Below are 72,089 nucleotides of genomic sequence, written 5' to 3'. Positions count from 1 at the left end.
TCTGAAGCAACCCACCTGGTCGCTGATGCTCATACTTCACTTACTGGCAATTTAGATATCTAGCCACATATTCTACTACGTCCTTCTTCATCCTCCACCACCAATAATGCTGCCTCAGGTCCTGATACATCTTCGCGGCACCCGGATGAATGGAGTACCGCGAGCTGTGACCCTCCTAGAGAATCAACTCACGCAAACCGTCCACACTGGGCACATATAACCTTCCCTGCATCCTAAATAAGCCATCATCCTCGATAGTGAACTCCTTAGAATCATCGTGTTAGACCGTGTCCTTAAGGACAAGCAAATGGGGGTCATCATACTAACGCTCCTTGATACGATCATAAAGAGAAGACCGAGAGGCCACACAAGCCAATACTCGACTCGGCTCAGAAATATCCAACCTCACAAACTGGCTGGCTAAGGCCTGAACATCCAATGCCATGGGCCTCTCTGTTGCTGGTAGGTATGCTAAACTCCCCAAACTCTCTGCCCGACGACTCAAAGCATCAGCCAACACATTGGCCTTCTCTGTATGGTACAAAATGGTAATGTCATAATCCTTAAGCAGCTCTAACCACCTCCTCTGACGCAAATTAAGATCCTTCTGCTTGAACAGATGTTGCAAACTCCGGTGATCAGTGTAGATCTCACAAGGAACTCCGTACAAATAGTGCCTCCAAATCTTCAAGGCATGAACAATAGCTGCTAGCTCAAGGTCGTGGACATGATAGTTCTTTTCATGCACCTTCAGCTTTCTGGATGCATAGGCAATCACCCTATGGTCCTGCATCAACACCGCGTCGAGGACAACTCGCGACGCATTACAATAAACTTTATAAGACCCTGAACCTGAAGGCAATACCAATACTGGGGCTGTAGTCAAAGCTGTCTTGAGCTTCTGAAAGCTCTCCTCACACTCCTCTGTCCACCTGAATGGAGCACCCTTCTGGGTCAGCCTGGTCATAAGTGCTGCAATAGAAGAAAATCCCTCAACAAACCGACGGTAATACCCCGCCAACCCAAGAAAACTTCGGATCTTTGTAGCTGAGGACGGTTTGGGCCAACTCTGCACTGCTTCCACCTTCTTTGAATCCATATTGATCCCCTCACTCGACACAATATTACCCAAGAATGTCACGAAATCTAACTAGAACTCATATTTTGAGAACTTTGCACATAACTTCTTTTCTCTCAAAGTCTGAAGCATTGTCCTCAGGTGCTGCTCATGATCTTCCCGAGTCCGGGAATACACTAGAATGTCATCAATGAATACGATGACGAAAGAATAAATATAGGGCCGGAACACATTGTGCATCAAGTGCATAAAGGCTGCTGGGGCATTGGTCAACCCAAAAGACATAACAAGAAACTCATAGTGACCATATCTGGTCCTGAAAGTAGTCTTCGGGATATCTGGCTCCCAAATCTTCAACTGGTGATATCTTGAACGTAAGTCAATCTTGTAAAATACTTTGGCACCCTGTAACTGATCAAATAAGTCATCAATACGAGGCAATGGATACCTGTTCTTCACCGTGACTTTATTCAACTGGCGGTAATCAATTCACATCCGCGTAGAACCATCCTTCTCCTTCACAAATAAGATAGGTGCACCCCAAGGTGACACACTAGACCGAATGAAGCCCTTATAAAGCAACTCCTACAACTACTCCTTCAACTCAGGAGGAGCCATACGGTATGGAGAAATAGAGATGAGCTGAGTGCCCGACAACAAATCAATGCCGAAATCAATATTTCTATCGGGAGACATGCCCGGAAGATTAGCTGGGAACACATCTGAATAGTCCCTTACTACTAGAACTGATTAAACTATAGGGGTATCAATACTGGCATCTCTCACATAAGCTAGATACGTGTTAGACCCCTTCTCAACCATTCGTTGAGCTTTAAGAAATAAGATAACTCGGCTGGGAGTATACTCTAAGGCACCTCCCCACTTTAATCGCAGTAAGCCTGGCATAGCCAGCATCACGGTCTTAGAGTGACAATTAAGAATAGCATAATGGGGCGACAACCAATCCATGGCCAAGATAACATCAAAGTCTACCATGCTGAGTAATAATAAATCGGCTCGGGTCTCAAAACCACTAAGAGAAATCAAACACGACCGATACACGTGGTCCAAAATAAGAGAATCTCCCACAAAAGTAGACACATAAATAGGGGAACTCAAAGAATCCCGAGACACGCCCAAATGTGGGGCAAAATAAGGGGACATATTTGAATACGTAGAGTCTGGGTCAAATCATATTGATACATCTCTATGATAGACTGGAACAATATCTGTAATAATAGAGTCGGAAGCAACTGCCTCTATACGAGCCAGAAGAGCATAATACCTGGCCTGGCCTCCCCCTCTAGGGCGACCTTAACCTCCCCGACCTCCACTTCGAGCTGGCTGAGTAGGTGGGGCGGTAGTTAGTGCTGTAATCATAGTTTGAGGACCCGATGGAGCACGTTGTGGCTGAGAAGTCTGTGGAGGTGCACCCCTCTTAAGTCTGGGGAAAATCCTCACCACATAGCGAGTGTCGCCACACTCAAAACAACCTCACTGCTGATGTGGCTGTGGGAACTGCGCGGTACGGATACCCTGAGACCCATGAACACCTGAAACACTATGCGAAGCCTGAAACGCAAACTGAACTGGTTGACCCACAAAACCTCTACCTTGTCGTACCCTGCCTCCAAAATAAGGACCAGTGGATCTCTCCAGTCTATGAGGTCTCCTCGTCTCCCTGTACTCTCTCTCCTGACCTCTTTTGTCCTCTCTCACCTGGACCCACCCGTCCTCTACCAGGCAAGTGATCCCTACCACCTGCTGAAATGGGACTATAGGCTGTGTCGCCATGACACCTGGAACCTGACCAACGTGAACTCGCTGCTCTAGAGTGTGGGCGACGGGAGTCTGGGTCCCTCCCCCGGTCTATAAAGTAGTTGGTACAACTGGAATTAACCCCGCCTAAACCAATGTACCAATCATGCTCAGGAACTGTGCTAAGGTCTCCTGATGTCTTGGAGCAGTAATAGTAGGCGTATCAGGTGCCTGTGCTTCTTCTGGAGCTGCTGGTGGCTCCTCCGTAGCAGCTCGCTCGGGTGCTCTGGCTACACCACGTGGTCGTCTTCGGCCTCTACTCCGACCCCGGCCTCTGGCGGCTTTAGCAGGGGGCACAGGTCATCTCCAGTAGTACGTGTCCTCACCATATGTGAGAGAATAGAAGACAAAAGTTTAGAATTTCGAAGTCAATAATCTCGCACGATAAGGAATCAAATGAAGTGGAATTTTCCTAACAGTTCCAAAGCCTTCCGAAGATAAGTACAGACGTCTCTGTACCGATCCGCGAGACTCTAATAAACTGGCTTGTGACTCACGACTATTATGAACCTAGAGCTCTGATACCAACTTGTCACGACCCAATTTATCCCTCCGTGAACCGTCGTGACAACACCTAGTCTCTACGACTAGGTAAGCTTAATACTTTGCGGAAATGAAACAAAAACATGAACATTAATTTCTAACAGTAACAAATATCTAATAGGCAACTGAATGCCACTCGGCATATACAATTATCACCTCTGAAAAGTACGAAAAACATTTTCCCAAAACCCGGAAACCCGCAAGTCACAAGCTACTGAGAATTCTTAACTGTTCTATACATCATTTCTACAGAAGGTAGGAAAAATAAACATAGGTGAATAGAGGGGGACTCCGAGGATCTGCGGGCGCGGGCAGATGTACCTTGAAGTCTCCAATAAGCAGCAACGACTGCAACTAGTGATGAGGCTCGTAAGATGAACCTGGATCTGCACATGAAAAACATGTGCAGGAAAGGGCGTGAGTACACCACAACGGTACCCAGTAAGTGCCGAGTCTAACCTCGGTCGAGTAGTGATGAGATCAGGTCAGAGCCCTACTGGTATAGATATAATGAAATAAGACAGAATAAAATATCTCAATAAAAATAAATACGAATATCTAATAGGAATAGAATCAATAAAAGACAACAACTCAGAACACAGTGATAACAACATGGGATCTCCCAGGATACCGTCCCGTAGTCCCAAACATAAATGTGCAGGGGAGATCTACCGAAATACCGTTCCGTAGTCCCAAAGTAAATATGTAAGACATGGGGGATCTACTGAAATACCGTTCTGTAGTCCCAAGTAAATATGAAAGACAGGAGGATCTACCGGAATATCGTTCTGTAGTCCCAAAGTAAATATGCAAGACAGGGAAGATCTACCGAAATACCGTTCCGTAGTCCCAAGTAAATATGCAAGATAAAGGGATCTATCAGAATATCGTTCCGTAGTCCCAAAGTAAATATGCAACGCAAACAATAGAAATACAACTACATCACGAATTCTTACGATTTAGACTAAGTACAAGTCAAGGAAGAAGCAGGAAATTCACTAAGCATGCTGCACAGAGTTCACATAAACAATTAAGACACGTAGACATGTTATTCTAAACTAAACATGATAATTACATATGATAGTGTAGCTCAGTTAAGGAAGACATGTATTTTACTAAATGAAAATGGAGTTTTGCAACAATAGCCCGTGTACGCACTCATCACTTCACGTACACGACACTCATATATCAAAAAGAGTGCCAAATCCTAAGGGGAGTTCCCCCACACAAGGTTAGGCAAGCCACTTACCTCGAACCAAGCTCAAATCAAATCCAAAATGATGCTTTTGCCATGAGTATCCAACTCTGAGTGGCCCAAATCTAATCAAAACCAATTACATAACATAAATATAGCTACAAGAAACTAATCTAGCTAACAAAATCAAAGCTAAGGCAAGAAATGCCCAAAAAGTCTCTCCGAGCCCACGTCGCAAAATCGGGTAAAAGTTACCAAATATGAACACCCATTCACTCACGAGATCACTCATACCAAAATTATCCAAATCCGATATCTAAATCCCACTCAAAACTCAGAAATTCGGTTGGGGAACTTTTCCCCCATTTTCCCAACTTTCTCACTCAAAATCCGTAATTAAATTAAGAAAACAACAATAGATTAATGAAATACAACCAAAAACAAGTTAAGAATCGTTACCCCAAATCTTTCTCTGAAAATCCCTCAAGAAATCGCCTTCTCCCGAGCTCAAAAATCAAATTTGTGAATATGAACCTCAACCCTCGATTCTGCCCCTCCAAAACACAATCCGGACACGCTCCTAAGTCCAAAATCACCTAACGGAGCTAACAGAACTGACGTAATTCCATTCCAGAGTTATATTCATACAGTCTTGACTACGGTCCAAATCTGCACATATCTACACACTCGAAACAACCCTTCCCTACGAATGGCGGTGGGGACTAGAGGGAGCCCTGAGCACAAGAACACCTGCTAGAAGAACCCGGTGCTGATGAGCCCTGAACTGAAGGTGCATGGGATGAGCTATGAGCTGGTAGGGCACTGAGAGATGACTGGACATTATGATAACTATATGAACCATGGCTGGATGATGCACCACGGATAACCCGTCTGAGCGTGTCTGTAAGGACGACCCCTGTCGTGAAAAAACTGACCCCCCTGAAGGAACACTGTTGAAACCACCTGGTCTACGAGGTCTCTTGGCCTCCCTCTCTCCATGCTACTGGCTATGAACCATCTCTATCTGCCAAGCAATGTCGACAACCTCATCAAAAGAAGCACCATATACCCTCTCCCTAGTCATAAGCAACCACAACTGATATGTGAGGCCATAAATGAACCTCCAAATTCTCTCCCTATCAGTGGTAACTAGCTAAACTGCGTGATGAGCCAACTCAGAAAACCTCATATCGTACTGCGTCACAGACATGCCATCCTGACAAAGCTGCTCAAACTATCTACGCAGCTCCTCTCTGCGAGACTGCGGCACGAACTTCTCCAAGAAGAGAATGGAGAACTGTGGCCATGTAAGTGGTGCTGCACCGACCGGCCTGCGCCTCTCATAAGCCTCCCACCACCTGAAGGTAGCCCCAGAAAACTGAAAAGTAGTGAACAAGACCCTACTGGTCTCTAGAATACCCATTGTCCGAAGTATCTGCTCGCACCTATCCAGAAAGCCCAGAGCATCCTCTGACTCAGCACCACTAAATGATGGAGGTCGAAGCCTCCCAAACCTTTCAAGCCTCCTATGCTCATCGTTTGCCATAACGGGGATTACCGGGGCCTGAGCAACTGCAGCCGGCTAGGCTGGTAATCCCCCGGTATCTGAAGTCCCTGCACTACCTGATCTGGAGTACGGGCAATAGGGGTATGAGTACCTCCCCCGGCTTGAGATGTGGCAGGTGCGGTGAGCCGAAACCACCTGAGCAAGGCCAGTGCAAAATGTCAATATCTGGGTTAAATCCTCCTGAAGGCCTGGAATCACAACAGGCACAACTGGTGCCTGAGCTGGCCCCTCTGGCTCAACTGTATAGGGTACTTGCTCATGAGCTGGAGTGACTGGTGGGTCTGCAGGTGCTGGCCTAGCTGCTGTACGAGTTGTACCTCTGCCCCTACCGTGACCTCTTCCACGACCTCGGCCTCTCGCGGCCCTAGCTGGTGGTACTAGTGGTTGTCCATCCTGCCCAGTAGTACGTGTCCTCACTATCTATGAGATAATACAATAACAAAGGTTTAGTTACCGGAACCAACAATCCGCATGACAAGAATACAAGAATGTGACATTTCCTAAGGGTTCGGCAGCCTCTCGAAGATAAGTACAAACGTCTCCGATCTGCAAGACTCTACTAAACCTTCTCATGACTCGTGAGATCTATGTAACCTAGGCTCTGATACCAACTTATCACGACCCCAAAACCAACCGCCTTTGAAAACTTTGAAAATAAAAGGAAGCTGTTAATATTCAGGAAACCATTTAAAAACCGAAATAAAACCACAACGCAATACAAATCCCTCCCAAAAATCGAGGTGTCACCAAGTACATGAGCATCTATGTCAGAATACAGTTTACTACAATGTCTAAGGAGTAAAAACTAAAGTACAGGTAAAGATAATGAAGGAGAGTCAAGGCCTGCGAACGCCACACAACTACCTCGATAGTCTTCGAGATCCTGTCTTCTAAATCAACAGTCGACGTAACCAGAAGTACCTGGATCTGCACACGAGGTGGAGGTGTAGCGTGAGTACAACCAACTCAGTAAATAACGATCCCAAACTGTGGGCTGAAAGTAGTGACGAACTCAACCGGCACAACTTAATACAGAAAATAACAGTGTAGAAATGTAGACATTCTTTCAAGCTCGATAGATATCTTAAAGCAGTAAAATGGATCAATCTAAATGACATGAAAAATATAACTCCTCTACTTCTACCATGCCAATGCACATGCTGTATATGATGCACCATGCTGACAGCCTCATGTGCTCATACTCTAAAATGCACAATCACTCGGTACTGTATATGGCCCAAACGGCCCAGGGAAGATCCACCCCGGAATATATACATCACTAACCATCAGTCACCCAATACCGAGTAGGGCAAATCCACCCCATGGAGAAGATCCATCTCCAGGTATAAAATGCTTCGGACAAGATCCATATCCAGGGAAGATCCATCCCTCAATAATATCAACTGCGCTCACTAGGGGTGTAAAGACTCCGGAGGGCTCCTTCAGCTCAAGCGCTATCATAAATCAATATAACCACTGCGGCATGCAGCCCGATCCCATAAATGTCACTCATAGTCAGGCACTCGACCTCACTCAATCATCAATCTCTCCAGTCTCTCTCTTTCGGGCTCACAGTGTCATGATACTAGCTCGAAAACAATAATATGATGCATCGATAAATAATAATAGAGACTGAGATAAGATATGAAATGAATGAATATGATTGAGTACGAAATATCAATGAAATCAATAAGACAACAACAAGAAAACGACCACTATGGGTCCCAATTGTACCAGCATAAAGCCCAAACATGATATCTATCATGAGTGACAGCTCAATTACTTTATCACATGATGAAAACACGGATACCAATAAGATAGAACCACTATACAGTGCCATGGAGTCAACCGGTCCACAATTCTCACGGTGCACATCTGCACGCCCGTCACTTGGCGTGTGCATCACCTCAATACCAATCACATAACACACAATTCGGGTTTTGAACCCTCAAAACCAAGTTTGAAAGTGTTACTTACTTTAATCTGGGCTAAACTATACTCCAAAATGCCCTTGCCCCTCAAATCGGTCTCCAAACATCCCGAATCTAGTCATAAGTAGTACAACACAATCAATATAGGCTAAATGAATCAATTCAATAAGAAAAATACGAAATTATAACCAAAATTTGAAATTAGCCCAAACCCGGTCCCCGGGCCCACATCTCGAAATCCGACAAAAGTCACACAATTCGAGCGCCCATTCACTCACGAGTCTAACCATACCAAATTCATCAAAATCCGACAACAATTGGTCATCCAAATGCTTAAAACCAACTCTCCAAATACCTAGCCTCAAACCCCCAATTTACACCTCAAAAATACACCATCTAGGTGAGAAATCAGCGGGAAAATATAATTATTGAAGAAAAATGAACACAAGCAACTTACCTCAATAATCCCCTTGAAAATCCTCTCAAAAACCTCCAAAATCCGAGCTCAAAAGGTTAGAAATGGTGAAAAATCTCGAAGTGCTGCATTTAAAGACTTTGCCTAGGCCTTCCGCACCTGCGGCAACTTGGCCGCTTCTGCGAACTCGCAGGTGCGCCCCATAGCCCGCTTCTGCATAAACTGCATATGCGGAATAGCCCTCGCAGGTGCGTCATTCTTCGCATCTGCGCCCAACGTCTGCTCCTGCGCAAACCGCTTCTGCGCGCGAATGCTTCGCACCTGCGGCCTATGACTAAAGCATCCCTGGCCGCTTCTACAACCCCTTTTCTCGCTTCTGCAGACACGCACCTGCAGTGAGACTTCCGCAGGTGTGATTACACCAACTGAGTTCAAACTTCAGTAGCCTTACAACTTCAAATCTTGACCCGTTAATCACCCGAAATCAACCCGAGGCCCCCGGGACCTCAACCAAACATACCAACACGTCTTAAAATATCATACGAACTTAGTCGAATCTTCAAATCACCTCCAACAACATCAAAAACACGAATTACATACGGATTCAAGCCTAATGTACTTCCACATTTCTAAATTCTACAAACGACGTCGGAACCTATCAAATCACGTCCGATTGACCTCAAATTTTGCACATAAGTCACAAATGACCTCACAAATCTACTGCAACTTCCGGAATTGGAATCCGACCCCGATATCAAAAAGTCTACTACCGGTCAAACCTTCCAAAATTCCAACTTCCGCCATTTCAGGCCTGATTCTACTCCCGAACTCCAAATCACAATCCGGACGCGCTCCTAAGTCCAGAATCATCCAACGGAACTAACAGGACTATCAAAATTCAAATACGAGGTCGTTTACACATAAGTCGACATCCGATCGACTTTTCCAACTTAAGATTTCAATTAAGAGACTATGTGTCTCAACTCACTCTGAATTCACCCCGGACCCGAACCAACTAACCCGATAAGTCATGTAATAGTTATAAAGCAAAAATAGAGCAGTAAATAGGGGAACAGGGCCACAACTCTCGAAACGACCGGCCGTGTCGTTATAGATTTATACTTAAAGTATTTATATTTGAATGATGTATATTTGAGAGACTTGATTGATTTATTGTATTTGTGATCCTTATTAGTTGAGAAATATTAATGATGTTCTTGTTGCCTTGTTGTTTATATCACTGCTATTTGTTTCTATTATTATTATTATTATTATAATTATTATATACTACTATTTGGTATATTAACTCAGGCGAGATTGATCTTTGTTGCACAAAATATTTCACAGATTAGGGGAGTAGCTCAGACTCCTACCGCCCATACTCCAGAATAGCAAGTTCACATTAGTCAGGTTCTGAGTATAGTACCGATACATCATGTTATTCCGGTTCAGCCCGAGGTCAGGAAATAGGCATCAAAAGAAGAACAAAAGAGACTTGAGAGATTTAAGATGTTTAGTCCACCTACCTTCAGTGACACAACTATCGAGGATGCCCAGGGATTTCTAGAAAAGTGTCAACGTATTCTCCGCACCATGGGGTATTGTGGAAGTGAGCGGAGTTAACTTTATTACATTTCAGTTGTCAGGAGCAGCGTATCGATGGTGGCAAGCTTATGAAGAGGGCAGACCAGCCGATGCAACACCGCCAGCTTGGGCTCAATTTTCGAAAATATTTTTGAAAGAGTTTGTTCCCCAGACTCTCCGGGATATGTGGCGCACAAAGTTTGAATGGTTGCGTCAGGGCACCATGACGGTGTCAGAATATGCCATCAGGTTCAATGAGTTAGCCCGTCATGCACCTATGTTGGTTCCTACAGTTAGAGAGCGAGTCCGCAGATTCATCGAATGGCTCGATTATGATTTTAAAATATGTATGGCTCGAGAGTTGCAGATTGACATTCCATTCCAGCAAGTAGTAGAGATTGCCAGGATGTTAGAACATGTTCGAAGTGAGGAAAAGGAGTCTAAAGAGGCCAAAAGGTCTTAGAACTCTGAAGGATTCAGTGGATTCTACTCTGCAGCTATGACTCATCATGGCGGAGGCTTGGGCACTCTGTAAGACCAGTCCGCAATTCAGAGTACTTGTAGTGCTCCAATTAATACTTTTAGTGCACCACCGACACGAGGTTCATACAGTGGTTAACCCAGTTATCCGACACAGGCTCAGTACGAGAAACCGCGACCTCAGAGAGGCTGTTATGAGTGTGGTAATACTAGGCACATCATGAGAGATTGTCCCAGACTTGAGAGAGGTAGATTTTATCAGAACACTCAGGCTGTGGGATCCAATGTAGTTACTACCCCACGTGCACAACCAGTTAGGGGTGGAGGACGTATGGGTAGAAGGCGCCCTAGAGGGGGAGGCCCAACCCACTTATATATTAGCTATGGTGTGGCTGAGGCCACTACACCAGATGGTGTTGTTATAGGTACGATCCCGGTTTGTTATAAAAAGGATATTTTTCCTTAATTTGATTCGGTTCTGAATATTGAGGCGAGTCCTCCTATTATGCTCCGCTTATGGGTGAGCTTCGTAATTTTGTGACCCACTTATATATTTATCCATGTTGGGAGATTTGATGATGTTATCCCGTGTCAATCATTTTTATTTTTGTACACTATTGAGGGCTATAAGTCCAAAAGTGACTTTCTATTACTCACTACAGTGGGTTTTGATGTTATTTCGGAATAATTGATCTCAATTTTATGAATTATATGCCCTATTGGTATGTGAGTTCATTATGTGTTGTGAAAATTATTTACGGAAGTTATTAAAAAGAAGACAGGGAATAGAAAAAAAATTATTTGGCACAATGTGCAAAATACTTGTGATTCAGAGTCGAGGACGAGATCCTCGCATTTTTATATGATTTGACATATTTAAATCGGGCTACAAGCCGCGGTGGAAGTTATATAAGGACGAGGTCCTTGTGGTGAAAAAAGTATGAGTTTAATGTCTCGTGTGTTGCTGTCAGTGGTGCGAAAATTTAAAACGAGATTTTTGTTAATATGAGATTAAATTAGGATGTTGGAATTAATTATGAATAACTATTATGATCAGAAATAATCTCAACTGAGATGGTGTTGTCGGACCATGTTATAATTTCGATGACGTAGAATCGCCGTGAGTATGTGTGTAAGAATACACTCAGTAATTTACTGTCCTCAGAATAATTCTTGGCACGTTCGAGAACGGACGTATGTTTAAGAGGGGAAAAATATAACAATCCGACTTATCATTTTAAGAATTAATGTCCCGTTCAGCGACTTAAGGTCCCGAGAAACTTCGTAATATATATTATGACTTGCGTGTGCCGTCGAGTTTGGTTTTCGGAAGATTCAGAATTAAATTGAAAGAACAATTCTTATTTTAGAAACTAAAATGAAAAGAGTTGACCGGAGAGTTGACTTTTGAGCAAACGACTCCGGAATTGAATTTTGATGATGTCAATAGCTTCGTAGGGTGATTTCAGACTTAGGCCTACGTCCGAATTTGGATTTGGAAGTCCGCATGACAATTCGACACATTTTGGCGAAAGTTGGAAATAGAAGATTTTTGGAAAGTTCGATCGAAGGTTGAATTTTTGATAATGAGGTCAGATTTTGATTTCGAAAATTGGAACAGCTCCATTACGTCATTTATGACTTGTGTGAAAAATTTGAAGTTATCCCGAATTGATTTGATACGTTTTGGCGCAAAATATAGAAGTTGGAAGATTTGAAAACTCATAATTCGATTCGATGCGTGATTCGTAATTTCGGCATTGTTTGACGTGGTTTGAAGCCTCGACTAAGTTTGTATTGTGTTTTGGGACATGTTGGTATAATTGGTTAAGGTCCCGAAAGCCTCGGGTGGATTCCGATGGCTAACGGTTTGATTTTTGGACTTGTTAAAGGTGCTGGAATTTATGGGCAGCAACTGGTGCAATCGCACTTGCAAATTTTGGTGCGCAGGTGCTTGTTCGCTCTAGCAGGATTTCTGGTCGCTTCTGCGATGTATGGGCAGTCCTGTTGCGTCGCTTCTGCGGAAAGGGGAGCGCAGGTGCGTGACCGCACCTGCGTAGTATTGATCTTAGATGCGATGTAATGCCCAGCTTTGTCTTCCGCTTCTGCGGTGTTGTTGCCTCTTCTGCGAAAGCGCAGATGCGAAAGATTCCTCGCAGGTGCACAATCTGGGCAGGCAAGTTAAGGTCGCAAATGCGACGTTTGGCTCACAAAAGCGAGGCCGCAGATACGACTTTTTTGCTCGCAAATGCAAAACTGGGCATAATGTTTAAAGACCAAAAATGGTCATTTCTTCATTTTTCGATTGGGATTTTGGAGCTCGGTTTTGGGCGATTCTGGAGGAATTTTTCACAATCTTAGTTGGGATAAGTGTTCTATATCCGAAAGTGATTATATTTCATGAATCTATGGTTATATTTATCGTTTAATTCGAGTTTAATGGAGGAAATTGGGATTTTTGTAAAATATTTTCAAAAACGGAAATTCAAGATTTAGAGGACTATTAGTTATTAGAATTCGATAAAATTGGTATGGTTGAACTCGTATTGGAATGGATGTTCGGATTTCGTGAAGATTATGTTGGGTTCCGAGAGGCGGGCCTCGCGTTGACTTTGGTTGACTTTTAGAATAAAATTTTAAGTCGACGTTTTGTTATCCGGAATTATTTTCGATGAATTTTAATGAAGTTATACAATTAATTTGGATAGATTTAAGCTGTCCGAAGGTCAATTCAAGCAAGAAGGTAATTTTGGAATATCGGCATAACTTCAAAAAGGTAAGTATCTTGCCTAACCTTGTGTGGGGGAATTACTCTTTAGGCATTGAGTCTTACGTGGAAATTGTGTGATTGAAAATCATGTACGCGAGGTGACGAGTACGTACTTTATTTATATGTGCAAATTATATTATTTAAAATTCATAGACACCCTTATGTATTAAATTGAAAAATTATTGGAACTTATTAAATCCCTTAATTGTCATGCCTCATTCCTTGTTTGCCGAGGTTGTTTTTATATGATAATTTGGTGTGATTGCCACTTGACTTTTATGTGAACTCTGTATTTTTTTGAGTTGCCATTTTTATGAAAAATAATTTTATTATTGATTTTATCTACAGATAATTTAAATGAGAAATTTAGTTAATAAGATGAATAAATCTATTTATTTTCTGAAGTTGTTATTTAAAAGAGGTGTTGTTTCTTGATGAATTACTTTTCAGTTCATGCTGTTGAAAATATGGTATTGAATTATAAAGGCCGTGAATCATATTGAGGCAAAGTGCCAAATTGTAAAATATTATTCATGTTGAGTTGTTCACTCCCGAATATTTTGTTAAGGTGTTGTGCACATTATGGTCGAGCCGTGAGCTCCTTATTGTGGAAAATAATATTATTGTTGATTTCTGTGACAAGTTGTAATATTTGAGCACTTGAGGTGCAAATTGTGATATGTTGTGATATTTGAGCACTTATAGTGCCCCTGTTGATATATATTTACTTTTGGGACTACGAGGCCGTACCTCGGGAGTTTCCCCTGTTTATACATATTTACTTTTGGGACTACGAGGTCGTACCTCGGGAGATCCGCTGTTGAGCATTTATTTTGGGACGGCGAGGCGGTGCCTCGGGAGATCCCCTGTTGAGCATTTACTTTTGGGACTGCGAGACGGTACCTCGGGAGATCCCCTGTTAAGCATTTACTTTTGGGACTATGAGACGGTATCTCGGGAGTGCACTTTGTTGACATTTCTCTATGGTTGCACTTGTCTTTGATTATTTTCTATTTCCGTGATAGGTAAATCCTTGTGTTCTTCTGTGATGTGTTATTTGATTTTGTTATGTGTTTGTATTCCTTGTTGTATTATGTTTGCTTTGGCATTTTAGTACGAGACTCTGAAGATTTATATTTTTGGTTTTTACTGATTTTCGATGACTGAGTTATTTTAAATAAAAGAATTTACTATTATGTTTTAAATTAATAAGTTTTATATATAAATCAGTAGATTATCTGATGCTTTAATTTAAGTGCAATGTCATTTTCTTCGCTCGAACTATTTCTAAATTATATTGATCGTGCATATTTTTATATATTGATACTTTTGGCACGTGAGTTGTCCATGCAGTTGTGATAGAAATATGAGCACGAGGTACCGTGAAAATATGAAAGTGGGTTGAGACCCTATTTTTATGATGATGAAATGAGGTGTCACAAAGTGACTTTTATTTGAAAAAAATTATATTCGAGAGATATTTATTTGAAGGGAGTATATTCGAAATATATATTTATTTGAAAAGATTATATTCTAAGGATTTTTATTGAAAAACTTATATTTGAAAGATTTATATTTGAAGTACTTACATTTGTATTATTATTATTATTATTATTATTATTATTATTATTATTATTATTATTATTATTATTATTATTATTATTATTATTATTATTATTATTATTATTATTATTATTATTATTATTATTATTATTATTATTATTATTATTATTATTATTATTATTATTATTATTATTATTATTATTATTATTATTATTATTATTATTATTATTATTATTATTATTATTATTATTATTATTATTATTATTATTATTATTATTATTATTATTATTATTATTATTATTATTATTATTATTATTATTATTATTATTATTATTATTATTATTATTATTATTATTATTATTATTATTATTATTATTATTATTATTATTATTATTATTATTATTATTATTATTATTATTATTATTATTATTATTATTATTATTATTATTATTATTATTATTATTATTATTATTATTATTATTATTATTATTATTATTATTATTATTATTATTATTATTATTATTATTATTATTATTATTATTATTATTATTATTATTATTATTATTATTATTATTATTATTATTATTATTATTATTATTATTATTATTATTATTATTATTATTATTATTATTATTATTATTATTATTATTATTATTATTATTATTATTATTATTATTATTATTATTATTATTATTATTATTATTATTATTATTATTATTATTATTATTATTATTATTATTATTATTATTATTATTATTATTATTATTATTATTATTATTATTATTATTATTATTATTATTATTATTATTATTATTATTATTATTATTATTATTATTATTATTATTATTATTATTATTATATACTGCTACACTACACACATGGTAATTGATTAGTGAGTGTCTTGACTGTACCTCGTCACTACTCCACCGAGGTTAGTCTTGATACTTACTTGGTACCGACTGTAGTGTACTCATACTACACTTCTGCACATTTTTGTGCAAAGCCAGGTATTGGAGATATCAGACTCGGAAAAAGTTAGAGTGTTATCGCAAGTATTCAAGGTAGAGCTGCTTGGTCGTCACAGTCCCTTGGAGTCTTTTCATTTTATCATACTGTCAATTATTATTTGAACAATATTGCATATTCAATTTCTTTAAAGATCATTTCATGTATTCAGTTAGAGTTTATGACTCAGTATTACCAGTCTTGGGAGGTTGTATCATTATTTCCGCTGTTGGTTTCGATTATCTATAAAAAAAATAGCTTAAATTGTTATTATGATCGACTTACTTAGTCTCAAAACTAAGTGCATCATGACGCATGTGATGGGATTTTGGGTCATGACACAAACACATTATTTGATAATATTAATGTGGTTTTTAAAAATTATATACTAATTAATATGGGTACACGCGCAAAACACGTACCCTAAAACTAGTTAGCCTTAAGTCCATGAAACCATTGGTTGCACTTCAGATCTATTTGGCCTTAAGTGTATCTGAAGTGTAATTTTTTCACTTTAAATTAATTTTTTTTAACTCCAGACCCGATAAGTATGAAGTTGATCGTAAAGTGGGTAGGCTTGCAAATATTTTTGCAAAGTGGGTATAAGTTTAATTGTGACCCCAAAACCGAGTATAGATATAAAACCTCGATAATAAATAGTTATTGGCCCATGAATTATCATATTGACAATTTACGATTCTGATAATGAAGACACCATATTGGTGAATATGGTAATGAAGGATTAACAAAATTATAATTTACGATCTGAGTCCGTTTGGTGAAGTTTTGGTCTAGTTTGGATTAAAAATATTGTAGCAAAGATGAAGAACTCGTTGAGGAAGATGCAATCCTTTTTTTGGGGGTCAGGGGAGAATTGATTTTTTTTTTATTTAGAAAATAAGTGCAATAAATAAGATATTTAAAAATATGATGACATGGACCCTTACGTGACATTTTATTTGAGGGAACGGATGCCATAATGGACAATATGCTAGGGATATGGGCATTTTTGTTCACTTTGTTAACGATGGGGGCGTATTTGGACGGAAAATATAAAGGAGGATAAATATAGACTATTTAGCAAAGTACAAGAATAAATTCAATTTCCCTCCCCCCCCCCCCATATTTTTTTATCAATTCAGCCATCAATTGATAAATAGCTTCCTCAACCTATGCAATTGGGCTCTGATATCATATGTAAGTTAATTTATGACAATCCAAGAATTATTGCATTGATCAAGAACACCATAAATGCGAGATTAGATTTGTACCTGTTAAGGTATCATGTCCATGTCCATCAATGTCGAAGTGTTTTAATTAAAGTTGGTGATGCTTCTGTATATCCCTTATGTCGTATGGTAATTTCAATGGGGTAGTTGCCAAAATTGAGAAGGGGGAGGGGACCTAGCCACATCATACTATATTAAAAGTGGAAAGCTACTAAGTTAAAAATTAAATTACTGAAATATTCATAAAAAATTGAAAGACCATTTTACCAATCACTTAAACACTAACCCTATGGTATTCTTGTACCAAAATATAAATCCGCCTTCCCAATGAATAATAAATTTGTACCACTTGCTATAGCCTATTCAAATCCTTAGTGTTACTTTCATCTCCCGTTTATTGCAATGTAACTATCTCAATATTTAGATTTTAGAATATCCATTCAATATTTGTTCCTTTTAACTTCCAATAATTATTACAGATTCATGCATTCTGCCTTTTCTTTTCCTTTCTTTCACTTTATAAAAGTGGACTATGAAATTGATTAAGCAATTCTTCTCTCCGTCAAATCATTGTGAATTGGAAAATTCCTCTGTTCCATAAAAAAAATATTCTTTTTGTTTGGCATATATCAGGTATAGCTTTTTTCTTGAGTGTTATCTTTTATGAGTGCCGGCTAATTCTATAGTTGTTGTTCTTCTTTCTTCTATATTTTTGGTGAAGCTGAATATCTTTGATTATAAAACTTTTGATGATGAAACAATCCTTACGGATTTTCAGTAGAAATAAGTAGTTGAACCTTTTATATTTTCTTTTGTTGTAACTAGAAATTATTGACTCCAATATTAGGTTAATTACCACGTCCATTAGTGGACTTAACTTTTTACTTCCTCTTTTGTTTATTTTTACCAGTAAGAAGCTACGAGTCACGTGAAAATTTTATTGATCTCAGTTTTAATGATGTATGAGTAAAAGAATATATGACATGCGAAGAACATAACTCAAGTCATTATAAACCAAAACCATTATTTGATAGGGTTTATAGCTTTATAATTCTTACAAATTGAAATTTGTTTCATAGAAGAAAAAAACTAAGTACCTGAATACATTTGGCTTTCAAGAGTTTGTTTACCCTAAAATACGGATAACAATTAAATTTGTTAGTGGTTTTCAGGATACGTGGATTAATTCGATACAAGTGATAAATTGCGTTAGATTAAACAAATAAGATATAGTAAATTCAAACCACGCGAGGAGGATAATTCCAGCCTTGATGAAGTTTTCACCCTCGATCAGGATTCAAAATGGCTAGCACTAGTGAACGAGAATAAGAGCTATGAATAACAGTGAAAATAATAAAGTACTACTTTGGGATGCGTGTTATAATATATTTAATGAATAATCAGACTCCTTTATATAATAGGGGAACCATGCTCTAGGTACAATTCCATAAAAGGTAAAAATCTCATGTTTAACTAATTATTATTGGATTCCCGTCGTACGTGCCGAGATCTGAGTTGTGATAACCGATTGGTCACGGATATTACTGCCTTCCGTTAATCGTGTTCGATTGCCTTATAAGGCTCACTGAAGTCTTTAAGGATTTGGACCGATCCTGGGGTCATGGCCTCGATATACTCGAGGGTGAGCGTCGTGCCCCCGGTGCCTGACTCGACGAATCCTTTATCACGGTTTCAGTTCTTAGTCATCGCGTTCCTTGCTTGATTTAGTTTATCTGGAACCGGGCCGGCTTATGGGTCCAGTTTCACCTGTATACAGATACTCCCTTCGTTTCTCGTAGAGCAAGTTTTACGAAAACGACGAGGAACAACATGTGTTCTTCGATCTCTTCTTCAATACGTTTTGATACAAAATGACAAAGAAATCGAAATGTCCCGTCAGTCGCGTCATAATGACTCCTAACGCGTGTTAGCCATTGGGAAGTCGTGCCTGAAAGTGAAACGGCGCCAAGCCTCTATAAATACCCTTTCTTTCGTTCATTTTTTACTTTTGACCAAGCTTCTACCTTCGATCTTTCAAGATATTACAGTCTTCTTTTATCCCTCAATATTCTTACATTCGTTCTCCAAGTTACAACCTTTCTTTTACCCCTTGCTTGTGCTTGTTTTTATTAGCAAGTTCTCATCCCTCATCTTCTCATTCTCCTTCATAGTTTAAAACCCTTTTAACCAGATAAAAGAAATGGCAAAGACTTCAAAAAAAGTTCCCCAAAAAGATGATCCTTCTTCTTCAGTTCTTCGTGGTCGGCCACTGAGATCGAGGAGACCGCCGTTGATGTGGTCGTCCTAGAGAAGTCCATTCCGGTCGTGGCCACTGATGAATCGGCAGCAGAGCCCCCCTTGAAACTGTTCGTCCCCGGGGGGGGGGGGTGTTCGGTCAATGACGACTTCAAGGTTGAAAAGCCCTCTTCGGTTTAAGGTCGATGCGAGGCGGTGTCACGGTACATCTGCTCTATTACCGAGGCTTTTCTTCCTGCAGTTCGAAAGGACTGCGGCTGGGTGGATAAGGATGTAGTGATTCCCGAGCCCGATGACGATATCATGACGCATGTTGTGGAATATCTAAGTATTTACACTTATCCTTTTACATTGGGCCCGGTGGACCCGGTCATCTTGGAATTCTATAGGAGGTACGATGTATGCCTCGGCCAAATTCACCCATCACTGTGGAGGATCATGATCCTCCTCCAATTCTTTGTGAACAAAATCGATTGGTGCACGTTGACCATGGACCATCTGCTCCGTCTATATAGTCCCTGAATCTTCCGAAGGGGACTCATAAAGCTTGTATGCCGGGCCAACAAAGCCCTATTTTCGAGTATCGACGAGGATCAGGATCAAGGTTTGCAAGGATGCTTTGTCCGAGTGAGGACCGCCGACCTGATACCTGCCGAGTGGAGGTTGTTTCCCGATAAGTGGAACGTATTACGTAAGTATAACTCCTTTTAAACATTGATTTCATGTTTTATCTTCCCTTTTCTCATCGATGTTTGCTATAGTGCAGCCTTCGCTCGAGTTCTAAACGCCATTCCTCGGCTCAAGGAGTGGATCAGAGGTATTTGTTCGTTGATGCCTTATGTCGAGTGCTCATGACGTGAGCTTTCGAAGGGCCACTGGGAGGCCCGTTCTCACGGTAAGATTCCTTTTTTCAAGTAAGTAACACTAAACTTTATTTTTCAACGTTATGCCCTCATTACTTCTCTTATTGTTTTTGCAGGCTTGCCTAAGACCATAGAACTTAGGCCCTTGGCAGGAGGCGAGGAGCTGCCCGCTGATCCTTCTGCTTCGGGACAGCCCGAAATCACAACAAGAGAAAAGAAAAGGAAGAGTGTCCCGAGTTCCCCGAGCTCGAACTAGAATAAGCCAAGGAGAAGATTGGCTTGTAAGCCAAAGGAAAGTTCTAGCTCCTAAGTGCTTGACTCGGATTCACTCTTCCGGTTGAGGGGCGAGCCCGAGGAGGACAACCTTTTTGTGGCCCGCCAGCCGCCCGTTCCCGAGGAACAAATGTCACCCGAGGGGGAAACGACGGGGGCTAATACCCCTCAAGTTCACGAGGCTCATACAGATGTGAGGGTCGAGACCTCTCGAGTCGCCGGCTCCGCCCCGCCCAGTGTTATAGAAATTTTGGGATCACCCTCATTCATAGAGTCCATGTTCGATGAAGCCCCAACGACGAAGGAACAATCAAATGAAGGGGCTCATGGAACGGACGATCCCCTCCGATGCTTCTTTGATGGTGTAGACTCAACAGCCCTAGAAAACTTCTCCGGGTTGGGTGACTTAGAGGCATCGAGGAAAAGTCCATCCTTAGAGGTCGGTGGGCCGAACTCGAGCCCGAGGTTGATCAACCAGTTCCCCGCTCCGATCACGGATCATGGACGGAGATGATCAGTAGTTATCACCTTCTTGGAGGATGCCCGGGTTCTTTCTGTCCCCGTCGGGATAGCTATCTACCTTCGGTGCCTGGTAATTGAAGAAGACCAGGCAAAAATGTACGAGGTGGATGCCCTATGCTTGTTCAATGAAGCGCAACATGCAATGAATCGGGCAAAGTTTTATCACACTCTTTTACCTTCGAACTCAATTTTTGATGACCCTAATGCCGTTTTGTTTTTACATCCTGCAGGCCTCGGTGCTCTATCATGAAATCTTTCTCTGGTATCGGGATGAGCTTAGCCAATTTGAGGCCGAAGTAAAAGAGATTGCTGAGAAGAGGGACATGTATAAGCTTCTCAGCGAGCAACGTGAAGGAGAAGTCAGAATCTCTAGACTGAGTTGGACGCGGCTTAGAAAGAACACGTCACCTTGGTGGAACAGGTAAAGATGTTTGAAGTTAGTGACGACGAGTGATGTATGGAGACTAACGGTCAAAACCCGCAGGTACAGTAGAAGCTTGATCAGATCGACCATCTTCGAGACGAGATGGACGAGGTCACGACCATGTCCGAAGAGTGGAAGGGAAAAATGGACCGATTGGCTTCGGAAAAGGAGACTGCCCAGGAGCATCTAGCCTTAGCGGAGGCCCAACTTCGAGCAGCAAGGGAGAAAGCTGAGGCCCGGTCCCAAAAAATCGCAGACCTCCAGTCTCAACTGGACTCGACCGCTGCCAAACGGGATACCCTCGCCAAGAAGCTTGAAGCAGCCAAGTCAGTGGCGAAAATAACCAGGGCCGATACTGAAGAGATGGTGGTCGACTTAATGGTCGAGATCAAAAACATTAAGAGGTTCGAGGCCTAGGCCAAAAAGTTAGCATATCCCGAGGATGATGAAGGCTCCGAGGGCTCCAGCGGATCAGAGGGTGGAGAAGACTCCGATTGTCTCGGTGATGAGGCGGGCTTCGACGATGATCAAGCTTAGGTGCCTTGTAGGTTTTTCTTTGTTTTTGTATTTTTGTATGTTTTGTTGAGGCCGTTTGGCATTTGTAAATATCTTTATATATATACAAGGCTTCTCTTTTTACCCTTTGGCAATTTTCAAGTTTTGTTTCTTTTGGCTTTTTCTTTACGATTGCAAAAATTTCAAATGCCTTAGCACATAGTAATAAGGTTTTGTTCGGGTATTTCCCAATAGGCTTATTACCCCGGGCTTCGATGCCCAAGCCATCCGGGTTTGCCTAGGACGATAGTCCCCGAACGGGGATGGCCGTAGCCTATAAAGTTCGGGCACTACCTAATAGGGTTTTGTGCCCCCGGGATTCGATAGCCCGATCCATCCGAGTTTGTCTTGGACGACAGTCCCCGAATGGGGTGATCTCTTAGATCCAGATAGAGGTGTTCCTTAGGCCCGATGTCCTAAAGGAACAAAATGTAGTAGTTTTTATGAGACAAAATATGTATCCATTTCTTTCATTTCTGTGCGCAACATACAAGATGGCAAATATGTACAAGCTTCGTGTTATGGCTTAAGTGGTCTACGTGGGCACAATTCATTTGACCGTGACCCTTACAATAAATCCTATACACCAAGCCTAGACTGTTTGAGCACAAAGTTTCCTTCCTTGCTAAAATCATTATCAAGGGTGATGGCCCCCAATATTCGAGGACGATCGTAGAGAGGGCTCGGATACTATTGATGTGACCCTCAACTTTGGTTCATAGCCGGTCTCCAATTCTAAATTAGCACAATCTACTGTTGTCTCGTTAAAAACCTTACCGGAAAACCTATTTGGGACAAAACCGGTTCAAGGGAAAAAGAGTGCAAAACGTGCTTTCTGGCCTAATAACTGCATCATTCTTTGGCCGTTGCCTGCAAATGTTAGTTCAATTCATAATATAGGTAAAGTAAAGAATGAATGGGGTCGTACCTTAGCAGTAGTACCGTTTTAAGTGGGTTACGTTCTAGTTGTTCGGTAGTCGCTCACCGTTCCCTGCTTCGAGTTTGTATGATCATACCGACCGAACCAAAAAAACTGGCCGAACCAAAAATTTTGGTTTATTCGGTCGGTTTGTGATTTATAGTTTTAAAAAGTTCTGTGTTCGGTTCGGTGATTGATTTTAATGGTTCGATTTTTGGTTAAACCGAAAAACCGAATTTGTTTAGACTAAGCCCAAAATTGAATTATTTATAAATCGAATTATTTATAACCAAATTAAGAACAATATAAAATACAACAGGAATTTTGACCCCAACGGATATTGTGGAATTGATGTAATCCTTCTTCATATTTGAATTTTAGTAACAGGTGAATGTGATCTACAGAAAAATAAACAAACCCTCATTCGCACAATTCATTCTTCCGTATCATCTGAATTCGCATGCTAATCATTCACTTATTTCACTGATTGGATATATATAGAATTTTATTATATTATACGATCATTAATGAAGTCTAACAAAAATAAATGGAGAAGATTTATAAGCACTCAATATGTTTTTGGTTACCCTTTTTGGCTATTCTCTCAACAAGTAATCTATTTTCGTTGTTTCGTACTATTTTTTTCATGGCTTGAAATCAAAAAACTGAATCGATTAAACCAAACCGAACATGAATAAATCGAGCCGAACTGAAGTTATTATGATTAGATTTTGGTTATTAAAATCACAAACTGAAAACTGAATAAACCGAATTGAACTTCTACAAAACCGAACCGACCGATGCCCACCCCTACTTCGAGTTTGTATGATCCTTTGCCGGTGATCTCGACAATTCAATATGGACCTTCCCAATTCAGTCCCAGCTTGCCTTTGTTCGGGTTCCAGGTGTTTAGTATCACTTTTCTTAACACGAAGTCCCCGATATTGAAGTGTCAGAGGTTGGCTCTCCAGCTGTAATACCTTTCGACCCGTTGTTTTTAGACAGCCAGCCGGACGAGAGCGGCCTCACGCCTCTTGTCTAGTAGTTCCAGGCTCATACTCATGGACTCATCATTTAACTCTTCGGTCGCGTATCAGAATCTGAGACTCGGTTCCCCTACTTTGACCGGTATCAGCGCTTTAGCACCGTATACCAACGAGAACGGGGTGGCCCCAGTACTAGACTTTAAGGTCGTTTGATATGCCCACATGACTTCGAGCAAATTTCTTTCCATTTTCCTTTGGCATCGGTCAACCTCTTCTTATAATTTTGGAGTATGGTTTTGTTCGTAGACTCCACCTGCCTATTCCCACTCGGGGTGATAGGGTGTTGATAGGATCCTTTTGATCTTATGGTCGTTGAAAAATTTACTTACCTTACTGCCGATGAATTGCTTCTCATTATCGCACACGATCTCGGCCGGTATTCCAAACCGGCATATTATATGGTCCCAAATGAAGTCAATAATTTCTTTCTCCCTGACTTTCTCAAATGCCCGGGCTTCAATCCATTTAGAAAAATAGACAATCATAAATAATATAAATTGAGCCTTACTGGGTGCCCATGGCAGGGGGCCAATGATGTCCATTCCCCATTTCATGAATGGCCAGGGTGACAAGACTGAATGTAGAAGCTCCCCGGGCTGATGAATCATTAGTGCATGTCTCTGGCATCCGTCGCATTTTCACACGAACTCCTTTGCGTCTTTTTCCATATCGATCCAGTAGTATTCGACTCTTATTATCCAACTCTTATTATCTTACGGACCGACGATTCGGCACCCGAATGATTTCCGCAGGTACCCTTGTGAACTTCCCTCAAAACATACTCGGTATCTCTCGGTCTCAGACATATAGCGAGTGGGCCATTGAATGTTCTTCTGAATAAGGTGTTGTCTTCGGACAAGCTGAACTTAGCCGCTTTCGTGCGTAGAGTTCTCGATGTTTTAGGATCCGATGGTAGTTTTTCAGTCTTCAGGTAATATATATACTTATTTCTCCAGTCCCAGGTTAAGCTTGTCAAGTTTATCTCGGTTGGCCTTCTTCCACTACCGATTTCATGAGTTGTACGACCGTTCCTAAATTGAATTCATCATCATCAGCCGACGATCCTAAGTTGGCAAGAGCATCGGCTTTGCTGTTTTGATCTCGAGGTACATGTTGCAAAGTCCATTCCTTGAACCGATGTAACGTCATATGTAGTTTATCCAGGTACCTTCGCATTCGCTCCTCTTTGACTTCGAACGTTCCATTGACTTGGTTCACCACGAGGAGGGAATCATACTTATCTTTAATTATCTCGGCCCCAGGCTTTTAGCTAGTTCGATACATGTAATCATGGCCTCATACTCGACCTCGTTATTAGTCAATTTTACAGTTCTAATAGATTACCTAACTACATTACCCGTTAGTGGCTTCAACACGATGCCAAGTCCGGACCACTTTTCGTTTGAGGCACTTTCCGTAAAGAGGATCCAGATTTCAGAGGAGGTCCCCGAGTTCAACAACAACTCCTTCTCGACTTCGGGTATTAGGGCCGGTGTGAAATCGGCCATAAAGTCTGCCGAAATTTGGAATTTGATGGCGGTTCGGGGTCGATATTCGATATTGTACTTGCTGATTTCCACGGCCCATTAGGCCAATCGTCCCGAGAGATCGGGTTTATGCATTATGTTCCTCAATGGGAAAGTCGTTACGACACATATGGGATGGCATATAAAATACGATTTTAATTTCCTAGATGCGCTTCGAAAAGCGAGCGCCAATTTTTCCAGGTGAGGAAACCTAGTTTCGGCATCGCCTAGAGTCCTGCTAACATAGTAAATAGGAAATTACGTGCCTTCTTCTTCCCGGACTAGGAATCCAGTTACCGCTATCTCGGATACCGCTAAGTATATGTATAATTATTCATCTGCCTTCGGAGTGTGAAGCAAAGACGTGCTCAAAAGGTACCACTTGAGTTCTTACAAGGCTTGCTAACACTCCGATGTCCATAAGAAATTATTCTTCTTTTTCAATAACGAGAAAAACCGATGGCTCTTGTCGGAGGACCTTGAAATAAACCGGCCCAATGCGGCTATGCGCCCGGTTAGCCTTTGAATGGCCTTGACACTGTCCACCACGGTAATGTCCTCTTTGGCATTGATTTTATCGGGATTGATCTCAATTTCCTGATTAGACACTATGAATCCGAAAAATTTCCCGGACCCGATTCCGAATGCGCATTTCTCCGGGTTCAACTTTATATTGTATTTCATCAATATGTTGAAGGTTTCCTGCAAATGTTTCAAATGGTTCTCTGTTCGCAGGGCTTAACTAACATATCATCAATGTAAACCTCCATTGATTTTCCTATTTGTTCTTCGAACATTCTATTTACTAGGCGTTGGTAAATGGCACCAATATTTTTTAGTCCGAATGGCATTACATTATAGCAGTAGGTGTCATACTTAGTGACGAAGGACGTTTTTTCCTAGTCACCTGGGTTCATCCGAATTTGGTTGTACCCGGAATAGGCATCGAGAAAACTGAGGATCTCGTGGCCGGCCGTCGCATCGATCTTGCGATCGATGTTGGGCAGAGGGAAAGAGACCTTGGGGCATGCCTTGTCAAGTCTTTGTAGTCTACACACATTCTTAATTTAATCCTTTTTTAGGGACTACCACTATGTTTGCTAACCAATCTGAGTATTTAACCTCCCGGATGGACCCTATTTTAAAGAGTTTAGATACCTCGTCTTTGATGAATGCATGCTTGAATTCGGACTGAGGCCTCCTTTTCTGTTTAACCGGGTGGAACTTCGGATCCAGGCTCAGTTTATGGGTAGTTATCTCTGGCGGGATCCCTGTCATGTCGAGGTGGAACCAAGCGAAATAATCTATGTTAGCCATAAGGAATTTAACGAGTTTTTTCCTGAGCTCAGGATTTAACCCTGTGCCCAGGTATACCTTACGATCGGGCAGGTGCTCGATCAATATGACTTGCTCCAGTTCTTCAACTGTTGATTTGGTGGCGTTAGAATTGTCGGAGATTATGAAGGATTTGGGAACTCCGTAGTTGTCGTCCTCATTCATACCCTGCTTCTCCGGTTCGGTCAGGCCCGGTGTTGGTGATTGCTATTTGGTCCCTCCCTTGGCGACTGAACTCAGATCCTTTGGTGTAGAAAGTGCGGATATCGGGATTACCTCGTCAACCGTGAACATCTCCTTTGCGGCCGGTTGTTCTCCGTAAATTATTTTAATCCCTCCTGGCATTGGGAATTTCAACACATGGTGCAGTGTCGAGGGTACTGCCCTCATGTTGTGAATCCACGGCCTCCCGAACATAGCGTTGTATCTCATATCTCCTTCTATCACGTAGAATTTTTCCTCCTGAATGGTTTTGGCGGTGTTCACCGGTAGTGTTATCTCTTTTTTAGTGGCCTCACACGCCATATTGAATCCGTTTAAAACTCAGACTGCATGCTCAATTTGGTCTTGCAGACCCAACTGCTCTACTACTCTCGATTTGATGATATTGGCCGAGCTACCTAGATCACTTAAGATACGCTTAACTCGAGATTTATTTATGACTACAGATATTACTAGTGCATCAATCTATGGCTGCATGATGCCTTCAGCGTCCTCGTCGTTTAAAGACACGGTTCTTTCTGGTACGTAATCTCGAGTCTATTTTTCTCTATTGATGGACACTTTGGTGCGCTTTAACATCGACCCCCGGGGGACGTCGACCCCACCGATGATCATGTTAATGACGTGCTGAGGTTCCTCCTGCTCGATATGCTTATTAGAGTCCCTATTCCTGAAATGGTTTTTGGCTCGATTGCTCAAAAATTCTCGGAGATGTCCATTGTTGAATAATCGGTCCACTTCTTCTATCAATTGTCGTCAATCTTACGTTTTGTGGCCGTGAGTGCCGTGATATTTACACATTAAGTTGGGGTCCCTTTTGGCTGGATCGGACTCTAGAGGTCGAGGCCACTTTGTGTCTTTGATGTGTCTTATTGCATATACGATGGCAGCAACATCGATGTTGAAGTTGTACTTCGATAACTTTGGTGCTTCCTTAGGCCCGATGGGCCTGTCAAAACCACTTTTGCTCATGAGTCCCCGGTTATTTTGACACCGATCACTTCTCATTTCGCTTATCATGGGGTTTTGTCCGGACCCATTACCTATTTGGTCTCCGTTGTATGGTTGATACATGTCCCTATTTGATTATGGTTCACGATCAATGTCTCTTCTAGATCTATCAATAGCCATGACAGGATAAGAGGAGCCGAAATGGGCCCCGAGCTGATCATCTTCGACCCTAATTTTTGATTAATACCGATTATGTACATCGGCCCAAGTTACAACCGGATATTCTATTAGATTTTTCTTCAACTGTTGCGAAGCCAACGAGCTTTGAGTATTGAGTCCCCGAGTGAAGGCCTGAACGGCCCAATCATCCGCGACCGGAGGCAAGTCCATTCGTTCCATTTGAAACTTGGACAAGAATTCCCTGAGCATCTCATTATCTCTCTGTTTCACTTTGAAAAGGTCTGACTTTCTGGTTTCGACCTTGATGGCCCCGGCGTGTGCTTTCACGAAGGAGTCTGCAAGCACAACAAATGAGTCAATATAATTAGGAGGTAAGTTGTGATACCATATCATAGCTCCCTTTGACAAAGTTTCCCCGAACTTTTTCAGCAGGACAGACTCGATCTCATCATCCTCCAAGTCGTTCCCTTTGATGGCGCACGTGTATGAGGTCACATGCTCATTTGGGTCGGTTGTTCCATTGTACTTAGGATTTTCGGGCATGCAGAACTTCTTTGGGATTGGCTTCGGAGCTGCGCTCGGAGGGAAAGGTTTCTGAACAAACTTCTTGGAATCCAGGCCCTTCAATATCGGTGGCGCTCCTGGGATATGGTCGATCCTGGAATTGTAAGTTTCCACCATTTTGTCATTGGCTTCGATTTTCTTTTCTCCCGATTCTACCTGTTTTGTCAGTTCCTCGAGCATTTTTATGATTTCAGGGTTAGTCCCGGGTTTATCTTCACTCAGTCTCTCCGTGATTGGTTCATTTCTGCGAGTGATTTCCCGGGACGGCTCGGGCTCAACTCTGCTGGGGACGCGGCTTTGGTTTAGCAGGTAGGCTATCAATGCCTATTGGGCCTGTAGCATTTTGAAGATCACTCTCAAGTTTATTCCATCTCCTTCACCGTCATCTGTAGTTTGGGCTGCCGATCGGACTCCCCCGTGGACGTTGTTCTCAGGATCGGTAGACAGATTCGAATTGATGGAAAATGTGAGTTAGCGTCGATCGGGCACGCGACCGAAACTCCGATAGGATCAACAGATAGCACCTCATTACTAGGTACCACATTGTTGTTCTCGCCGTGGTGACCGGACTCGGGATCCACACTTAGAGGTGCAGATTGGGAGTTTGACATTTTGAACTTTGACCTAAACTTCGGCCATGGCCTTGACCTTGTCCATCTCGGCTCGAAGCTGGTTGATCCGATCAAGCTTCTGCTGGACCTGTGGGTTTTGACCGTTATTTGCCATGCATAACTCGTCATCACTAACTTCAAAGTTCTTTACTTGTTCTACCAAGGCGGCGTGTTCTTTCTGAGCCGCGTCCAACTCATCCCGGAGATTCTTGATTTCTCCTTCACGTTGCTCACTGAGAAGCTTATACATGTCCCTCTTCTCAGCAAGCTCTTTAACTTCGGCCTCAAGTTGGCTAAGCTCATCCCGATATCTGAGAAAGGTTTCATGATGGAGCACCAAGGCCTGCAGGATGTAAAAAAGAAAAGGCATTAGGGTCATCAAAAACTGAGTTCGAAGGTAAAAGAGTGTGATAACACTTTACCCGATTCAGCGCCTATTGCACTTCGTTGACCAAGCATGGTGCATCCACCTCATTCATTTTTGCCTGGTATTCTTCGGTTACCAAGCACCAGAGGTAGCTAGCTATCCCGACAGGGGAAAAAAGAACCTGGGCATCCTCCGGGACAGTGATAACTACTGATCGTCTCTGTCTAGGATCCGTGCTCGGAGCGGGGAACCGGTTAATCAAACTCGGGCTCGAGTTCGGCCCACTGACCTCCAAGAATGGACTTTTCCTTGGCACCTCTAAGTCACCCAACCCGGAGAAGTCTTCCAGGGCGGTTGAGTCTACACCATCGAAGAAGCATCGGAGGGGATCGTCCGTTCCATGAGCCCCTTCATTGGTTCGCTCCTTCGTCGCTCAGGCTTCATCGAACATGAACTCTATGAACGAGGGTGATTCCTAAATATCTATAACACCGGGCGGGGCAGATCCGGTGACTCGAGAGGTCTCGACCCTCACATTTGTATGAGCCTCGTGAACTTGAGAGGGATTAGCCCCCGTCATTTCTCCCTCGGGTGCCATTTGTTCCTAGAGAAAGGATGGCTCGCGGGCCACAAAAAGGTCGTCCTCCTCAGGATCGTCCCTCAACCGGAAGAGTGAATCCTAGACAGGAACTCGGGAGCTAAAACCTTCCTTTGGCTTACGATCCAATCTTCTCCTAGGTTTCTTTTTCTCCGAGCTCGGGGAACTCGGTGCCCTCTTCCTTTTCTTCTCACCTGTAGTGATTCCGGGCTACCCCGAAACAGAAGGATCAGCGGGTAGGTCCTCCCCTCTTTCCAAGGGCCTAAGCTCGATGGTCCTAGCAAGCCTGCAAAGAAATAAATAAGAGAAGCAATGAGGGCATAATGTTGAAAAAGAAAGTTTAGCGTTACTTACTCGAAGAAAGGAATCTTACCATGAGAACGGGCCTCCCAGCAGCCCTTTGAGAGCTCGCACCACGAGAGCTCGGCATAAGGCATATGCAAAAAATGCCTCTGATCCACTCCTTGAGCCGAGGAATGGCGTTTGGAACTCGAGCGAGGGCTGCGCCACAACAAACACCGGTGAGAAAAGGGAAGATAAAACATGAAATGGACGTTTAAAAGAAGTTATACTTACATGATACGTTCCACTTCTTGGAGAACGACCTCCACTCGGCAAGTATCAGGTCGGCGGTCCTCACTCGGACAAAGCGTCCTTACTAATCCCGATCCCGGTCCTCGTTGATACTCAAAATAGGGCTTTGCTGGCCCGACGTACAAGCTTTATCAGTCCCCCCCGAAAGATTCGGGGACTGTATAAGTGGAGTAGATAGTCGATGGTGAACGTACACGAATCAATTTTGTTCACTAAGAATCGGAGGAGGATCACGATCCTCCATAGTGATGGGTGAATTTGGCCGAGGCATACATCGTACCTCATGTAGAAGTCCAAGATGACCGGGTTCACCGAGTCCAATATAAAAGGATAAGTGTAAACACTTAAATATCCCTCAACATGCGTGGTGATATCGTTATCGGGCCCGGGAATCACTACATCTTTTTCTGTCCAACCGCAGTCCTTTCGAAATGCAGGAAGAATGGCCTCGGTAATAGAGCAGATGTACCGTGACACCGCCTCTCATCGGCCTTAAACCTAAGAGGGCTTTTCAACCTTGAAGTCGTCATTGACCGAAAACCCCCCGGGGACGAACATTTTCAAGGGGGGCTCGGCTGCCGGCTTATCAGTGGCCGCGATCGGAATGGACTTTTCTAGGATGACCACATCAGGGGCGGTCTCTCGACCTCAGTGGCCGGCCGCGAAGAAGAAAGAACATCTTTGTGGGGAACGGTTTTGGAAGTCTTTGCCATTTCTTTTATCTGGTTAAAAGCATTTTAAACTATGAAGGAGAATGAGGAGATGAAGGATGAGAACTTGCTAATAAAAACAAGCACAATCAAGGGGTAAAAGAAAGGTTGTAACTTGGAGAATAAAGGTAAGAATTTTGAGGGATAAAAGAAGACTGTAATATCTTGAAGGATCGAAGGTAGAAGCTTGGTCCAAAGTAAAAAATAAACGAATGGAGGGGTATTTATAGAGGCTTGGTGTCGTTTCACTTTCAGGCACGACTTGCCGATGGCTGACACGCGTTAGGAGTCATTATGACGCGACTAACGGGACGTTTTGGCTTCTTTGTCATTTTGTATCACAACGTGTTGAAGAAGAGATCAAAGAACTCATGTCGTTCCTCGTCGTTTCCGTAAAACTTGCTCTCCGAGAAATGAGGGGACTATCTGTATACGGGTAAAACCGGACCCATAAGCCGGCCCGGTTCCCGATAAAATAAATCGAGCAAGGAACGCGATGACAAGGAACCGGAACTGAGATAAAGGATTCATCGAGTCAGGCACCGGGGGCACGACTCCTGCCCTCGAGTATATCGAGGCCATGACCCCGAGATCGGTCCAAATCCCTAAAGACTTCAGTGAGCCTTATAAGGCAATCGAAAACGATTAACGTAAGGCCGTAATATCCGTGACCAACCGGGTATCACGACACAGATCTCGACACGTACCGGCGGGAATCTAATAATTAGTTAAACGAAAGATTTTTACCTTTTATGAAATTGTACCTAGAATAGGATTCCCCTACTATATAAAGGGGGTCTCATTATTCATTAAAGACATTGTAACATGCATCCCAAAGTAATACATTATTATTTTTACTGTTATTCATAACTCTTATTCTCATTCACTAGTGCTAGCCATTGTGAATCCGGATCGAGGGTGGGAATTTCATCAAGGATGGAATTATCCTCCTCACGTGGTTTGAATTTACTATATCTTATTTGTTTAATCTAACGAAATTTCTCGCTTGTATCGAATTAATCCACGTATCCTGAAAACCACTAACAAATTTAATTGTTATCCATTTTTTTAGGGTAAACAGATAGACACTATTAAATTAGATCTATATTTATTGGTACACCATTAAATTAGATCTATATTTATTGGTCGTTCTATACGATTGTGCTAATTGTTACGAAGTTGACGAGTTGTCTTTGTGATGGCTATGTAAGAGTTGTAAATAACTTATGTTATTTTTGTCCTTACTATGAGTAGAGTTAATCATATTTCTTTCAATTTTACGTACAAAGTACATATTAATGTTTACTATTACAATATGAATGACTCGAACTCACAACCTCTTCACTTTATAAAATATTTATGTTATTTGAATTAGTCTCATATTTGATATTACACTATCGCAACTACATCTCTATTTTAGCATTTTAAACAAATTGTTTGGATACGTTTTTGGTAATCTTCCGATTTTACAAAGTTTTATACTGCTTGACATGGATACACGTATAACGCATGTGTTCAAAAACTAGTAGGCTTAAAAGATATGACCTGATGGGCCCTCTCATTGCAGGCTCATAGATCCCACAACAAGGCCTACTACTGTAAAAATTATACGGGGCACCCTATTTGGTAGCCCCCATTTAATCTATACCCACTTTTTAAAAACGTTTTAACTTGTACCTACTTTTTAAACAACTTCAGGCCTCTTTCTCCTCCTCCTTTGGTTTTTGAATGCTGAAACTTGAGATATTGTTATGCGTTCTGGCCTGATGATTCATATATATCTGCTTGTCCCATTATGTTCAGTTTGGTCTTATTCACAATAATTTAACCTCTTAGATATTTTAGCTTTACAGGCACATTGGTTTTTGGTTCTAATTTATCTGTAGTAACTTGTTTTCATGTCGAAAATATTTTTCATTCTTTAATCTTTGAAATGAACAGCATCAATCGCTGCTAATCATGATCTATTAAATTCATTGTTGTTTAGTACTATTTCGTTTATGTACAATATGTTCTTTTGTTGAATTCTTTTTTTGAAAGATTATCTTCCTCATTTCCATGTGCAGACTTAGAACTTCAGCTCTAAGAATGCTGAAGTTCAGCAAATATAAATAAAAATTTCAGCTCCTAGAATGCTGAAGTTCAACAAATATAAAATAAACTTCAACTCCTAGAATGCTGAAGTTCAGCAATTACAAAACAAAAACTTCAGCCAAAACATGCTGTAGTTTTATTGAGCTGAAGTTTGCCATTGCACTGTGAACTGAAGTTTGCGTGATTGCCTTTGCAAGTCAGGCCAAACTTTAGGCAAAAATATCTGAAGTTTTGCTACACTTCAGGCAAAATATTCTGAAGTTCAAACTTCAGACATAAATTTTTGCTACTTCAGGCCCGTATGTCTGAAGTTACCTGAAAAGTGGGTACGCTTGTAATTGTTTTTGCAAAGCGGGTATAAGTTAAAAGTTGACCCAAAAACTGAATATAGATGCAAATCCCCCTACTACTGCCAGCTCACACCAATACATGAAGTGATTCAGTCACAACAAAAATTCAACAAATAATCAGCCCAAATCATGTCTATCAATTATATTTGTTTAGTCCATTTTATAAACCACAATAATCAAGTTAATATTGGTTAGTCGACATTTAGTAAAAATTTCAACAGTTCGATCATCTTATAATTTCTACTACATACACTTTGCAAGTATATCCTCCTATATGAGCTTCGCAAGCATCATATGTTTAGATTTAAAATAAGGGGGTCGTAAATTAACGTCAATTTAAAATAGCCTAATTACAAAGAATTCTCAAAATTAAATTTGCTAAAACGTTCATCTAAACACGTGTTACATAAAAAGATGGGTGTTAAAATGGGTTGATTATCTAACCCTTCTGTTAAGCAAATTAAGAGAGTTTTTTTTACACGGCTGGTCCTTTTTAAAAATTATTCTCTTAAATAAAGCTACTTTTTGTTTATTCCAAAAATAGCAAATTCTTTTATATTTTTAGCAGTATTGAAATATTATGAGATTGATTAAATCATTAACAGGTCCACAAAATAAGGGATTAGTTAAAAAGAATATTTGACCCACTAATTAATAGATTTTATACCCTATTAACCTATTATCCTCTCTCCCCTCAAATTTGTTGTATCCCCTACCCCATATCTATTATCCCTCTCTCTCTCTCTCTCATCTTCCACCTTCACCCTTTTCAACCTAAGCACCATAGCCCCTCCATTTTTAACCTCTGAATATGTCAACGACCAGCAAAAGGAAATGGTGAATCCATCACCTTCAGATCTGAAAAAGGAACAGCGTCAGAAAAGCACCATTATTTACCCATGCCTTTCTTATCTGTTTTTATCTCTTCTCACTTTGGAAGAAAAAGGAACAAAGAAAATAAAAAAGAAAAAAGAAAAAGAATAAGATGTATACTTTATAGTATATCTAATGTATATTTGATGTATATTTGATAAAAATTACCATGTTATGCCATTTATATATTTAAACATTCAATATACCATAATTATTATGTAAATATACCAAAATTATTCTAAATAGAAGATCCCAAATATACATAGAACGTATATACATTATACCATTATTATGCCACTTATATATTTGAGTATGAAAAAATATACCAAGATTATTCTAAATAGAAGACCCAAATATACATAGAATACATATACATTATACCATTATTATACCACTTATATAATTGAGTATGAAATATACCAAAATTATTCTATAAATATATAATGGCATCGTTTGAGTATTATACCTTTTATATAATTAATGTTGCTAACTGAATATATATTATACCAATAATTATTTTTTGTGGAAGTCATTCTTGCGAGAAATTAAGAAACGATTGTGTGAGAATTAAAAGCTTATGCCGTTATGCGTGATTTTAGGAAGACTTTGTTTGTGATGCATACGTTTCTGATTTAAATGAAAATATATTGCTGCCATTGGATATAAATATCATTATCCTGCTAGGATTTTATATTTAGTTTTAAAAGCCTGGACAATTTTGAAACTGCATGTTACTTTTTCGAGAAAAAATGGCATTTTATCGAGAATGACCACAAAATCAAAATAGTTCATTTTCATATTTTAGGAAAATATTATACCACTAATTCTAACCAGGGGCGGAGCTAGCATAGAAGATTTGTGTTCGGCTTAACTCAGTAACTTTGGCTCAAATTCTGTATTTGTTTTAAGAAATTTATTAAATATGTACAAATTATTAATTTAAAATCCAGTTAATCCATAAGCTTGAAATCCTGATTGCGCCTCTGGCTCCAACATCTTGCTTGATCGTTCTTGTGCTTATGTTCGGTTTAAAGTTCTTGTGCTTATTTTCGGTTTAAAGTTCTGAAGTTTTTCTACCAGAAAAAATAAAGAAGTTTTAGTTTCCATGATTTACTTAAAAAACCAAAACTTTTTTATTTATTTATATATTTTGAGAAAACTAAAATGGTTGTGTTAAGTATGTTCAATCAAATCCTCTCAACTTCAAGTCGAGTATTTGTTGTGGCCAAAATTAGGGGTTGAGTCAAGCACAAGCAATTCAATGTCAATCAAATTATAGTTAAGTGAAAGATATATGTATAAAGCCCCTCGTGTGTGATTGTAATTAACCGTTTTTTGAATTGAGTAAAAAAAGATTGGTAATGTATCATTTCATACAGTACCAATTAAGGACTATGTCACATTGAAAATAAATAGTTCTGTTATGGCAAAATATTTATAGGTGTAGTATATCTTTTCGAAGTGTATACTTTTTTATTTGAAAAGCTTTGACAAAGAAACGCACCAAAAGCTCAGATTTTGGACTTATTGATATATACTCTTTACTGAAGACTTTAGCATATTGCAAAGAGAATCTACCAACTAGGCCACTACAGAGTCAATCTAAACTTTATGCTTGATGCTAATTCTATTTGACTGCTTTCTGAATCATACAAAACATTTGATAATATGCTTATACAACGTGGTTTTGTTAAGCATTGTCCTACTCTTTAGATTTTCAAACAAGAAACAAAATATTCTCGACGATGTTTGGAACTCTGGATCAACTTGGACGCATCTTGATTAATACACCAGTCAAGTGTCCAATCCACAAAACATATGAAACAGATTAATTTTCACCGTGTGTTATAGCTAGGTAGGGAGTACCCTCCAATTCCAATTAAGAGGTTGTGAGTTCGAGTCACCCCAAGAGCAAGGTAGGGAGTTCTTGAAGGGAGGGAGCCGAAGGTCTATCAGAAACAGCCTCTCTACCCCAGGGTAGGGGTAAGGTCTGTATACACACTACCCTCCCAGATCCCACTAATAAAATTATACTGGGTTGTTGTTGTCGTTGCATTGCATGTGGTATAGCTAGGATTTGAATCTGATCTCTAAATTGTTACTCACATGCCTGAACCACAGTAAAATATCCCATCACCAGAAGGTACAAGAATGTTGCAGCTTTTGTACTTAATGAACGACGCCAAACTGTAGATCCACCCTTGAAGCGATTGAAGCAATTCTTTAACACATATAGGATTTAAAGGTCGGGGTATACTTTTGTTTTCAACTAAAATCTGCTTTGTATACAGGATGCCACTATTAATTTATTTTCTAAAAACATATACATGTATTCATGTAAATTTTTTTGAATTTTTCGGGTGCAGGTGACCCCTCACTTGATTATTAACATAGGTCCGCCTCTGCATATAGTCGCTTACTAGCTCGTTTCTCAAATATCTTACTACAAGAGGTTTCTCGGAAAAACTACTTTCTTACTTGGCTGTTAATGAAGGCCTGTAACTCGTTCGATCAGTTTACCAGTTTATGATGTTAGTATATGAAAGTTTCTTTTGCCAAGAAAACACAGAACTCAGGTGGGGCTCCATTCTGAAGATCAAAACTTTAAGCTCCTAAACACAAACTAACTCCAACTTACTAACACCAGATTTCCGGGACTAATGGTGGCGTAATGGATAAAAATAATAATTATCCATCTATATTATCCATCAAGAAATGAGTTGGATAATAAATTTTTTTAAAATATATCAAATATGGATAAGAATCATATTATCTGCTTAGAAAATGGATAACCAATGAGTTTAACTTTTACATTTGTAAAAGACTCAAATTAGGCGTTCCTCAGAGACTAGAAATTTTTCCAAAAGTGATCATATTCGAAAAGTCATAAACAAATATGAATATCCATATTATCCGTCGATTAACTTATTTTCTATCCATATTAAATATGGATTGAGTTGGATAATTTATCCGTTTTTGCATTGTAAAATTGTGAAAGAAGCTGTTGACTACAGCAATGGCTAAGCCTGCAAAAGACTTTGAACTTGGAAGACCTTAAGATTCCCTACCATATCTCTGAAAACGAGCTCATATAACCGTAACTCAAAATTTCCAACACAATGTAGTATTTTTTTCTTTTTTGTTAATAATTGTGGTTTTCATGTCAGCTTGCGCATTTAAACTAATTCCACGGATATTAGCCATCTCCACCAACAATATGTACCAGGTAACTCTATCCATCAAGGCTTGGATAGATGAGAAAAAATCACCTAATATTTTTTGACTTCGCTAGAATTTGAACCTGAGACATCATGATTCTCACCCACTTCATTGACCACCTTCGTGAGCAGTCAAGAGCGATAAGATTCCCATGTCAAGATAACAACACCTATTGGTTTCAAAAATAACAAACATGTCTCAGACAAGTCATCAAAGGTTTCATAAAGGTCAGGATGATATTGACTGAAAGGCAAGTAAATTTGAAAAAGAGGAAAACTATTTACCGGCCTAAACAACTGAAGTAAAGCACAATCTGGTCAGCATGATGCAAGGACTCGTGATAGACTGACTTTCCCCTTTAGGCAAATGCAGCCACTTGGAGCTTAAAACTTATCCAACTTGTCTGAGGAAACAAGCTTGTACTAGTGAATATTAATGAATTTGCAATACTTATAAAATGATCACAGAACTTGAAGTTAATATAATGAAAAAACGAACAAACAAAAAATGAGGAGAACAAGACATACCTTCTGAATTAGGGCTTAGTACATTCATCCATGATAACTTTAATTGAATTGAATTTCAAAATGTAAGAGAAAACATGCTTGCTTATGCAGGATTTCTTTTTCTTTTTTTGATGAAGTAATTAAGTGGTGTATTAATGACAAAAGCATCCAGTGGATGCACTCCTAAGAAGAAAGCAAAAAATCTATCACAAAATAAATTGGTCAGGGTTATACATAAGGGAGAGTTTAACCCAACAAAAAAGAGTGACCAAACAGTAGGTATCCAGTACTTGAGATGCCATCAAAACATCTTTGATTCTTTTCCGTCCATAAGCACCACAAAATAGCAGCAGAAACCATAGACCAGATTTTCTTGATGGACTTCTCAACTTTCCATGAACTCCAACTCACAAAAACTTCTTTGACACTACATGGCATTGTCCAACGGAATTCAAAAAGTGAAAGAAACATGGACCATATGTCTGTTACAACTGGACAGTGAAGAAATAAATGGTTGATTGTTTCAGAGTTGCTTTGGCACATATGAAATCTGCTAGCAAGCTGAAAACCCCTTCGGATGAGTTTGTCATGGGTTAGGCATGCTCCATTTAGGGTTATCCAGCAAAAAACACTGACTTTTGGAGGCATTTTAGTCCTCCAAATTAGTTTCCAGGGCAACTGATCAATCATTTCCTTCCTGAAGCTTAAGGTTTGATAACTAGCTCTAACTGAGTATGCACCACTCCTACTGCTGCCCCATCTGAGTTTGTCCCTACCTGGAGTAATGGTTGAACTATTGTGAAGGCTACCCAGAAGTGCTACCAAGTCATCAAACTCCCAGTCATTCAAATTTCTTCTTAAGCTTGGGTTCCATGAGTTAACCTCCCAATTCTGCGCAATTGTAGAGTCTAGGTTAGTAGCAATAGAAAATAGTCTTGGATAAGCAACCTTCAGTGTTGTATGGCCTAACCACTTATCTTTCCAGAATAAAATATGTTCCTCATTTCCCACGTGAAGGGTTGAAGTAATAGTGAAGACATCCCACAACTTCGTGATACCCTTCCACAACCCATATCCATAGTTAGATCTAACAGTATTGGTACACCAGTGATTTTGACAGCCATATTTAGCTTGAACAACCTCCTTCCAGAGACCAACTCCTTCCTGATTATACCTCCAATGCCATTTAGCATGCTCTTGCTATGTAAAGCCAAGTCCTTTACCCTTAGACCTCTAAGTGATTTAGGAAGTGTTACCTTGGCCCATTTGACAAGATGAAATTTACGGTTCTTGTTGTTACCTTCCCACAAGAATGATCATCTGAGTTTATCTAGCTGCTTTTGAACTTTGTCAGGAATTGGAAAGAGGGACATAAAATAGGTTGGTATGTTGTCCAACACACTATTTATGAGGGTTAGTTTGCCACCAAGAGAAAGATATTGTTGCTGCCAGGACGCCAGTCTTTTCTCAAATTTTTCAATGATCACATTCCATATCTCAGTTGATCTGTGTCTAGCACCCAATGGGAGGCCTAAGTAGGTGGTAGGGAATGAACATGTAGTGAAACACATTATATCAGCTGTCGCGCCCCTTTTTTCTTGCGAAAGCGGGATTCGACGTGTAACAACTCTTTTAAGAAGGTATTAAAAGAGGAGAGTCGCCACCTAACGATTTTTAAGGTGCGTTAGGGCACCTATTTGCAAGTAACTCTATTTTAACTAGTCAACGCCACCAAAGATCGGGTAAGGGCTCAAGTTACCTAAAAAAGAATGTGTTAGGCACTCATCGAGGTCCACAACTGTGGGTCCCGGCCGAACTTAAACTATATGGATTAGTCTATGTGATCAAGTAAGCAAAAAGAGTACAAAATCTAAGAATTTTATTATAAAGAGATCTTAAATAGGGAGGTGCAACTATTTTTCCATTCTAATAGAAAAGAAATAAAAAGGGGGGGGGGGGGTTCTAAGTTTTTTAGCCTAAAGTATCACCCCGTACAACATAAATAATATTTCGTAACTCCCTTGAGATAAGGTGTTACTCATATTATCCAGCGGGCACAGACTAGCATCTCCTGCTACTCGATTACTATGTTAAAGTTATTTACCTAAGAGCGCTCTAATTCAATTCTAAGCCGTACCCTACGCGTGCACTGCCCGTACCATACCTATGGTCCAGGAGATTTTGGACCTCTATTTTGATGGTTCTAGACCTTATATAGGCTATTCAAAAATGCAAAACTAGGCGACAAATAAAACACATATTGGACTTCAAATATGACAGTTAAGGGCTCAAGTTAGCCTCCACACTTAAGCAACAAATGCACGCGAAACATGTTTTCATGTTAGGCCATTTCAGAATTAAGAACCTTAAGCCCTATAGACATGATTTCTATGTGACTATACATCAAAACATACAAGAGGTTTCAAAGGTTAGACGCTGCTTATCTCCAAATTATACGATTGTTGCATGCTGATTTGAGATTGCAGATTTCCAGTTATTTAACCTATAGTTGTTGTGTCTAGATGTGAATCACTAAGTGACAATGAAATCTATTGGAGGAAGCCCAGAATTATTCATGCTTTCTAACAATAGCATCGTGAAACAATGTTTGAGCGATTTAACATTAACAGATTATGGCGAGTAATTATATTCTATAGGCAGGATCTCTAACGTTCAACACTTAGAGCTGATTTTATCGTCATACCTTAATCGTATAGGCATATTTTCTAGGTGAAAGTGGCAAACGGAATAGTCAGAATACTGTAGGCATGATTTCTAATGAATGTTGATGCGAATTGAAATCAATGACATTTATTCCTATAGGCAAGTTTACTAGTAATACGCATCAGTAAGCATAATTGCAGCACTTTAAATTCATGTTTTCTAGCAGACTGCATGTATGTGTGTGTTTCCCCTAATGGCATGATTTCTATAGTGCACATAATGATGGAATAACATATATATATAACAAGTAAATCATTGAGTCCTATAGGCATATTATCTTCCCATTTGGTATGCAAATATTAGAAATCTACCCATTCCCCATTTTACTAATACCCTAATTATTTATACAAAGTTATTATAGGCCCATTAATGAGTAAGATATAAATGTTATACAAATAATGAATTTAGGCCCACATCAGGCCCAAATGAACTACCCAACACTGTCTGGGCCTTCAACAATTCTCACACAGCATACCCAGACTTCTAACAAGGAGCCTTATTCATCAACACAATCCTATAATCCATAGAGGAGCCCATAATTAATTCATATAACCATATTGCCAAGCATTGCATCATTTAAACCAACCGACTTAGATGTACAACAAATAATAGGAAGAAATGGGTTGAATGGGGGTAGTTTAAGTTTCAGAAAATGACTAAGGACCAAAATCTTAGTGTGTCAGAGTTCACAAGGGCCTCAAATGGACCTCGAGCAGTGCTCACACTAGGAGGTCGGCAATAAAGCCTAGATAGCCTTGGCTTTCAGCCGGCTAAGAATAAGAAGTTCAGAATAGCATAAGTAGCAAATGAGGAGAATGGACAATGGCTAAGGGACAGAACTGGGGGTACACTTATAACCTAAAGTAGACATAGCCAAGTTGAGCATACAGAGCAACTAATCAAGAAGGCCAGTAAGTTCAGCAGGATTTCCATACGTAGCAAAGTATCACATAGACAGCCACATTTTGAAAGAGTTGGGGAAGAAATAGGTTTGCATGGATATACAGAGATTATAATGTACAGATGCATTATACTAAACCAGTTGAGACCTAAAAGGTCCAAATTAAGCTAAGTATGCATCCTAGTATCATAAGATAGACATGCTAACTCTCATCAGAAAACAGGACTGCATTGAGACATGATAGGGAGCACACATTATGACAAAACCACATGTGGGAATGGCCATGGGAGAAACAAGTTTGCAGTCACAGATGCACAATACAAACAAGTTAAAACCTAAGAGATTATGCTAAACATACATCCTAGTGTCATGCTAATCAGTATTTAGACATGATGGGGGATGCACATTGTGACAAGCCAAATAATCACTGAAAGAACAGGAGATCATATGAACCATAGAAATGCTGGGGAACATATTAGCATAGAAGAAAGATCATAGAGAATGGTCTTAATTGAAACATATTGTACATGCAAGACAAACATTGCAGAGATTCAGAGCAGTGTGAGATAGCAAGTTCATAGCAAATAGTACATGTAGGGATTCTAGGATTGACACAATAGACTAATTAACTAAAGAAGATCTAAGTTATGCCATAAAACAAAATGGTTCAAACAGGGCAGGGAAAACAAGTTGAGGTAACTGTTAAGATCTCAGTCAATCACTAATGGGGTATGGGGATCATGCTGAGTGACACAATAGCAGGGGAACATATCATAATTAACACAGGAAGTTCTAGCACAAGTGTGAAGCATTCATTATAGAGATTAAGGACAAAGCAAATAAGCATGTTTTAGGGAACATTCAGGCACCAATACACTTGCCTAATGAACTTAAGAGGGTCAGATTATCCAAGTTAGAAACTTAAGAGGGTCAGATTATCCAAGTTAGACTTAGGCAATCTCAGAACTAGCAGCATTAAGAAGAAGTTAAATGCTAAAGAGACTTAGAACAAAGTAGAATTAACAGAATCATGCACAAAAGTAATCCAGAAAACATATTAAGCCATTGATTTCAGAGGTGAGAACACATGTAAATCAAAGACACATAGGGATAAAATTGCAAAAGTCAAGTGGCTTACCAGTTAAACGGACAACAATAAAGAACAAAAGATCCACAAGAACCCAGTAACCTCGATGCGTCAAAGTTCCCAAGAGCTTCGAAAGAACCCCGGCAATGCTCGCACCAAGAGAAAGTTTGAATAGTAGACTCTCAGTGGCCTTGGCTTTCAGCCGGCTAACACAAAACACAGAACAAGATAATGAAGGAATTAACAGAGCAAAGCTTCAAATTTTAGTGAGATTATCTCGATTCCGATCTCTTTTCAAAGGAGAATGGGGAGGGGTTTATATAGTAGTATGAATCAAGCGAACAAATAAGGAAAATAATCAATCAAACATAAATATGGAAAGAAAGTACCGCATGCTATCAGTAATGGAACGGGTAAAAGGAAAAGTATAAAATTTCGAACCCTAATTCGACAGAAATCAAGGAATCAACCAAAGGTTTTGGTGAATCGGATTCATATCGCCTTGCCATGAATGTATATAGACGGAATACCGTCTAAATCTGAAGATTGAAGACAGTTTTCACATGATTCAGGCTTGGTACTTGCCAAAAATAAGCAAGTACTAAGTGATACCGAAAATCATGTAAGTAACACAGAGATGGAGCATATATGGAAGGCAAATTGTGGAGAGATTCCATACTAGAACTGGAGTTGAGAGATTTAGAAGAGGCGTCTGCTAGGGTTTGAGAGGAGAAGAGAGAACAAATGGAGGGAAATGGGGCAGCGGTTTTTAGGTAAATGGGGATTAGGGTCAGAGGGTTGGGTGATTAAAAGGGGTTAGTTTATTAGGGACCGTTGATCATTTAAGATTGACGGCCAAGATCGGATATGGAATGGGCGGGTCAAGTGAACGGGTCTCTGGCCGGGTTAAGTTAGAGGGTTATTTGATTGGGCTGCTGAGGTGAATGGGCTAAGTGTTTGGGCCACAATTGGTCCGAAAATTAGCCTAAAATTTGTGCCAGTTTTTACATTGGAGATTAAAGGAAAATAATTTAATAAAATAGTTAAATAAATATATAAAAATATTGTTTATGCACATTGATACTTTAAAATAATAGTAAAAAATTATAAAAAAATGTAAGATATTATTTTGACCTTGAATAAAATGACAAATGCAATAAAAATGCAAATATAGGCTATTATTGCAAAATTTTGCAAATAGCTAAAACATACTATTGTAATTATATAAAATGAAAAAGTATTTGAAACATGTATTATAGGTGCAAATAATAATTTTAGATAATTAAGTCATCACAAAATAATTTGAAGGAGTAATTAATAAATATTCAAGTAATTTAAATGCAAGAAAATCGATTCTAAAGTTCTAAAAATTATGGCAAATTATAGAAAAGTATTGTATAGATTTGTAAGATAAATAAGGATGCAAAAATAATGTTTTGAAAGTATATATATTATTTGAAAAAATATGAGGTAAAATTGGATATCAACAGCTGCCCCTCTTTACCGGGGAATGATGAAAGAGTTGTCGGGTAAAGAAAATGATGACCAATTTTGGCCGAATTGAATGAGGGATGGTATGATTTGAAAAAAATGGGGGCCGAACCCTGGTTCTTGAGTTGCCTACATATCCCTGGTGTTACGGGAAACAGTCTGTGTGTAGTTCTGGATCCAACGGTGAACGAAACCGATGGAGTTGTTATAGGAATGATCGTAAGTTTTTGGAAAGGGTTCTTTTGGGCAGGATAATATCGGATGAATTTATGCGAAATCATGAATGTGAATTTGAAATGTTGCGGATATATCACTGAACAAATATCTAAACGGTCATAGAGTGAAAGGTGGGAATTGATGGTGGTCGGTTATGTTTGAAATAATTGCAGGATGTGAACATCGTGAACAGAAACCAGAGCGAATATTGCTCCCGTTTGGAGAACGGTTATCTCCTGGATTACCTGCAAACTTAAAACATGGCGCATGCGAATATATACGGGTTATTGTGAGAATTTAAATGTGATGCAAATTCCCTTTAGACCATGAAGGTTGTCTTTGGACTGTGAGGATGATGTCCTTAGACCATGACGTCCTTGGCCATGAATCGTGTAATAAAGGGATTCGCAGGACATGAAATAATATCCTCGGGCCATGCGGATGGTGCCTCCGAACCATGACGCCTTTGAATAATGATATGCACTTTTGAGAGATCCGCAGGCCATGGAATGGTGTCTCCCGGCTATGAGGATGATGCCTTCGGACCATGGCGCCTTTGGACAAACTGGCGATGTTTCAGCCCATGAAATGAAAAGATATGACGCTTGGTCATATGCGAAATGAGACAAGACAAGGCTTAGTCTTGTGTAAGATGAGGGCAGTGCTTAGCCCTAGGTCTTAGATAGCATAATGGAGATAGCATTTAATCATGAGAAAAAGGCAGTGCTTAGCTTTGTGGAATTAGGGAGGCAATGCTTAGCCTCATGCAGGAAGAAGAGACAATGCTTAGTCTCATGCAAGTAAGGGAAGTGGTGCTTAGCTTCATGCAGGAAAGACATTGCTTAGCCTTATGCAATTAAGGAGGTAGGGCTTAGCCTCATGCAAATAGGGAGGCAGGGCTTAGCCTCATGCAAATAGGAGACAATGCTTAGTCTCATGCAAAGAAAGGCAGTGCTTAGCTTTATGCAGTTAAGGAGGCAATGCTTAGCCTCATGCAAATAGGAGACAATGCTCAGTCTCATGCGGAAAAGGCAGTGCTTAACCTTATGCAATTAAGGAGGCAATGCTTAGCCTCATGCAAATAGGAGACACTACTTAGTCTCATGCAAGGAAAGGCAATGCTTAGCCTTATGCAATTAGGGAGGCAATGCTTAGCCTCATACAAATAGGATACAATGCTTAGTCTCATGTAGGAAAAGGTAGTGTTTAGCCATTATGCAAGAAAAACGATGAGTGACAGTGAGAAAGTAAAGTATTTCTTAGCTGGAAGTGTTTGCATTTGGTAACTTGTCGTTATGAAGGTAGTGATTTGATGTATCTGCGGGTATTGTTGTCTTATCGTGCCTACATCCAAAGAATAATCGTGAGTATTGTGGGGGAAGGTTGGTTTGCACTTTTGTCTTCTGTTTTGCCTTTGCTCCTGTCTTGAGGTCCTATTTGAGTTACCCTGGGTAGCATCTGGCTGTCATAGAAATGAAGTTTTCGAAAAATATGCATGCATTTGATAAATATAGTTATTTGAAATGTAGTAGTATGCGATTTCAAATAATTTAGATGAACCGGTGACTGTGACATATTTTAGAGACATTGCGACCTCCTTGCTTTAGAATTTTGAGGGTTCCTCTCAAAATTCTACCCCTGTTTAAATACTTTGGATGTTCCGTGTATCACAATGTCGGCTGAACTTGCTTTAGAATTTTGAGGGTCCTCCTCAAAATTCTGCCCCAGTTTTCTGATCATGGCAAAATGAAGATTTTATTAAGATGTGACCGAACCCACAAGGCTGCCTTTGTATCCCCTCTTAAACGAGAATCAGGTCAAGCATAGTTCAGTTACATCAGATGAAGAAATATGAACAATCCTAAACATAGTATTTCTTGACTGCATCTGAGTTGATTGGTTTTGGCCAAATTTCTCCGTCCATTTCTGCAAGTATGAGTTCTCCTCCTGTTAGTACTCGATGAACCATGTAGGGCCCTTGCCAATTGGGTAAAAATTTTCCTTTGGCTTTATCTTGATGCGGGAAGATCCGCTTTAGCACCAACTGCCCCGGTGTGAATTGTCTAGGTCTGACCCTTTTGTTGAAAGCTCTGGCCATTCTGTTTTGGTAGAGTTGACCGTGACATACTGCACTCATCCTTTTCCCATCAATGAGAGCCAGTTGTTCATAGTGACTTCGTAACCATTCTGCATCACTGAGTTCAGCCTCTTGTATGATTTTCAAAGAAGGAATTTCTACTTCGGCGAGAATAACGGTTTCAGTACCATAGACCAGCAAATAAGGAGTTGCCCCGGTTGATGTGCGAACCGTGGTACGATATCCAAGCAGAGCAAATGGCAGCTTCTCATGCCATTGTTTGTAATTATCTACCATTTTCCTCAGTATCTTCTTGATGTTCTTGTTGGCGGCTTCTATAGCTCCGTTCATTTGCGGTTTGTATGCCGTGGAGTTCCTATGCTTGATCTTGAACGTTTCACACATGGCTTTCATCAAATCGCTGTTTAAATTGGCGGCGTTGTCAGTAATGATTGACTGAATCACTATCCTCATGTTGTGTTGTCTCATTATATGTCATAGTCGTAGGTTCATCGGGATAGGTAATAATAATGCTGAAAAGAAAAATATAAAAATAATAATAAATACGAAAAGCAGTAATGCATTAAAAAAATCTTAAAAACGTCAACAAGTGCGGCTTGATGGATCGAGCAATTATTTCAAAACAGAATACTGAAAAATATCTCAAATGCTCAAAACTATTTTTTAAAGTAATTCATGCTAATTTGCTAGGCTACCCAGGAACTCGACGGGCCCGGGATGGTGCAACGGTCCAGTTCTTGAGAAGATGCCAGTATGCACGAACCAACCTTTGGGAATGAGAATAATCAAAAAAAAGAAAAAGCAAAAGGTAACCAAGTTAGTAAGGAATATTAAAAGAGTGTTTGCAATATTAAAACATGTTTCACAAAGTCATGCAATAATTCACGTCCTAATTTGGGGACCTCATTGTGCCCGAGGTAGGCCTAAGCAACACGTAGACTTGGAGAAAATTGATCCCAACATTTGCATCATTTCATTAATGCCAAAAATATTTACGCAATAATGATCAACACATTGGCATATTTTTCTCCAAGTAATGCACATAGTATGATAGCGTCCATTGGGATTGTGGAAATCCCGTCGGACTTTGGACGAGGTTCATCTTAGCGGGTTGTTACGTTAATAACGCTTCAACTCGTACTAGGTTTAGCATGATGCATGTACATTTAAAGTTATAGTAGGGTTTCTAGAATAGTCTAGACTGGTACTCCCAAGTGGTTAACTTAAGAGGGAAAGGCACGGGACCGTCGATTGCACCGCTGATCAACTAGTCTACCGCAAATAAGCCTTTCCAATTTAAAAGGGTAATTTTCAGAAGAGCGCGGACACTCATCAAGTGCCTCTATGATGAAAGTTGGCACGAGTGGAGTATGATGTGGAGCATGCTTTATGCAGCAATAATAACACGTTGTCAAGTATTTGCATGATATGTAAAAGCAGTAAATAATATAGCAAAGGTAAACATGGAAAGAATATATAAGAAAGACAAAAGGAAGGAGTTAGTTTAGTTCATAAAAATATATGCGGGAATGTAATAAAGCAGGTAAGAAAGTAGGCATGATATAGCAATTTTTACAAGATAAAAAAGCGGTCATAGCAAGTAAAGGTGAATAGGGGGAAGGGATGTGCCTGTCATAGCAGATTTAAACAAATAAAGGTGAGTAGGGGAAGGGATGCGCATGTCGTAGCGGATTTAAACAAATAAAGGTGAGTAGGGGAAAGGATGTGCATGTAACAAAGAAAGTATTCCACATAAGCCAAGTTCATTATGGTAAGAGCCGAAATGTAAATCCCCAGCATAGTCGCCATGCTGTCGCGCCTTTTGTTTTCTCGCGAAAGCGGGATTCGACGTGTGACAACTCTTTTAAGGATGTATTAAAAAAGGAGAGTCGCCACCTAACGATTTTTAAGGTGCATTAGGGCACCTATTTGCAATTAACTCTGTTTTAACTAGTCAACGCCACCAAAGATCGGTTAAGGGCTCAAGTTACCTCAAAGAGAAAGTGTTAGGCACTCCTCGAGATCCACAACTGTGGGTCCCGGCCGAACTTAAATTATATGGATCAGTCTATGTGATCAAGTAAGCAAAGAGAGTACACCATCTAAGAATTTTATTACAAAGAGATCTTGAATAAGGAGGTGCAACTATTTTTCCATTCTAATAGAAAAGAAAGAAACAAAAAGGGGGGGGGGGGAGGGTGGGGGGTCCTAAGTTTTTTAGACTAAAGGATTACCCCGTACAACATAAATAATATTTCGTAACTCCCTTGAGATAGGGTGTTACTCATATTATCCAGCGGGCACAGACTATCATCTCCTGCTACCCGATTACTATGTTAAAGTTGTTTACCTAAGAGCACTCTAATTCAATTCTAAGTCGTGCCCTATGCGTGCACTGGCCGTCCTATACCTATGTTCCAGGAGGTTTTGGACCTCTATTTTGATGGTTCTAGACCTTATATAGGCTGCTCAAAAATGTAAAACTAGGCGACAAACAAAACACATATTGGACTTCAAATATGGCAGTTAAGGGCTCAAGTTAGCCTCCACACTTAAGCAACAAATGCACGCGAAAAATATTTTCATATTAGGCCGTTTCAGAATTAAGAACGTTAATCCCTATAGACATGATTTCTATGTGACTATGCATCGAAACATACAAGAGGTTTAAAAGTTTAGGCGCTGCTTATCTCCAAATTATACTATTGTAGCATGCTAATTTGAGATTGCAGATTTCTAGTTATTTAACCTATAGATGTTGTGTCTAGGTGTGAATCACTAAGTGACAATGAAATCTATTGGAGGAAGCCCAGAATTATTCATGCTTTCTATCAATAGCATACGTGAAACAATGTTTGAGCGATTTAACATTAACAAATTATGGCGAGTAATTATATCATATAGGCAGGATCTCTAATGTTCAACACTTAGAGCTGATTTTATCGTCATACCTTAATCGTATAGGCATATTTTCTAGGTGACAGTGGCAAACGAATTAGTCAGAATACTGTAGGCATGATTTCTAATGAATGTTAATGCGAATTGAAATCAATGATATTTATTCCTATAGGCGGGGTTTCTAGTAGCACGTAGCAGTAAATATAATTGCAGCACTTTGAATTCATGTTTGCTAGCAGACTGTGTGTATGTGTGTGTTTTCCCTAATGGCATGATTTCTATAGTGCACATAATGATGGAATAGCATGTATAAAACAAGTAAATCATTGAGTGCTATAGGAATATTATCTACCCATTTGGTATGCAAATATTAGAAATCTACCCATTCCCAAATTTACCAACACCCTAATCATTTATACAAACTTATTACATGCCCATTAATGAGTAAGATGTAAATGTTATACAAATAATGACAATAGGCCCTCATCAGGCCCAAATGAAATACCCAGCACTGTCTGGGCCTTCAGCAATTCTCACACAACATACCAAGACTTCTAACAAGGAGCCTTATTCATCAACACAACCCCAGAATCCATAAAGGAACCCATAATTAATTCATATAACCATATTGCCAAGCATTGCATCATTTAAACCAACTGACTTAGATGTACAACAGATAATAGGAAGAAAGGGGTTGAATGAGGGTAGTTTAAGGTTCAGGGAATGACTAAGGACCAAAATCCTAGTGTGTCAGAGTTCACAAGGGCCTCAAATGGACCCCGAGCAGTGTTCACACTAGGAGGTCGGTAGTAAAGCCTAGATAGCCTTGGCTTTTAGCTGGCTAAGAATAAGAAGTTCAGAATAGCATAAGTAGCAAATGAGGAGAATTGACAATGGCTGAGGGACAGAACTGGGGGTACACTTATAACCTAAAGTAGAAATAACCAAGTTGAGCATACAGAGCAACTAATCAAGAAAGCCAGTAAGTTCAGCAGGATTTCCATGCGTAGCAAAGTATCACATAGACAACCACATTTTGAAAGGGTTGGGGAAGAAACGGGTTTGCATGGGTATACAGAGATTATAATGTATATATGCATTATACTAAACCAATTGAGACCTAAAAGGTCCAAATTAAGCTAAGTATGCATTCTAGTATTGTAAGATAGACATGCTAACTCTCATCAGGAAACATGACTGCATTGAGACATGATAGAGAGCACACATTATGACAAAACCACATGTGGGAAGGGCCAGGGGAGAAACAAGTTTGCATTCATAGATGCACAATACAAACAAGTTAAAACCTAAGATTTTATGCTAAACATACATCCTAGTGTCATACTAATCAGTATTTAGACATGATGGGGGATGCACATTGTGATAAGCCAAATAATCACTGAAAGAACAGGAGACATATGAACCATAGAAATGCTGGGGAACATATTAGCACAGAAGCAAGATCATAGAGAATGGTCTTAATTGAAACATATTGTACATGCAAGACAAACACTGCAGAGATTCAGAGCAGTGTGAGATAGCAAGTTCATACCAAATAGCACATGTAGGGATTCTGGGATTGACACAATAGACTAATTAACTAAAGAAGATCTAAGTTATGCCATAAAACAAAATGGTTCAAACAGGGCAGGGAAAACAAGTTGAGGTAACTGTTAAGATCTCAGTCAATCACTAATGGGGTATGGGGATCATGCTGAGTGACACAATAGCAGGGGAACATGTCATAATTAACACATGAAGTTATAGCACAAGTGTGAAGCATTCATTATAGAGATTAAGGACAAAGCAAATAAGCATGTTTTAGGGAACATTCAAGCACCAATACACTGGCTAAACGAACTTAAGAGGGTCAGATTATCCAAGTTAGACTTAGGCAATCTCAGAACTAGCAGCATTAGGAAGAAGTTAAATGCTAAAGAGACTTACAACAAAGTAGAATTAACAGATTCGTGCACAAAAGTAATCCAGAAAACATATTAAGCCATGAATTTCAGAGGTGAGAACACATGTAAATCAAAGACACATAGGGATGAAATTGTAAAAGTCAAGTAGCTTACCAGTTAAACGGGCAACAATAAAGAACAAAAGATCCACAAGAACCCAGTAACCTCGATGCGTCAAAGTTCCCAAGAGCTTCGAAAGAACCCCGGGAAATGCTCGCACCAAGAGAAAGTTCGAACAATAGACTCTCAGTGGCCTTGGCTTTCAGCCTGCCAACACAAAACACGGAATAAGATAATGAAGGAATTAACAGAGCAAAGCTTTAAATTTTAGTGAGATTATCTCGATTTCGATCTCTTTTCAAAGGGGAATGGGGAGGGGTTTATATAGTAGTAGGAATCAAGCGAACAAACAAGAAAAACAAATCAATCAAACATAAATATGGAAAGAAAGTACCGCATGCCATCAGTAATGGAACGGGTGAAAGGAAAAGTATAAAATTCCGAACCCTAATTTGACAAAAATCAAGGAATCGACCAAAGGTTTTGGTGAATCGGCTTCATATCGCCTTGCCATGAATGTATATAGACGGAATACCGTCTAGATCTTGAAGATTGAAGATGGTTTTCACATGATTCAGACCTGGTACTTGCCAAAAATAGGCAAGTAGTAAGTGATACCGAAAATCATATAAGTAACACAGAGATAGAGCATATATGGAAGGAAAATTGTGGAGAGATTCCATATTAGAACTGGAGTTGGGAGATTTAGAAGAGGCGACTGCTAGGTTTTGAGAGGAGAAGAGAGAACAGATGGAGGGAAACAGGGAGACAGTCTTTAGGGAAATGGGGATTAGGGTTAGAGGGTTGGGTAATTAAAATGGGTTAGTTTATTAGGGGTCGTTGATCATTTAAGATCGACGGCCAAGATCGGATAGGGAACGGGCGGGTCAAGTGAACGGGTCTCTGGCCGGGTTAAGTTAGAGGGTTATTTGATTGGGCTGCCGAGGTAAATGGGCTAAGTGTTTGGGCCACAATTGGTCCGAAAATTAGCCTAAAATTTGTGCTAGTTTTTAAATAGGAGATTAAAAGGAAAATAATTTAATAAAATAGTTAAATAAATATATAAAAATATTGTTTATGCACATTAATACTTTAAAACAATAGAAGAAATTATAAAAAATGTAAGATATTATTTTGACCTTGAATAAAATGACAAATGCAATAATAATGCAAATATAGGCTATTATTGCAAAATTTTGCAAATAGCTAAAAAAATACTATTGTAATTATATAAAATAAATAAGTATTTGAAACATGTATTATAGGTGCAAATAATAATTTTAGATAATTAAGTCATCACAAAATAATTTGAAGGAGTAATTAATAAATATTCAAGTAATATAAATTCAAGAAAATCGATTCTAAAGTTCTAAACATTATGGCAAATTATAGAAAATTCTTGTATAGATTTGTAAGCTAAATAATGATGCAAAAATAATGTTTTGAAAGTATATATATTATTTAAAAAAATATGAGGGCAAAATTGGGTATCAACATCAGCCAACATCTCTAGTTCTGGGATCACATTAACATGGTAAATGACACTTTTTGACATGTTAATGTGCATCCCTGACAAAGCTTCAAAAATCAACAGTGTAAGATTGAGATATTTAATTTGAGACTTCTCAGCACCACAGAAAATAAGGGTGTCATCAGCAAACAATAAGTGACACACTAAAACTGTTAAGCTAGAGTTGTTGCCAACATCAAAACCCTGCATCCAATGCATTTGCTTCGCTTTTTCCACCATTATGCTAAGTCCCTCCATCGCTAGAATGAATAAGAAAGGGGACAAGGAATCCCCTTGTCTTATCCCTCTCTCAGGGGAGGAAAAGCCAGCAGGGCTTCTATTAACAAGAACAGAATATTTGACTGTGGAGAAGGTATATCTAATTCATTTGATTCATTTTTCACCAAATCCTATATGCCTTAAAATTGAAATGAGATACTGCCAATTGATTTTATCAAAGGTCTTCTCTATATCAAGCTTAAAGAGCACGCCATGTTCACCATTTTGTTGCCTCCAATCCAAGACTTCATTAGCAATTAGTGCAACATCTGTAATTTGCCTGCCTTTATTAAAAGCATTCTGGTAGCCAGAGACCAACTTCCCGATCACCTTTTTAAGTCTCTCGTCAGCACTTTTGCCACTATCTTGTAGACACTACTAGTAAGACTAATAGGTCTGAAATCTTTGAGTTCAATTGCTCCTTTACTTTTAGGGATGAGAGCAATAAAAGAGGCATTAAATGACTTAACCATGTGACAGTTTCTTTGGAAGTGGTTGAAAGTCCCCATGACATCCAGTTTTACAGTATCCCAACATCTTTGATAAAAAGCCAATGTAAAACCATCAGGGCCAGGGCTTTTGTCAGGTGCACAAGAGTTGATAGCATCTAGAACGTAAAAATTGCACGGGGCGTCCTATTTGGTCGTCCCCATTTAACCTATACCAAATTTTTTAAACAACTTCAGGCCTCTTTTTCCTCCTTCTCCTCATTCATTTTCTTCTTCTTCTTCTTCTTCTTCTTCTTCTTCTTCTTCTTCTTCTTCTTCGAGTGACAATAATTTTATATGGTGGTTGCGAACATATTTTAATATTTTTTATGATATATTACAATGGCGAGCTGTTAGGATGCTTTATTTTTTCCTATTGCTTAGGGTTTCTTCTTCTTCTTTTTCTTAATTGCAAAATGGTTTCATTAGATTTATTGGTGTTTTGACAAATTGATGATTGGAGTTTATTTTTGATGATATTTGGAGGTTATATTTTAAATTTGAGCTCATTTGGAGTATATTCAAGTATTAAATCGTATATTGGATTGTTATAATTCGAAGAACAATTTTTAGTTTCTAGGCAATTTGCACTTCAAGACTATTTGGCCTTAAGTGCATTAAAATGTTGGTTGCACTTCAGACTTTTTGGCCTTAAGTGCATCTGAATTGCAATTTTTTACTTCAGACTTATTGGACTTAAGTGTAGCAAAACGTTTGTTGCACTTCAAACCTTTTGATCTTTCAGACTTATTGGTCTTAAGTGTAACAAAATATTTGTTGCACTTCAGACCTTTGGCCTTAAGTGCTTCTGAAGTATAATTTTTTACTTCAGACTTATTAGCCTTAAGTGCATGAAACCATTGGTTACACTTCAGACCTATTTGTCCTTAAGTGCATCTGAAGTGCAAATTTTTCACTTCAAACTTATTGGCCTTAAGTGAATGAAAACGTTTGTTGCACTTCAAACTTTTTGGCCTTAAGTGCATGAAACCATTGGTTACACTTCAGAACTATTTGGCCTTAAGTGCATATGAAGTGCAAATTTTCACTTCAGACTTATTGGCCTTAAGTGAATGAAAATATTTGTTGCACTTTAGACTTTTTGGCCATAAGTGCATCTGAAGTGCAAATTTTTACTTCTGACTTATTGGCCTTAAGTGCATTTGAAGTGCAATTTTTCACTTCAGACTTAGACCTAAGTGTATGAAACCATTGGTTGAACTTCAGACCTATTTGGCCTTAAGTGCATTTGAAGTGCAATTTTAAAGTCCCCATTACATCCAGTTTTACAGTATCCCAACATCTTTGATAAAAAGCCAATGTAAAATTATTAGGGCCAGGGCTTTTGTCAGGTGCACAAGAGTTGATAGCATCTAAAACTTCCTCCTCTTCAAAAGCAACTTCCAAGGCATCCTTCTCCTCATTGTTCAAACAACCCAAGCCTTCAAAAGTACAACTAGGTCTCCAAGTTTCATTCTCAGAGTATAGATCTTGATAAAAATCTAATATCACCCTTTTAATCTGTTCCTTTTCTTCAATGATATCCTCTCCCACTTGTAGTCTGTCAATTCAGTTATACCTCATGTGAGAATTGGCTACCTTTTGAAAGTATTTTGTATTTCTGTCACCCTCTTTCAACCACAAGCATCTTGACTTTTGTCTCCATGATATTTCTTCAACCTTGGCTAATTGTTGTAACTCCATTTTTAGCTGAAGGATTTTATTTGTTTCATCTTGAGTCTGCAATCTTCCTTCAGTTATTTGTTCCATTAATAATAGTTCTTACATATCTTTGTTGGGTCTGGTGCTAATTTTACCATATGACTCCCAGTTCCAGATTGCTAAATCCTTCTTTAGAAGTTTCAGCTTTTGGGGTAGTAAAAAGTCAGGGGAGCCATTTACCATATAACCCTGCCACCATTCTTTGGTCATATCACAAAACCCTTCATGTTGTAGCCACATGTTTTCGAATTTTAAATAAGAAGGTTCAGAAGTCCAATCTCCACTTTCCAAGGCAATAGGCCTATGATCAGAAACAACTCTAGGAAGGGCTAATTGTTGAACTGAACCAAAGAGATCATTCCATTCAGAAGAGATCAAAAACCTGTCAATTCTTGATGCATGTAAAGAATTTTCACCCCTAGCCTAATTGTAAAAAGCTCCCTGTAAAGGGAGATCCACCAAGCCCATGTCTTGAATGAAGTTAGAAAATATTTTCATAGCCCTTGATCTTCTTATACAATTAAACCTTTCATTCTCAAAACGACATACATTAAAATCTCCCCCAATAATCCAACTATCATTCCATAAACCCCTTACAACAACTAGTTCTTCCCAAAATTCAATCCTCTCCCAATTAGTATGAGGATCATATACTCATGTGAAGCACATTCTGAGATCAATCTAAACCCCTTCAAGCATGGTAGAGATAGAATACTTCCCTTGCAAAGATTCAATGCAATTTCAATGTCTTTTATCCCATAGAATTATTACCCATCCTCTGTTGCCACTAGCCTTCAACTCAGTCCACTCGACCCATCTCGAGTCCCGAATCTGCCTAGCTATAGCCATAGAACAAGTTTGAGTCTTGGTTTCTTGCAAACACAAAATGTCAAGTTTCCACTTTTGAATAAGTGCCTTAATAGTGCTCCGCTTGCTCTCGTCATTGAGCCCCCTTATATTCCATCTAATAATATTTTCTCTCATTCTGAAAAAGCTTTGTGAAACATGCCCCTGTCAGACCCTTCACCCTTTTAATATGTAAGTGTGCATTCCAGCAACCCTGTTTCTCTTTCCCCCTTGTTCTTTGGTTTCTTCCCCTCACTTGTTCTACCCTTTCGCAACTGTATTTGTGATTGCCTCTTTTGCTCAATTCTGAGGATCATATCAAAAATTTCACGTTCAAATCCAACAGAGTTAACTCCGAAAGCCTTGCATCCTTTGGTCATAGCAACCTTGGTCCAATAAGAGGTCTCAATAACCATTGGTGCATTGATGACCTGCTGCGCATGGAGGTTTTCTTCATACCGGGGTAAGGAAAAAATGTCACAACCAGAGGGAGAAGAAATATCAAAATCTCTTAAACTAACCATAGAAAGATCTGGATATGTTGACGGAAGAGAGAGAAGAGGAAAAGATTGCATGTGTTCGGCTTCATCATCAGAATCAATTTGCTCTTCACTGGAGACCTCATACCCAAGATTGCAATTCTTCTCTAGGAACTTAACAATCGATGGTTGATAAGAGGACTGAGAAGGAGACTTGTCAATTTTTGTTTTAGTTCCCTTGTGAGAAACCATATATGAGCCTTTAAGTGATTTAAGAGATTGGGCTGCCTCAATAACTATCCACTCTTTCTTTCCCTTCCCTCTAAAGAGACCATTTGGCCTCTTTCCTATTTTGCCTTTAGAATAATAATTATGGTCCAGCAGATTGGGGTTAGCTTGCTTGAGTAGCTGTTTGACTTCCTGTTGGGCCTGGTTATGAGATGGCCCAACCCTAGAGTTAGGTTTGGAATTTAAAACATGTGACAACGTGGGAGTCAAAGCATTCTTCTCTTTGGACCAAAGGTCGCAGGACCTAGGGCCGTTCAAAACCAAAACCGTTAGCCGAATCGAACCGATGGGGTATTGGCTTATTAGTATCGGATTATTGGGGTAATGGATGGAGAATGAATTGAGATCTTATCATTAACGGCTTAATGGTTTGGGGGCGGATTACTCAATTTTCTTATCGGGTAAATCGTGAACCCGTTAAATTTTTTTATATCTATACTGTTACCCCTATATAAAATGACTCTGCAACTGATTTTGTGTTGGTTCAACTGGTTTGAGCTTTCTGTCTTGTTCAACTTGAAATGATAAAAGCCAGACATTTAGCTCATATTATAGCACAGTAAAATTAGGCGGAGCTGTAGTAAGATGGATGAAGCTAGTTTTCTTTATGTTTAGGATGCTCATCTGGATTTTGTATAGTGCAATGAACGGAAACTATGTTCTTTACATAGATTAGCTAGTATCTGTTATATCTTCCTTATCAATAGTTTTTGTATGTAATAGATTGGAAGATGACTCCTCAAAAGTACTGTTAGATTAACAAGACAGTCTTTTGAATTTGAATCCGACATAAGTCTGAAAGTATTGACATGTCATCTTACTATGACCATTTGGTATTGATTGTTCAAAACTTTTTTATTTGGTTTAGCCGATAAACCGCCCGATAATCATTAATCTGATACCAATCCGTCCATTATCTTATTGGATGGCTAACGGATTACGATATTTATAATCCGATAACCGTTATGCCGAACCGTTAAGCTGAACCGTTAAGCATAATTATCCACACTATCCGCCCGATAAGCATCCCTAGCAGGACCTATGGTCATTCAACTGACACTTTGCAGCTTTCCCGACGATGGTGAGTTTAGAATGGCTGTCTGCAATGATAGAGATTTCAAACACCAAATCACCCACAATTAAATCTAGCTTGCTCTTAGGCTCATGATCTGAATAATTAGCACAAATACGAGCCCAAAGAAGATTATTTCTTTTCTTTGTGTCTTCATCAGAATCTATGTAGCCACCATATTGATCACCAACAAACCTCAATGTTTTCTCCGACCAGTCATGCAATGGAATACCGAAGGCCCTGATCCATCTTTGTCCCTGTATTTGCTCTGTGGGTTTAGTACCAGAAAAAAGAGACCACCAATCAAGAAAGAGTTTTCGCCCATTCCAGAACCAATCTCCAAACTTGACCCTCCCAGCCTCCTTCCGTGAAGGAAGATTAAATAAGAACTGATTATTAGCAAGTGGTAAAACCCTTAGAGCTGTTGTCACCATCCATCTAGTAATAAACCATTTCTGTAAAACTTCAGGCTGTGGGTTGGAGCAAAATAAATCATTAAAACCACCAACTAGGCAACAAGATAGGAACTACTCTTTTATTTCTTCCGGCTTAGTCTGAGAAGCCATTTCCGTCCATTTCTACAAGTTGTCTACTTGGATGTAAGACTTCTCAGGTGTAGTGAATCTATGAAGAATTGGGTTAGAGTTACCCAGAAACTTGATAATCTTATCAGCAATGTCACACCATCCAATGTTGTACTCGGTCTCCGGGATAATAATGGCAAATTTTCTGGCACCAATCCACTTTTCAATACGAATGAAGCGCCCATATATATTGAAGTTCTGGTACACTCTATGTAATAAATTTTATTGCTTTCTTCCCCATCTCTTGTATAGATCCCCCGAGCCCTTGGATGCCAGCCGTAAATTATCACAAGCCCAATGTAAATTGTTCTCGTCTATTTTAATCTTGCTAATAAAACGACTGCTCCTCTCTGTGAGAAGAAACCACTGTAATGACCATCACTAATGTCTTTAAGTTCAAAAGATTTTTCACCAGCCTTAAAAAATAACTTTTCCCCCATGTTAAAAGTTGTCTAAGCCGATGAGAGGCCTCGCCGGAGAGAGAATCAGAGGGGAAAAAAGGGGTGGTCATTGTTTTATGCATGTGCTTCACAGAAATAATTTTTTTCCTATTATGCATGTGCTTCATATTTCGTCATAAAATGTTCAGGTAAAAATGGATACATACAAGAAGCTTATAGTTATTAGGATGAATTATACTATGCTATGTTTTCAGGTTATTACCAGCTAATAGATACCTCGATATCAAGTTCTTCTCTCTCTGATCTCTCTCTCTCTAATGTACCATTCACCGGACCTCTGGCGACCACAAGACCAGGTAAGACCCCCACCCCGCCCCTCCCTTGTCTTCTTTTCCTCTCTCTCTCTCTCTCTCTCTCCTGCTTTCTTCTTCTTCCCCGTTACTCCCCCCCCCCCCCCCTTTGCTTTCAAGATCTGCCCCCTTAATATTTCCCTTTTCTTTTTCTCCTTTCTTTCTCTCCTCTATACCTCGTATCTTCCACCCCCCCTCTCCCCCCTATTTTCTGGTGCACTGACCTAGCCTAGTAGCGGTGGCGGTGGTTGAGACAATTTTTCGGCGAGCCCCGGGCAAAGCGGGCGGGAACTTCTAAAACATAGTTGTTGTGGACAACACCTTTCTCGGCACTCATTGTGACTTCAGATTCTATTGTTCTTGCTTAGAATTTGCTATTTGTTAATATTGGGACAGCTGCCTTTTACCCTTTTATCAAAGACAATTCCAAGGTTCTACTCGCGGGAGTTGGTACCTCCCGTTTTCCAGTTTTCCTTTGTTGTGTGAGTTAAATTGATTTCATCTTAGTTCGTATTAGTTTATTCGTCGTATTAGTATGCCTGTAGTTGCAACTTGTCTTGTTCTGGTTTGGGATGTTGCCTTGTGTGTGATAATGATTCCCATTACTCTGCCGTAAGTATAGTGGATGTGGTCTGGGATGGTCGAGTGAGGTCATGTCCTAGAGGGGAATGGGGGGTGGGGTGAGAGGTAGGGAAGGGTTTAGGGGGGGCGGGAGGCAAGGGAGGTAAATGGAACAAGGGTGTCTGTAGGTTAAGAATTGGGTCATGGAACGTAGGTACATTGACGGGTAAGTCTATAGAGTTGGCGAAGATCATCCGGAAGATGAGGGTCAATATAGAGTGTGTTCAGGAGACAAGGTGGGTACGGTCGAGAGTCTCTGGTTGAGGTTAGATGAGTGAATGATAGATTGATGATTATTAAATTGGTGGTTGGAGAGTGCACCCTAAACATCAATAGCGCTTATGCGCCGCATGTGGGCCTAGATGAGGAGGTTAAACGACACTTCTGGGAGGTGTTAGATGAGATTCTGTGCCAGGTTCCACATGTTGAGAAGTAATTCATAGGAGGGGATTTCAATGGGCATATTGGATCGACCGCAGGCAGTTATGGCGAGGTGCACAGAGGCTTCAGTTTTGGGGAGAGGAACGAAGGAGGTACATCGTTGTTGGACTTCGCTAAGGCTTTTGGGTTGGTGATTGCGAACTCTACCTTTCGGAAAAGGGAGGAGAATTTGGTTACTTTTCAAAATGCGGTAGCGAAGACTCAGATTGACTATCTCCTCCTCAGGAGGTGTGATAGAGGGTTGTGCAAGGATTGCAAGGTGATTCCGGGTGAGATACTCGCGACGCAGCATAGGCTCTTGGTGATGGACGTTAGTATTATGTTAAAGAGGAGGAAAAGGTCTACTCGAGGAAGACTGAGAATCAGGTGGGTAGCCTTAACTAAGGATAAAGCCCAAGAGTTGGAGGGGCAGTTGTCGGCTATGGGAGCTTGGAGGAGCAGTGGTGACGCGAGCACTATGTGGTCAGCGACAACAGACTATATTAGGGAGTCTGCGAGAGAGGTGTTAGGGGTCTCGACGGGCGTCTATGGTGGGCACAAAGGAGACTGGTGGTGGAACGAAGTGGTCCAAGGTAAAGTGAAAGCGAAGAAGGCGGCGTACCTGAAGTTAGTGGGGAGCATAGGTGAGGAGGAGAGGCGAGCGTGCATGGAAAGGTATAAGGCAGCTAGGAAGGAGGCTAAGTTGGTGGTCACGGAGGCTAAGACTGCGGCTTATGGTCGTATATACGAGGAACTTGGGGAAAAAGGTGGGGAGAATAAGTTATTCCGGCTGGCCAAGTTGGGAGAGAGGAAGGCTCGGGATTTGGACCAAGTGAGATGCATCAAGGACGAAGATGGTAGAGTATTGATGGAAGATGCCCAGATTAAGAGGAGATGACAGACTTACTTTCATAAACTTTTGAATGAAGAAGGGGATCGAAATATTGTGCTAGGAGAATTGGAGCATTCCTAGAGTCACCGTGACTTTGGGTACTGCAGGCGTATCGAGGTTGAGGAGGTCGTGAGAGCTATGCGTAAGATGAGTAGGGGCAGAGCGACCGGGCCAAACGAGATTCCGGTGGAATTTTGAAAGTATATGGGAAGAGTAGGTTTGGAGTGGTTGACTAGGCTATTATTGCAAAATTTTACAAATAGCTAATATTTTGGAATTGGCTACCTTTTGAAAGTATTTTGTATTTCTGGCACCCTCTTTCAACCACAAGAATCTTGACTTTTGTCTCCATGATATTTCTTCAACCTTGGCTAATTGTTGTAACTCCATTTTTAGCTGAAGGATTTTATTTGTTTCAGCTTGAGTCTGCAATCTTCCTTCAATTGTTTGTTCCATTATTAATAATTCTTACATATCTTTGTTGGGTCTGGTGCTAATTTTACCATATGACTCCCAGTTCCAGATTGCTAAATCCTTCTTTAGAAGTTTCAGCTTTTGGGGTAGTAAAAAGTCAGGGGAGCCATTTACCATATAACCCTGCCACCATTCTTTGGTCATATCACAAAACCCTTCATGTTGTAGCCACATGTTTTCGAATTTTAAATAAGAAGGTTCAGAAGTCCAATCTCCACTTTCCAAGGCAATAGGCCTATGATCAGAAACAACTCTAGGAAGGGCTAATTGTTGAACTGAACCAAAGAGATCATTCCATTCAGAAGAGATCAAAAACCTGTCAATTCTTGGTGCTTGTAAAGAATTTTCACCCCTAGCCCATGTGATGACCCAAAATGTTATCTTTAAATTTATTAATTAATTATGTGTTCTAAGACCTCAAAAAATATTATTTATCATTCCTCAACTTACGTGCGCAGTCCGTAAAATTTTCCGAAAAGTTTTTAGGTGAAAAATGAATTAAAATGTGAATTGGATGTTTAAAACACAATCGAGTTGACTTTGGTCAACATTTTGAGCAAACGGATTTTGATAGTTCCGGCAGGTCCGTATCGTGAATTGGGACTTCGGCGTATGCCCGGAATCAAATTTCGAGGTCCCTTGCCCGAAATATGGAATTTTGATGAAAAATTTAAAGTTTAAGTTCAAATAGTGACCGGATGTCGAATTATGTGCAAATGACCCCGGAATAGAATTTTGATGATTTCAACAGCTCCGTATGGTAATTTTGGACTTAGGAGCGTGATCGAAATTTTATTTGAAAGTCCGTAGTGGAATTAGGCTTGAAATGCCGAAAGTTGAATTTTTGGGAAGTTTGACCGAGGGGTTGAATTTTTGATATCGGGGTCGAAATCCGATTCTGAAAATTTTTATAGCTCCGTTATGTTATTTATGACTTGCGTACAAAATTTGAGGTCAATCAGGCTTGATTTGATAGGTTCCGGTGTTATTTGTAGAAATTGAAAGTTTCAAAGTTCATTAGCCTTGAATCTATGTGTGATTCGTGATTTTAGTATTGTTTGATGTGATTTGAGGTTTCAAATAAGTTCGTATGATATTTTAGGACTTGTTGTTGTATTGGGTTGAGGTCCCGAGGGTCTCGGGTGAGTTTCGGATGGTTAACAGATCAAAAGTGGGACTTAGCTGCTGCTGCAATTTTTATGCTGGAAATGCTGTCAAAATCGGGCTGCCTGTCAAAATCGGGCTGCCTGCCAAAATCGGGCTGCCTGTCAAAATCGGACTGCCTGTCAAAATTGGGCTCCCTGTCAAAAATCGGACTCCCTGTTAAAATCGGACTCCCTGACAAAATCGATCTACCTGACAAAATCGGACTCCCTGTCAAATCGAGCTCCCTGACAAATCGAGCTCCCTGACAAATCGAGCTCCCTGACAAAATCGAGCTCCCTGACAAATCGAGTTCCCTTACAAAATCGAGCTCCCTCACAAATCTATAAGTTATAAAAACAGTGGACTTCGTCCCATTTGCCTTTTTGACGAATTGGAGCTTGAGGAGAGGCGATTTTGATATATTTTCAAGGAAAAACATTTGGGTAAGTGATTCTAACTTGGATTTGGTCAATATACACGAATATATCATTGTTTTCACCATTTAATTAGTGTTTTGATATTGAAATTTGGAAAATTTTAGAAATCTCATAGAAACGAATTTTTGAGATTTCGGTGTCGATCCGGAGTCGGATTTGAGTAAAACTGGTATGGTTGGACTCGTAATTGAATGGGTTATTAGATTTTATAAGTTTTGCCGGATTTCGAGATGTGGGCCCCATGGGCAATTTTTGAGCTAATTTCGGATTTCATTGAAAAATGTAATATTATCTTGTGAAATTGATTTCTATAAATTTTGTTGACTGTATCGAATTAATTATGACTAGATATGAGTCGATCGGAGTCGGAAAATCGAGAAAAAAGTATAATACTTGGTTAAATTGGAGCAAGTCGAGGTAAGTGACTTGTCTAACCTTGTGTGGGGGAAATTTTCCCTAAAATTGATATTAGTGTGATTATTGAGATGTGTTGAAAGTCGTGTACATGAGGTGGCGAGTGTATACACGGGCGAAATATGAAAGATTATATTTTTAAATTGTGTAGATCATTGTTGCGCATTTATTAAATTATTTTATCTTGTTATATTCTTCATCATTGATCTGTGATATATATTTTAAATTTGTTTGACATTTTCCTGCTAATTGCTTTACCTGTTTAATTGAAACTTGGTTTCTTTTATATTGTGCATTATTTGAAGGTTGATTTTCTTTAAATTAAATATTATTAATATGAAGTATTTGATATTTTTAAATTTGATATTGAAGCAACGTATTAAAAATTTGAAATATTATTTTTCTGAATTATTTATTCTTGAATATTTTCGTAAGATTTTTTGGTACTCATTGTGATGGAACCGTGAGCTCTTTATTGTGAAAATAATATTATTGTTGGATTATTCTGGCATGAGCCTTGAGCTCTTTATTATTGAAAAATATCGTTGTTGATTTATTGTGGAAAATTAAAATATATTGTGATATTAATACGCATGCGGTGGTATAAGGTTTGGGTATTGAAACGCATGCGGTGAGATAAGGGTGTCTTGATACGCGTGGCTAGTAGGAGAAACTACTAGAAGTCATGCGGTGTGATAAGGATGGCTAAAACGCGGGATTCTATTTCGGGAAAAATATTTTCTTTAAAATAAATTGTGAAGGCTCCCGCGGTGAGATAAGGAAATGTGATATTGTAAATTTATTTATGATTTGGGTCTACGAGGCGGTACCTCGGCAGTGCCCTTGTTGATATTGATTTATGGCCGCAGTTGCCTTGATTATTTGTTGTGATTTTCTTAATGTTGAAAGGAAATTCTGTTTTGTTTCCACGAGAAATCATTTGCCATTATTTTGCGTAATTAAATGGTGACATACTACTTGATTCATTTCCAATGACATTTTATTTTACTATATTGTTAAACATTTTACCATGCCATTATTATATTCTAGTAGGGCCTCACCTGACCTCGTCACTACTCTACCGAGGTTAGGCTTGGCAAAAGGCCGGGGTCGGGGAAGAGGCCGAGGAAGACCACGTGGTGCAGCCAGAGCACCTGCACGAACTGTTGCACCAGAGCCACCAGTAGCTCCAGTTGGAGAGCAGGCACCTGAGACGCCTGTTACTACTCCTGCACTTCAGGAGACTCTTGCCTAGTTTTTGAGCATGTTTGGCACTTTAGCTCAGGCATGATTAATTCCACTTGCTCCTGCCACATCTCAGGCTGGGGGAGGAGTACAGACTCATGCCGCCCGTACTCCAGAGCCACGGGCCCAAGTTGACCATGCCCTAGAGGTTATACCAGTGCAGCCAGTTGTCCCAGTTCGGCCTGAGATTAGGACAGCAGTTTCAGAAGGGGAGCAACTCAGGCTCGAGAGGTATAAGAAGTACCACCCTCCCACTTTCAGTGGTTTAGCTTCAGAGGATGCTCAGGGTTTTTTGGAGGAATGTCACTGTATCCTTCGTACTATGGGTATTGTGGATTCCAGTGAGGTTTTTTTTCACGGCATTCTAGTTTAGAGGAGCAGCCTACCAGTGGTGGCGGGCATATGAGTTGGATAGTCCTGCTGAGGCATCTTCACTCACTTGGACTCAATTTTCGGATATGTTCTTAAGGGAGTATGTTCCTCAGAGTCTTAGGGATGCATGGCACGCAGAGTTTGAGCAGTTGCGCCAGGGTTCTATGACCGTGTCAGAGTATACGGTCCGATTCAGTGATTTGGCTAGGCATGCACCAGCCTTAGTTACTATTGTTCGAGAGTAGGTTCGCAGATTTATTGAGGGTCTTCACCCTAGTATCAGATACAGTATGTCCCGAGAGCTAGAGATGGACATCACCTACCAATAGGTGGTGTCAATTTCTAGAAGATTGGAAGGTATGCAAACTCGGGAGAGGGAAGAGAGGGAAGCTAAGAGACCCCGAGATTCTGGAACATATAATATTTCTCGTGCCCCAGTTGCAGCCCGTCATGGTAGAGGTTATGTGAGCCGTCCTATTCATTCAGCACTTCCAGCTTCCAGTGGTATTCCGACTACTCCCAGACCTCAGGTTCCATATTATGCACCACCAGTGTCTTCTGTACTTCTTGTACGGGGTGCTTTCAGCAGACAGTCTAGTCGATCAGGCCCGAGCCAGTCCCAACAGCCACGTCCTCCGAGAGCTTGTTTTGAGTGTGGTGACACTCGTCATATCATGAGGGATTGCCCCATACTTAGGAGGGGTGCACCTCCACGGATTTCTCAGGCCCCACCTATTCCACAGGGTCCTCAGGCTTCTCAGGCCATGATTACTGCACCAGTTGCCACTCCACCTGCACAGCCAGCTAGAGGTAGAGGTCGGGCAGGTAGAGGTCGCCCTAGAGGGGGAGGCCAGGCCAGATATTATGCCCTTCCTGCTAGGACAGATGTCGTTGCATCCGATTCTATTATCACAGGTATTATTCCGGTCTGTCATAGAGATGCATCAGCTTTATTTGATCCAGGCTCCACTTATTCTTATATGTCATCTTATTTTGCCCCGTATTTGGGCGTATCACGTGATTACTTGAGTTTTTCTGTTTATGTATCTACACCCGTGGGTGAATCCATTATTGTGAACCATGTGTATCGGTCGTGTTTAATTGTTATCAGTTGTTTTGAGACCAGAGCTGATTTATTATTGCTCAGTATGGTGGATTTCGATATTATTTTGGACATGGACTGGTTGTCGTCCTATCACGCTATTCTTGATTGTTACGCCAAGATGGTGATATTAGCTATGCCGGGTCTACCGCGGCTAGAGTGGAGAGGTACCTCAGATCATGTTCTTAGCAGGGTTGTTTCATTTCTTAAAGCTCAATGAATGGTTGAGAAGGGGTGTGATGCGTATCTGGCAGATGTGAGAGATGTTAGTATTGATACTCCTACTGTAGAGTCAGTTCCTGTAGTAAGGGATTTTCCTGATGTATTTCCAGTAGATCTTCCGGATATGCCACCCGACAGGGATATTGATTTATTACCGGGAACTCAGCCCATTTCTATTCCACCATACCGTATGGCCCCAGCAGAGTTGAAAGAATTAAAAAATAGTTACAAGAATTGCTTGATAAGGGTTTCATTCGGCCTAGTGTATCGCCGTGGGGTGCTCCTGTCTTATTTGTAAAGAAGAAGGATGGTTCTATGCGGATGCGTATTGATTATCTCCAGTTGAACAATGTTACAGTGAAGAACAGGTATCCATTGCCACGTATTGATGACTTATTTGATCAGCTTCAGGGTGCCAGGGTATTCTCTAAAATTGACTTGCGTTCAGGCTATCATCAGTTGAAGATTCGGGAGCCAGATATTTCGAAGACTGCTTTCAGGACTCGGTACGGTCATTACGAGTTCCTTGTGATGTCTTTTGGGCTGACCGACGCCCCAGCAACATTTATGCACTTAATGAATAATGTATTTCAGCCCTATCTTGATTCCTTCGTCATTGTGTTTATTGACGACATTCTGGTGTATTCCCGGAGTCGGGAAGATCATGAACAACACCTGAGAACTGTGCTTCAGATTTTGAGAGAAAGGAAGTTATATGCAAAATTTTCTAAGTGTGAATTCTTGCTTGATTCAGTGGGATTTTTGGGTCATATAGTTTCATGCAAGGGGATCAAGGTAGATCCGAAGAAGATTGAAGCAGTGCAGAGTTGGTCCAGACCGTCCTCAGTTACGAAAATCTGGAGTTTCCATGGTTGGCACGGTATTATCGCCGATTTGTAAAGGGTTTCTCTTCTATTGCTGCATCTATGACCAAGTTGACCCAGAAGGGTGCTCCGTTCAGGTGGACCGAGGAATATGAGGAGAGCTTTCAAAAGCTCAAGACAGCTTTGACTACAGCCCCAGTAATGGTATTACCTACAGGTACAGGATCTTATACTGTGTATTGTGACGCATGGCGTATTGGTCTCGGCGCAGTGTTGATACAAGACGGTAGGGTGATTGCCTATGCATCCAGACAGTTAAAGGTGTATGAAAAGAATTATCCTGTACATGACCTGGAGTTAGCAGCTATTGTTCATGCCTTAAAAATTTGGTGGCATTATTTGTACGGTGTCCATTGTGAAATCTACACTGATCACCGGAGTCTACAGCATCTGTTTAAATAGAAGGATCTTAATTTGCGGCATCGGAGATGGTTGGAGTTGCTTAAGGATTACGATATCACCATTCTCTATCATCCTGGGAAGGCCAATGTAGTGGCCGATGCTTTGAGTCGTAAGGCGGAGAGTTTGGGCAGCTTAGCATATTTACCGGTAGCAGAGAGGCCTTTAGCCTTGGATGTTCAGGCCTTGGCCAACCAGTTTGTTAGACTGGATATTTCTGAGCCGAGCCGAGTCGAGTTTTGGCTTGCGTGGTTTTTCAGTCTTCTCTTTATGATCGTATCAGGGAACGTCAGTATGATGGCCCTCATTTGCTTGTTCTTAAGGATACAGTTCAACACGGTGATGCCAAGGAAGTCACTATTGGAGATGACGGTGTACTATAGATGCAGGGCAGGCTATGTGTACCCAATGTAGATGACTTGCGTGAGTTGATTCTCCAGGAGGCTCACAGTTCACGGTACTCCATTCATCCGGGTGCTGCAAAGATGTATTAGGACTTGAGACAGCACTATTAGTGGAGGCGGATGAAGAAAAACATAGTGGAGTATGTATCTTGGTGTCTAAATTGTCAACAGGTGAAATATGAGCATCTACGACCAGGTGGATTACTTCAGAAGTTAGAGATTCCAGAATGGAAATGGGAGCGGATCACAATGGATTTCGTTGTTGGGCTCCCACGGACTCAGCGGAAGTTTGGTGCAGTTTGGGTGATTATGGATAGGCTGACCAAATCAGCTCATTTCATTCCTGTGATTACTACTTACTCTTCAGAGCAGCTCGCTCAGGTATATATTCGCGAGATTGTCAGACTTCACGGTGTACCAGTATCTATTATCTCTGACCGGGGTACACAGTTTACCTCACGGTTTTGGAGGGCAGTACAATGTGAGTTGGGTACTCGGGTAGAGTTGAGTACAGCATTTCACCCTCAGAATAACAGGCAGTCCGAACGCACTATTCAGATATTAGAGGATATGCTTCGTGCGTGTGTGATAGATTTTGGGGGTGCTTGGGATCAATTCTTACCACTTGCAGAGTTTGCTTACAACAACAGTTACCGGTCAAGTATTCAGATGGCTCTGTATGAGGCTTTGTATGGTAGGCGGTGCTGGTCTCCAGTGGGTTGGTTCGAACCGGGTAAGGCTAGACTATTGGGTACACACTTGGTTCAGGATGTCTTGGAAAAGGAGTTGATTTAGGATCGACTCCATACAGCCCAATCTAGACATAAGAGTTATGCGGATCGGAAGGTTAGCGATGTTGCATTCATGGTTGGTGAGCGGGTATTGCTCCGGGTTTCGCCTATGAAGGGTGTGATGAGGTTCGGGAAGAAGGGTAAGTTGAGCCCTAGGTATATTGGGCCTTTTGAGATTCTTGAAAGAGTTGGAGAGGTGGCTTACAAACTTGCGCTATCACCTAGTCTCTCTACAGCTCATCCGGTATTCTATGTTTCTATTCTTCGGAAATATCACGGGGATCCGTCTCATGTGTTAGACTTCAGTTCGGTTCAGTTGGACAAGTATCTATCTTATGTTGAGGAACCAGTGGCTATTTTAGATAGGCAGGTTCGAAAGCTGAGGTCAAAGAACATTGCTTCAATGGAGGGGTCATCCGGTTAAGGAGGCGACTTGGGAGACCGAGCATGATATACGCAGCCGTTATCCACACTTATTCACCAGCTCAGGTACTTTTTCTAACTCCGTTCGAGGACGAACGTTTGTTTTAGAGGTGGAGAATGTGATGACCCAATATGTTATCTTTAAATTTAATAATTAATTATATGTTCTAAGACCTCAAAAAGTATTATTTATTATTCCTCGACTTGCGTGCGCAGTCCGTAAAAATTTTCGAAAACTTTTCAGGTGAAAAATGGATTAAAATATGAATTAGATGTTTAAAACACAATTGAGTTGACTTTGGTCAACATTTTGAGCAAACGGACTCGGATCAGTGTTTTGACAGTTCCGATAGGTCCGTATCGTGAATTGGGACTTGGGCGTATGCCCGGAATCAAATTTTGAGGTCCCTATCCCAAGATATGGAATTTTGATAAAAAAATTTTAAAGTTTAAATTCAAATAGTGACCGGATGTCGAATTATGTGCAAATGACCCCGGAATAGAATTTTGATGATTCCAACAGCTCCGTATGGTGATTTTGGACTTAGGATCGTGATCGGAATTTTATTTGGAAGTCCGTAGTGGAATTAGGCTTGAAATGCCGAAAGTTAAATTTTTGGGAAGTTTGACCGAGGGGTTGACTTTTTGATATCGGGGTCAAAATCTGATTCTGAAAATTTTCATAGCTCTGTTATGTCATTTATGACTTGCGTACAAAATTTGAGGTCAATCGGACTTGATTTGATAGGTTCCGGTGTTGTTTGTAGAAATTGAAAGTTTCAAAGTTCATTAGGTTTGAATCTATGTGTGATTCATGATTTTAGCATTGTTTGATGTGATTTGAGGTTTCAAATAAGTTCGTATGATGTTTTAGGACTTGTTGGTGTATTGGGTTGAGGTCCCGAGGGTCTCGGGTGAGTTTCGGATGGTTAACGGATCAAAAGTGGGACTTAGCTGCTGCAAAAGCTGCTGCAATTTTTCTGCTGGAAATGCTGTCAGAATCGGGCTGCCTGTCAAAATCAGACTGCCTGCCAAAATCGGGCTGCCTGTCAAAATCGAGCTGCCTGTCAAAATCGGGTTGCCTGTCAAAATCGGACTGCCTGTCAAAATCGGACTCCCTGTCAAAATTGGGCTCCCTGTCAAAAATCGGACTCCCTGTCAAAATCGAACTCCCTGACAAAATCGAGCTCCCTGACAAAATCGGGCTCCTTGTCAAAAATCGGACTCCCTGTCAAAATCGGACTCCCTGACAAAATCGAGTTCCCTGACAAATCGAGCTCCCTGACAAATCGAGCTCCCTGACAAATCGAGCTCCCTGACAAAATCGAGCTCCCTAACAAAATCGAGCTCCCTGATAAAATCGAGCTCCCTAAGAAATCTGTAAGTTATAAAAACATGGGACTTCGTCCCATTTGCCTTTTTGACGAATTGGAGCTTGAGGAGAGGCGATTTTGATATATTTTCAAGGAAAAATATTTGGGTAAGTGATTCTAACTTGGATTTGGTCAATATACACGAATATATCATTGTTTTCACTATTTAATTAGTGTTTTGATATTGAAATTTGGAAAATTTTAGAAATCTCATATAAACGAATTTTTGAGATTTCGGTGTCGATCCGGAGTCGGATTTGAGTGAAACTGGTATGG

At 40.1% G+C, this 72,089-nt stretch overlaps 1 protein-coding gene across 1 annotated transcript; it reads right to left on the bottom strand.

Moving 5' to 3' along the window:
* Positions 1 to 29,438: 29,438 nt before the first annotated feature.
* Positions 29,439 to 57,158, bottom strand: LOC142166245 (uncharacterized). Its single transcript, XM_075224929.1, has 12 exons — positions 56,946 to 57,158; positions 56,239 to 56,597; positions 55,731 to 56,013; positions 54,295 to 54,599; positions 54,125 to 54,244; positions 53,681 to 54,022; positions 52,230 to 52,382; positions 43,500 to 43,654; positions 39,795 to 40,036; positions 39,011 to 39,627; positions 34,855 to 34,996; positions 29,439 to 29,768 (listed from the first exon to the last, which is right to left on the bottom strand). Exons 1-12 carry the CDS (start codon positions 57,156 to 57,158, stop codon positions 29,439 to 29,441), a joined length of 3,261 nt encoding a protein of 1,086 aa, XP_075081030.1.
* Positions 57,159 to 72,089: the final 14,931 nt, after the last annotated feature.

This window comes from Nicotiana tabacum, chromosome 2, assembly GCF_000715075.1.
Source record: "Nicotiana tabacum cultivar K326 chromosome 2, ASM71507v2, whole genome shotgun sequence".
In the NCBI taxonomy this organism is placed as follows: Eukaryota; Viridiplantae; Streptophyta; class Magnoliopsida; order Solanales; family Solanaceae; genus Nicotiana; species Nicotiana tabacum.
Note: the sequence above shows the minus strand (reverse complement) of the source record. Positions and strands in the feature narration are given on the sequence as shown.

Coding starts and splice junctions, on each gene's coding strand:
- LOC142166245 (XM_075224929.1), bottom strand. CDS start 57,158: ATGAGAGAAAATATTATTAGATGGAATATAAGGGGGCTCAATGACGAG. Junction 56,014..56,238: donor ACCAGACCCAACAAAGATAT/GTAAGAACTATT, acceptor CTGAATTGACAG/ACTACAAGTGGGAGAGGATA. Junction 34,997..39,010: donor TCAAGTACTGGATACCTACT/GTTTGGTCACTC, acceptor TTCCTTTTTCAG/ATCTGAAGGTGATGGATTCA.